The sequence below is a fragment of the Brassica oleracea genome, chromosome C1, assembly GCF_000695525.1.
Source record: "Brassica oleracea var. oleracea cultivar TO1000 chromosome C1, BOL, whole genome shotgun sequence".
In the NCBI taxonomy this organism is placed as follows: Eukaryota; Viridiplantae; Streptophyta; class Magnoliopsida; order Brassicales; family Brassicaceae; genus Brassica; species Brassica oleracea.
Genome location: NC_027748.1, coordinates 41207621 through 41276573, shown reverse-complemented (window position 1 = coordinate 41276573; position 68953 = coordinate 41207621). Strand labels below are relative to the sequence as shown.

General features: G+C 36.4%; 10 protein-coding genes, 1 long non-coding RNA gene and 1 pseudogene across 11 annotated transcripts; 5 read left to right on the top strand and 7 right to left on the bottom strand.

Moving 5' to 3' along the window:
• Nucleotides 1-4905: 4905 nt before the first annotated feature.
• Nucleotides 4906-10199, bottom strand: LOC106295377 (mitogen-activated protein kinase-binding protein 1). The gene is made up of 19 exons (XM_013731267.1): nt 10054-10199; nt 9773-9991; nt 9569-9677; nt 9138-9497; nt 9011-9066; nt 8560-8800; nt 8421-8476; nt 8073-8322; nt 7792-7955; nt 7570-7712; nt 7394-7492; nt 7173-7308; nt 7007-7093; nt 6767-6928; nt 6290-6574; nt 6024-6196; nt 5749-5932; nt 5460-5663; nt 4906-5324 (listed from the first exon to the last, which is right to left on the bottom strand). Exons 1-19 carry the CDS (start codon nt 10096-10098, stop codon nt 5034-5036), a joined length of 3264 nt encoding a protein of 1087 aa, XP_013586721.1. The 5' UTR covers nt 10099-10199; the 3' UTR covers nt 4906-5033.
• A 148-nt stretch (nt 10200-10347) lies between these two features.
• On the top strand, nt 10348-10911 carry LOC106323131. Its single transcript, XM_013761321.1, has one exon. The coding sequence runs from the start codon at nt 10445-10447 to the stop codon at nt 10781-10783; it is 339 nt and encodes a 112-aa protein (XP_013616775.1). The 5' UTR covers nt 10348-10444; the 3' UTR covers nt 10784-10911.
• Nucleotides 10898-15443, bottom strand: LOC106323047 (protein DEFECTIVE IN EXINE FORMATION 1). The gene is made up of 13 exons (XM_013761245.1): nt 15157-15443; nt 14924-15034; nt 14641-14723; nt 14418-14535; nt 14171-14334; nt 13210-13853; nt 13054-13124; nt 12645-12901; nt 12342-12523; nt 11858-12141; nt 11659-11776; nt 11393-11575; nt 10898-11302 (listed from the first exon to the last, which is right to left on the bottom strand). Exons 1-13 carry the CDS (start codon nt 15288-15290, stop codon nt 10985-10987), a joined length of 2667 nt encoding a protein of 888 aa, XP_013616699.1. The 5' UTR covers nt 15291-15443; the 3' UTR covers nt 10898-10984.
• Nucleotides 15444-20486: 5043 nt separating this feature from the next.
• LOC106321493 (60S acidic ribosomal protein P0-2-like) lies at nt 20487-22766 on the bottom strand. Its single transcript, XM_013759767.1, has 5 exons — nt 22436-22766; nt 22261-22329; nt 21345-21443; nt 20866-21258; nt 20487-20775 (listed from the first exon to the last, which is right to left on the bottom strand). The coding sequence occupies exons 1-5, from the start codon at nt 22688-22690 to the stop codon at nt 20620-20622; spliced, it is 972 nt and encodes a 323-aa protein (XP_013615221.1). The 5' UTR covers nt 22691-22766; the 3' UTR covers nt 20487-20619.
• Nucleotides 22767-22942: 176 nt separating this feature from the next.
• On the bottom strand, nt 22943-24432 carry LOC106317829. Its single transcript, XM_013755643.1, has 4 exons — nt 23980-24432; nt 23709-23887; nt 23276-23630; nt 22943-23195 (listed from the first exon to the last, which is right to left on the bottom strand). The coding sequence occupies exons 1-4, from the start codon at nt 24364-24366 to the stop codon at nt 23112-23114; spliced, it is 1005 nt and encodes a 334-aa protein (XP_013611097.1). The 5' UTR covers nt 24367-24432; the 3' UTR covers nt 22943-23111.
• A 722-nt stretch (nt 24433-25154) lies between these two features.
• Nucleotides 25155-27286, top strand: LOC106326854 (myb-related protein 330-like). The gene is made up of 2 exons (XM_013764805.1): nt 25155-25612; nt 26395-27286. The coding sequence occupies exons 1-2, from the start codon at nt 25315-25317 to the stop codon at nt 27240-27242; spliced, it is 1146 nt and encodes a 381-aa protein (XP_013620259.1). The 5' UTR covers nt 25155-25314; the 3' UTR covers nt 27243-27286.
• A 311-nt stretch (nt 27287-27597) lies between these two features.
• LOC106296442 (probable serine/threonine-protein kinase At5g41260) lies at nt 27598-30454 on the bottom strand. Its single transcript, XM_013732578.1, has 10 exons — nt 30343-30454; nt 30033-30253; nt 29519-29654; nt 29291-29424; nt 29107-29212; nt 28956-29041; nt 28531-28752; nt 28304-28450; nt 28006-28119; nt 27598-27908 (listed from the first exon to the last, which is right to left on the bottom strand). The coding sequence occupies exons 1-10, from the start codon at nt 30416-30418 to the stop codon at nt 27678-27680; spliced, it is 1473 nt and encodes a 490-aa protein (XP_013588032.1). The 5' UTR covers nt 30419-30454; the 3' UTR covers nt 27598-27677.
• An 8165-nt stretch (nt 30455-38619) lies between these two features.
• On the top strand, nt 38620-40175 carry LOC106322963. Its single transcript, XM_013761143.1, has 3 exons — nt 38620-38702; nt 39001-39142; nt 39406-40175. The coding sequence occupies exons 1-3, from the start codon at nt 38685-38687 to the stop codon at nt 39957-39959; spliced, it is 714 nt and encodes a 237-aa protein (XP_013616597.1). The 5' UTR covers nt 38620-38684; the 3' UTR covers nt 39960-40175.
• Nucleotides 40176-41952: 1777 nt separating this feature from the next.
• LOC106322875 (beta-glucosidase 23-like) lies at nt 41953-45453 on the bottom strand. The gene is made up of 13 exons (XM_013761059.1): nt 45230-45453; nt 44783-44852; nt 44647-44702; nt 44446-44521; nt 44235-44312; nt 44006-44093; nt 43666-43921; nt 43448-43563; nt 43148-43365; nt 43011-43045; nt 42602-42704; nt 42358-42466; nt 41953-42277 (listed from the first exon to the last, which is right to left on the bottom strand). Exons 1-13 carry the CDS (start codon nt 45389-45391, stop codon nt 42070-42072), a joined length of 1575 nt encoding a protein of 524 aa, XP_013616513.1. The 5' UTR covers nt 45392-45453; the 3' UTR covers nt 41953-42069.
• Nucleotides 45454-54316: 8863 nt separating this feature from the next.
• Nucleotides 54317-55616, bottom strand: LOC106297462 (glutathione S-transferase U8). Its single transcript, XM_013733698.1, has 2 exons — nt 55260-55616; nt 54317-54839 (listed from the first exon to the last, which is right to left on the bottom strand). Exons 1-2 carry the CDS (start codon nt 55581-55583, stop codon nt 54489-54491), a joined length of 675 nt encoding a protein of 224 aa, XP_013589152.1. The 5' UTR covers nt 55584-55616; the 3' UTR covers nt 54317-54488.
• An 897-nt stretch (nt 55617-56513) lies between these two features.
• LOC106297067 lies at nt 56514-57786 on the top strand. The gene is made up of 3 exons (XR_001261384.1): nt 56514-56782; nt 56876-57265; nt 57355-57786. It is a non-coding gene; the product is annotated as an uncharacterized LOC106297067 (long non-coding RNA).
• A 2715-nt stretch (nt 57787-60501) lies between these two features.
• On the top strand, nt 60502-63997 carry LOC106340595 (annotated as a pseudogene).
• The last annotated feature ends 4956 nt before the right edge of the window (nt 63998-68953 follow it).

Here is a 68953-nt window from a genome sequence, read left to right as displayed (position 1 = left end):
AGTTTCTGAAGCTTCTGTGAGGCTGCTCTGTTTCTTCTACTACTTGCTATGTTTCTTCGGCTACTTTACTCGGGCAAATTCCTGTTCTAACTCAACCTGCAACTATGGCTCGCCGCTACAGTAGAAGTGAAAAGGAAAAATAGACAGCTCCTTCTGCCCCACCACCTAAACGTCCCTCGGTGCGCATACCGGAAAGAAAAAATGACGATCTTATAGCTGCAAACAAACTCTCCATCATTGGAAGGGTAACAAACTCCTACTTTCAAAAATCCCATGCAATCATGGACTTTTTGCCACAAGTGTGGAACTTAGAGGGGAGAGTAACTGGACGAGAGCTCGGTTTAGACAAATTCCATTTCAAATTTGAATCTGAGTCTGACCTTCTTATGGTCCTGAAGAAAGGTCCATACCACTACAAGAGATGGATGCTAATCCTCCAACGATGGGAACCTACTGTAGCTGAAGATTTTCCATCAAAAATCTCCTTTTGGGTGAAAATTTATGGTATACCCTTACACTACTGGTCTGACCAGACCATCTACACAATCGGCAAGGAGCTTGGAAATGTCTCTGATAGAATTGAAACGGAAGCAAAAGTCCGTGTGAAGGTCAATGGCCTCCTCCCCTTGGAGATGAAAATGGAGATCGAGCTTCCTACTGATAATGGTGATGTTATTGATGTTGAATTTGAGTACACGAAGATTGAAAAGCATTTTTTTACGTGTTTCTCTCTACTCCACGAGGAAGTTAACTGCCCCCACATGTCACCTAATGATCCTCCACCAAAGGATAGAGTGTTGGGCATTACCCAGCGAATTGCGCTCCAGAGAATTGAAGCAGAAAAGAAACGTCATGATGACAGACGTGGTTATGTAAGACCAGAGGCTCATTCATCGGCTCGACCCTATGAAGGACAGTTGGATCGTACCAGAAGCGAGAGATCAGGAAGTAGGCCTCATCACTATGGCCATGACATAAATCGTGAGCTCCCTACATCAAGACCACGGCGACCACACTCTCACCATTACAGAAGTGAAGCCTCCTCTGCTCAATATCGTGTGGAGGAAAAGAGTAGAATCAGCACCGGCTCCCACTTACACCGCTCTCCCATTGCTACCTCAGGAACATACGAAGGACATGAATCTCGTGCCCCCAAAGGTGGAGCTGACATGGGTATCAACTCCCCAATCACTCCTCCCTCAAGATCTCTTCAAGATAGTTTTGGACCTCAGGCAGGAAGGGACCGCGAAGGAAAAAACTCGGGGTCAAATGGCAGAAGATCAACACTTGAGCGAGTGTCTGAACCGACCCAGAAGAGACTACCTCCAAGCTTTGAATCAGGCAGACTTCAGGAGCCTGTGATTAACTTGAATGAAGACGAGCCGATGGACCAAGATGCTGCTACAGAGTATCTTGCTGTTGTCCCACACTCTAGGATACTGCTACCTTGCGCCTTGGAAACTCAAGAGTAAAAGACCAAAGTAGGAAAGGTAAGACAGTTCCTATTGCTTCCTCCAACAAAACTGTTAACAAAAGGAAAGTGGCTAGGAGTCCACTCCAGCGCTTAAACTTGAGAAGGAGTGTGACTACAAGACCGTCTACAACTACTCGAAGGAAGCTATGCACAGAAAAAGATCCAAAACTATCTTGTCATAAGGCGGGACCTAGCACCAAGCGAGCTTCTTCAGGGACTTCTAATCCGGTGTTTATACCGGGGGTCACTATAGGAGGGGTGGATTTTTGGCCCTCCCAAAGTCTCTTCCTTAGCGATATTGAGTTGGAATTGTCAAGGATTGGGGAACGTCTTTACAATTCGACGACTTAAGGAGATTTATCGTACCATGTCTCCTGATGTAATGTTCCTCATGGAAACGAAAAATGATGATGAGTTTATTAAAGAAAAGTTACAAAGCTTACAATACCTTCATTACTTTTCTATTCCACCAAATGGCCTCAGCGGAGGTCTCTCTTTGATATGGAAAGATTATGTTGATATAACAGTGATAGAAGCATGTCCTAATTTGATTGATACCAAAATCATTCACAAGGGTATCACCTCCTTTGTCTCTTTCGTCTATGAAGCCCCAGATATGGAAAACAGGGTGCCCTTTTGGGATAAACTATCAACAGTAGGCGCTGGCCGTGATGCTCTTTGGCTACTTACTGGAGACTTTAATGACATCCTCTGCAATGACGAGAATATAGGGGGACCTCCCCGGCTTGAAGGATCATTCACAGCTTTTCGATCTTTTGTTGCTCAAAATGGCCTATGGGATCTCAAGCACTCAGGCGACCATCTCTCATGGAGAGGAACCCGTTACACTCATTTCATTTGCTCGAGGCTAGACCGTTCCATGGGAAACTGTTCATGGGCTGAGAACTTTCCATTGGGTAGATGCTGTTATCTTAGATATGAGGGCTCATATCACAGACCAGTCATGACCTACTTCAACTCTAATAGACACAAGCATTGCGGTATATTTCGCTTCAACAGATCTCTTACAGAGAATGAAGAAGTTACGGAGTTGGTTGAGTCGGCATGGAACCAATCGCCTCTTGAAACAGTGATCCATAAGCTTAATGCGTGCCGAAGAAGTATCATCCAATGGTCGAAGGATCAACAAAAGCAGAGTAACTTGCTTATCAAAAAATCGCAGCTGGCGCTAGAGACAGCTCTGTCTGCTGCCACTCAGGATTGCGCCCTCATTGAATCCATTAAGACGGAACTACGGCGAGCCTATATTGACGAAGAACAATTTTGGAGGCAACGTAGCATGATCCAGTGGCTTAAACAAGGCGACAGAAACACGGGATTTTTCCATGCTGCAACTAGAAACCATCGGACCATCAACTCCATCCCGGTAATTGAAGATGACCATGGAGCGGTGGTATATGAGGAGCATGAAATCTCCAGAGTGATCTCAGATTACTTCCAAAAGATCTTCACCTTCAACGGCAATCACGCCTTTACCCAGCTGCAGGGTTTACTCACGTGCAAAGTGACACCAGAGATGAATCAAATGCTCAATACTATACCGAGTGATTCGGAAATAAAAGAAGCAATGGCATCAATCAATGGAGGCAAGGCCCCTGGTCCCGATGGTTTTTCAGCAACGTTTTATCAGTCTTACTGGCACATAGTGGGAGAGGATGTTACTAGAGACATTAGGAGCTTCTTCACAACCAACTCTCTTCAAGCTCAACAAAATGAAACCCACATACGACTGATACCGAAGATTACTGGTCCAAAGTCGGTAGCTGATTACCGCCCTATTGCTTTATGCAACACCCATTACAAGATTATAGCGAAGATCCTCACCCGACGATTGAAACCGTTGCTGCCAGCTCTCATCTCCAACACCCAATCAGCCTTTGTAGCGGGAAGAGCGATCTCGGACAATGTACTCATTACCCACGAAACCCTCCATTACCTCCGCACTTCAGACGCAAAGAAGTGTTGCTCTATGGCTGTGAAAACAGATATGAGTAAGGCTTACGATCGCATCGAATGGAGCTTTGTGAGGGAAGTTTTAAAGCTGCTCGGTTTTGACCATATTTGGATATCATGGATCATGTGCTGTATCGAATCGGTATCATACACCTTTCTCATCAATGGATCACCGCAGGGGTCAGTAAAGCCGTCTGGCGGGCTGAGGCAAGGCGACCCTCTCTCGCCTCACATTTTCATACTGTGTACCGAGGTCCTCTCAGCGCTATGTGAGAAAGGCCAAGCAGATGGCTCCCTGCCAGGAGTCCGAGTAGCCAGGGGATGTCCGACAATCAATCATTTTCTCTTTGATTGCCGGACGACACGATGTTCTTTTGTAAATCAAAGGCTTCTTGTGTCTCTGTCCTTATGAAGATCTTATCGACTTATGAAGCTGTATCGGGACAAAGGATAAACCCTCAGAAATCAGCGATTACCTTCTCGGCTAAAACCCCACCAGAAGTCCGAGCTCGCGTCAAGGAAGCAATGGCTATAGAAGCGGAGGGGGGGGGGTATCGGGAAGTACCTTGGGCTTCCCGAGAACTTTGGCCGAAAGAAGAGAGATATTTTCGCTGCTATTGTAGACATGATTAGACAAAAATCCCACAGCTGGTCCACTAAGTTCTTATCTTCGGCCGGGAAACAGATTATGCTCAAGTCGGTACTTGCAGCCATGCCGTGTTATACGATGTCTTGTTTTAAGATCCCACTCTCCTTATGCAAACAGATACAGTCTCTACTAACCCGGTTTTGGTGGGATGCTAACCCGGAGAAGAAAAAGATGTGTTGGGTTGCTTGGTCTACACTAGCGCTACCAAAGTACGCAAGGAGACTCTGATTTTGCGCCGTCGAAACCTTTAATGATGTGCTGTTGGTTAAAATTGGATGGCGAATTATAAAAGAGCCACAATCACTACTGGCCAGAGTATTGCTCGGAAAATATGCTCGCGACGTCTCCTTTATGAACTGCTCAGTGCCTTATAGCGTCTCCCATGCTTGGAGAATCATTTTGGCAGGAAGAGAGATTTTAAGAGAGGGTTTAAGCGGGATGTTGAGAAAAATACATAAAATTCTTCATTTTGAATTTATGATTAATTTATACAGAACAATAATTTTCAAAAGAATGGGCTTTGTGGTTTGTGGATCCACCATATCAGTGTATATATCTAAAGTACCAAATCTACATATGATATGGTTCTATTCTATAAAATGAGTCTAGTGTTGCCATGAAAATCAGCAGCTACTAGTAGTTCTCAAACGAAGAGAGCTAGAAAAGGAAAAGCTGAACTACTAAGAGGGTTAAAATCTCAACATTAACTTGGTGGATCCGGTTTTGAAGGTGTCACTATTGAAATCTAACCAAACAAAGACATTGAGGTGAATGAAAAGATAAGTGTGTGTACAAATAGCACATGTTTCCAAAGCTTTAGAATCTGAAAGACTATGAAAAGTAAAAGTCAATGTTAAGAAAATAGGAAGAGCAACAAACCCATTATTTTTCAGTTTGTAAGATGCATAACTGTACAGTGCTAAAGTATACAATGTTTTATCCATCACTTTGTTTTCTATTTTTGTGCTCAAGCATCATCTTGGCAACAATTTCATTAACTTTCTGAGACATTTCTGAGATCATCAAAGCTGCTTCATCAAACAACTGGGCTCTTAGTTCACCTGAGATTCGATCTCGAGGAGAAGCCGTAGATAATTCCGACGCTGACTGGACGAAAACCGAAGCAGCAGCTTTCAAGCTGTTCAATGCTTGACGGCAAGAAGTTATTCTTTCTTGAAGTGAATCGTCTGCAACCGTTTCATGGAATACTTCTGAAGACGCCTTGTCCTGTGGCAGAACATAACCATTGATTAAACAAAACGTGAAAATCACTTGGCATCATTGCTGGAAATTTTATGCATGTCTGAGTGATTTTAAGCAAATAAATATGTAAAAATGCGTCAATATATAACTTGGTGAAACCTGTTCAGGATGGTCTTCTGAGCTCTGTGAAGACTGATCATTCACCGTATCAAGAGGGAGATGTTCTTGGATCGACCTCAAAGTATTGTACCCTGATTTCTGGGAGGGTGTACGCAGAAATTGTCTGGTTCCACCAATATAGTCCTTTCTAAGAACAAACTGAGTAGAATATCTTCTTTGCTGCGATGTTTTCTCGACCTCCAACTATGGATAAAGTAAACATTTGTGACCATAAAGATTTCTCTGGGTAACTTAAACATGTGGAAGGAATAGTGAATGGACCTCTCACCTCGTCTATCATTGACAAACCGTTGTCGAACTGCTTGAGCATGTCCCCCTGCTCGGCAGAAGGTTTGGTGCAGAAATTTTCTGGTTTCTGTTGTTTAATGGAAGATGTTTGGATGTTCGGAGAATTTAGAAGATCCAAACACACGTTGTAGATAGTGTTCCAGCGCGTTTCCTTCCTATGGCTGCTGAGAACAGTAATCAAAACAACCAAAGTGGTTCTCCTTAAAGCAGGAAGAATGATGCAATAACGAATAGAAACAAGCAAGAGCTTCTTACCTAGGAGCATCTCCTTGGGGCACTGAAGTTTCACTGTTGCTACAGCTTTTGGACAGGCTTCCAAGGCATGACTTTCCGGTTCTTGAACCTTGTTGGGGAGTTTGGCATTCAAGATTCGAAGAGCATTCTTCACCAATGTCAACAGCATTCACTAGAGCGTTATCTTCATGTTTCTGTTATGGAGGTAATGACGACACCCAATATCAGAAGAACTGGTGACATTTAGCTGAACTTTTGATCTAAGAAGTGGCCTTTTGAGTTTATACCTGGTTTGAAATGGAATCTTTACAAGTGGTAGCAATACCATATGTTTCCACTTTAGCTTGAGCCCACTTAGGAAGTCTAGAGACACTGAACTTAAATGAAGATGTCCATGGAGAGAGTTGCTGCATTTGATTGTCTTCCTCCACATAACCCACAATCTGCATAAACTTTACCGGCTGGGCCACAGTTACAGGAGCTAAGCAGCCATTTTCATTTACTCCCCGTATCATCCGAGTAACCATTTGCAAAGGCAGTTTCCAGACAAAAATACAGCCGTCACCTGCAACCTGTGTCGATAAATACCAAAGGAAATTCAGTAAAAAAATTTGATCTCCGTTGGTCATTTTCATTTGAGGTATACCGAGATAGATCCAGGTTATAGCACATAAAGCTCTCTCACAGTTAATGAATTTAATAGGAATGAGTAATTGATCTTGACGGCTGTACAATAACTGGAAGACTACAACTTAGAAACTTACTGAAATGATATGTTTGCAATCAGGAAGGAAAATAACACCAGTCACAGCTTCACCATGTCCTGTGGCCTGAGCAACCAACTCTCCTGTGGCAAAGTCCAAAAGACAGATTGTCCTGTCAGAGTAGGAGCATGCCAAGTAGCTGCAGCTTGGGTCCAGAATGACCTGTGGAGGAGAGATTATTGTCAGCACTAAGAAATCCAACAATGTTGAAGCCCCTATCAAACTGTTGGATCAATGCACCTTTATGGGATCTCCATGGTCTCTGCCTTGCTTGAATGATCTCACAAGCTTTCCACTTTCTATGTCGAATATATTTATCTTCTTATCCTGCAATCATGAAATACTATTATCCTAGGGGCATGATTAATCGACTGAATGTGCACGAGACATCGAGAGGTAGCAGTACCTGTCCCACTGTGACAACAAGTCCTGATGTTGTATCTACAGTCACATCATGGATGGTTCCATGAGAGAGAGTTTGAGGTTTAGAAGGTGAAAGACGCACATGAGTTTCTTTTCTGACAATGTCAAACAACTGCAACCTGCAACCGTTTCAACAATTACGCCATATACTCTCTATAAGTAAATAGGCAGCTTTCCCGAATTTTGCAACATATAGAACACTACCTGTCTGCACCAGAAGTTAAAATTTTCCGGCCGTTACATGCGAGTTTAACAGATTTTACAGCAGTTGAACCATTAACACTCCCAACGGGATCAAAGTTCCTGACAATAATAACATATAAGTTCGTAGGGCCTTTTAGGGGAACCAAAAGAGCATAGTAAAGCTGTTGTTTTAACACCTTTTGACATCATAAACGTGGATCGCTCCGCCCTTTCCACCAGAAGCAAGCAAGAACTCGCTGCTTGAGGCATTTTCACAGTTAACATCTTTTAGTCCAGGAAAGCTGAAGCTCAGTGACTGAATTTCTGATTCATGAGCATCCTGCAATATGTTTACCAATATGTCTGGATACCAATCACCAAAGAAACATAACCAACAAAAAATTAAAAACTAATATTACCGTAAAACATGTATATTCTGATTCTTGCAAATCATATATATGAAGGTTCCCTCCACAGTCACCAGCTGCTAAGTACTTTCCATCGTCACTTACTGCTAGTGCTCGGAAACCATACGTAGTACCACATGTCTCAACAAGCTCTCGTTCAAAAATTCCAGCACTCGCTGCATTATAAAGACTTATGAGCGAAAAAGACCAATCGAACTGGATAAACAATCTAAGAACGTAAATATCCAGAACATTCAAATACAATAAGATATTCACTTCTATGTTTTCATTACCTAAATGCATAGTCCCTTGTGATTCAGATTCCGAGGCCTTGCTGCCTGCATTGGCTTCTAACGGGTCCATTTGAAGATCAAGATCCCACAACCTTATGGTTCCATCTTCAGAACATGTAGTGAAGGAAACCCCTTCACAGCATCCTCTAGCTACACATGCAGATGTTGGACTGTGCAGATTTCCACAAGAGAGGTTTTTTATATCCCGAATCCCGGCAGAATGTGATATCATCATAGAGCACCTTGTAGGCTAGAATAAGGAAAAAAAATTCACCATATGCGGTTGTGTTCAAAGCTTTAATAGGTAACTAACTTTCTACGGAAAATACTGAAATAGATTTATATTACCTTGTTCACGTCATTCACATCCCAAACATAGAGACTATGATCCCCATAGATGACAACTGTGAAGCCAAAATTCAAACTTAGTCACAAAGAAGGTTGGTAAAAGCATTGTACTGCTATTATGACGTTCTTCTACACTAACCGAGCTTATCTGTGCTCGAAAACTGGCAAGCAACTGCGTCCGGATAGCTAACAGGCTGAGATTCTGTATTTTTCAGTTCTTCTGAATGAGAATGATTTTCAGTGTCGCTCTTTCTAGCATCTGAAAAGTGTATAGTAGCACAATATTCTAAAGTTTCAGGAGTAAATAGCTGGATCGCTCCCTCGCTGCAAGCGCATGCTATCAATCTAGTGGATGCAGATAGAGCAAAACATTTTTCAACCTGACAGTTCATTCCAAGCCATTGAAAGAAATTATTATTATGACAAAAAAAAATTAAGTCCTAGAAACTAACATAAACAATAATGCTGTCTGCATGCCTAGAGTCACTCAACACATACAAGTTAACTAAACTTATTCTCAGTGTTTGTGGGACTATGGTAAATAAATTTTATGCATACCTAAATGCCAATGTGAAATGAAATTACTGTACCTTCAGATCCACTGATTTCTTGATCAACATATCACAACTCATGAGCATCAGAACACCTACGCAACATAATAAATTGAATAATTGTCGCAAAAGTGTACAAAAACACATTCACAACTGTAAATTTTACCTGCATCTGTAAGAGCGTATATTGACACAACTTCTTCACCTCGTTCGTCACTTCCACTAGATTTCACTCCATTAGCTGATATCACTGACACAAACGAGTTCTCTTTCTGAAACCCACCATCAGTCGGCTTCCCATGAAGTGCCAGAGACCCTACTTTGTTTGAACGTTTCCTCTGAAAAGAACCAACTGTCCAGTACTTCAAATGCTTGTTCCCGGAAGTAACAATGAACTTCCCACTGGACGAGAACGCCACAGAGGTAACGTCAGAGGAAGTAGAACTCGCTTTGACCTTCGCCAGCAAGACGCTTTTACGCCAGTCCCAGAGATATACGTATCCTCCAACACTCACCAGATATTCCCCTAAAATCCAAATTAAATAAAATTAAATACAAACTTGAAAACTAATCAACTAAGATCCTTAAAAGACTAACCATTTGGTGAAAAGGAGAGACACTGAGCTCCATAGAGGTGACCTTTCAGCTCAGCCACAAGCCCCAAAGTATCACAGTCCCATATCAAAACCGAAGAGAGATTCGGAGACTGTTAAGAACCAATTAAACACCAAATATAAACCAATCAAGACATCGTATAATCTTTATTTAAAATGCAAAGAAAGTCTATCATAATAATCATACCTCTCCAGCAGCTACGAACCGGCCGTTGTGGGAAACCGCCACACAGCTCAGAGTCTTTGGCATACGGTGAGATACGACAAGGTGCGATTGGGTGCACGCGTCTACGTCGTATACCACCACAACGCATCCCGCCAAGTAGACACACTTCGAGGTGCCGGACACGGAGGCTAAACCATTGGCGTTCTTCGTGGTCAAACCGATTATCTCTTGCAGAATCAGCTGCAAAAGAAAAACAAAATCAATTAGAGATTTGGTTGAGCTAGTGATTGATTAAGACGTACCTTAGCTGATGAACAAGGCTTCTTCAGTTTCTGGCTCAGCTTCATTTTGATTAGTGAATTACAAACCCTAGCGAGAGGGAGAGAGATGATGATCCTAGGGATTTCAGATTTTCCGATTTGATTGGGATTGTCGTTACTATAGGAGGGAAAACAATTTGTAAATTGATTTTTTTTTTTCTTTCGAAATTTAAAAAAAAATCTTCCGTTATCAAAAAGCCCATTAAAAAGCTCACTATAATGAGGGCCTTTAAAGGCCCATGTAGTTTTGGTTTTAATTATTGTCAACTGGTTACGTTTCGTCTTCTCTAAAATCTCTCTCTCGCTTACCAAACAAGCAGGAGGAAAGCTCGAGAGCAATAGAAAAAACCAACGATCTTGTGGAGGAGAAAAGATGAATTTCAGAAGCTTTGAGGAGTTCTGGCCTTTCTACGTGATGCAACACTCGAATCCATCAACGAGACGATGGCACTTCACGGGGATAATCGCGAGCATCGCGGCTTTGCTGTGTTCGGCTCTGATCAGCCGGTGGTTCCTGGCTCTGGTGCCTCTGTTTGGGTATGGTTTCGCGTGGTACAGCCACTTCTTCGTGGAAGGGAACGTTCCGGCGAGCTTCGGACACCCGGTTTGGTCGTTTCTTTGCGATCTCAAGATGTTTAGGCTGATGCTCACGGGAAACATGGAGAGAGAGATGAAACGACTTGGTAAGAGACCATTGTTGCAGCCCTCGTGATAAGGAAGTGTTTTGTGTTTTTGTCTTTAGGGCGTGTTTGGCTACCGTTTTTATTTCTTCTCATTAGGTTCTGCGTTTGGACTTTGAACTTAAGACTTTTATACATTAATGGCATCATTGTTTACTAATACTAAAAGTTGAATTACATAACTTTTTTTTTTTTAAAGATACAAAACCTCAAAACTTGTATAGTACCTTAGATTATAAGTCTGTGTTGCGCGAGAAGGATGGGAGGGGAACGGCTTCTTGAGGCCGTAGTATCACGAGCAGACCGAACATGCCGAGCATCGGGAGGACAAGCAGCCATTTCAGAAGCTTGTAGTAATACATGTGGAAAGTTAGAGAGAACTCGTCTGAGAAATGGAGTCCATTCTTGTCCACCATCTCCACCATTACTGTGCCAGTTGTCCTTACTCCAACTGTTGGTAGTTTTATTCTGTATTTTCCTGGTCGGTCATAGATCTGGCTCTGTTTTATCCTCCTATCTCCTTGGTAGTTGCCTGGTACCAACAACGTCGTCTGCACATTTGAAAACCGCTCTACTTTAGTTTCAACTTTCAAGGGATCTACAGCAAGAAACCATCATCTATTGAGGTCTGAGGAACTTACAGTAACGTTGTAGGGTGCTTGTGAACCAGATGGGTATCTGTAGTTATCAACAATCTCGATCTCAGCCCAGAAGTTTTTGCCTTCCTCGTCGCGGAAGCCTCTGGTTGAATGAGTGACAAAGACACCTTCACGACCGTAACGGATTGCCTTATTGTTCCTCCCTTGATCAGTTGATCTCCACGCCTGATAGATTTGAGAATATTAGTAACTCTCACATTAAAAAAAAGAAACATGAAGAAGATGAAGAAGGTTGGAATTGATCTTGCCTTGAGGGGATGGTGAGGAGAAGGTGTAGAGAAGCAAAAGACGTTTCCATTCATAGTTGAGACGATTAGATCAAGATCATCTCCACCGTCAACATTATCAGCCAAGACCATGCTGTATCTGTAACGTTAAACATATTGGCCATCAAAATCCACTGGAAAAAAAAGCGAAACTACCAAAAATATTAAGCAAGCGACTTACGAAGTTTCACCAATATCAACAGCGTCCGTGCATGAGGTGGGTCCATCTATGAGGTACATGTAACCGTCAAAGGATGTGGTAACAATGGTGAGCCCCTTCTTTTTCTCACCTCGCTTGTTCAGATCAACAAGAAGAAGTTGGTTCATCACTCTTCCATGAGTTCTGTACGGGTAAGGACGGACAATTGAACCATCCTTGCCACTAAGAACGTAAATGTTTCCTGATGTTGTAGGAACCACAACATCAGTATGTCCATCACCATCAACATCGCCTATTGAAGGACCCTGAAAGAGAAGATTGGTATCAGCCTCTGATTGCAAAGATAATATTACTTACAACTTAAAGTAACCACAAGCTATCCTATGAAAGATACATATGCATTATAATCAACTGATAGAATCGTGTTGATGCTGGTACAACTGGTTCATTCACAAGACACAGGACTGTTCTACTTAGATAAGAATAAAAAGAGGTAACTGTTTACCTGGGGAACAAGACTCTTTAGATGCACTTCCCAAATTTCAACTCCTTGCGTAGTCCATGCTGCTACATTTCCGTGGGAATCAGTTGTTACAAGCTCAATCTTTCCATCGTCATTTATATCAGCTGCAACCACTGCCCCTTGAATTTCAGCCATTTCAAGTGGGAATTTTTCTCTGATGTTTCCTGCAAGAAGACAATAATCTTAGTATTCAAAACAGGACCAAAGAGTGTAACAAAATCTGTAATGAGACTAGTGTATTCAGTGTAAATAAGACAGACAGCAGGAAGTTACAAGAAGTCTTACCACGATGGTCCATGGCGTAGAATAAGCCAAAGGAAGTTCCCACAAGAATATCCAAGTAACCATCGCCATCCAGATCAACCACCGTTGGTGAAGAATATATATATGCACGGAAGTTTGCATTATCCGTACTCAAATCTAGCTCTTTGACCCACTTCACTTGTTTCGTCTCAAGATTGAAAACCACAATTGAACTAGCGATATAGTTTTTGATGTCAATACCACCTAGCTCTTTCAGATGTTCTGGATTGTCATAATACCTGAAAATTTTGCTTCTCAGGGTCAGATATATTCAGCAAAGTAAATAAATTGGAAGCGGTAATGTTAATCTCATGCATGTTTCGCAGAACATCATTACTAATGATGCATTTGTATTGACAGAATATGGTAAAGAGATGAAACACAAACTTACTCAGGGTCGAAGAAATAGGAAACAGCAACAACCATCTCCTCTACTCCATCTTTGTCTATGTCAGCAATTACCTGATAAAAAAGAAGCGACACTGTAAGATCTCTCATGGAAGCAAGTAACCCAAGATAATGGTTTTTTGACATAGATGAAACTCACAGGAGTGCAGAGTATATGGGCGTCAATATTCACATAATCTTCTGAATTCTCATGCTGCCCCTCGACCCATTCCTCATCACCCCACATGGTCTCGTTAACATAATCTTCATAGTCATAACTGTATTCGTCACTTAACTCATCATTATCACGCAAAAAGTCAAACGCTGAATCTGCTTCAGCTTCTAATGCTCCATCGTTTTCAACTGTTGCCATGCGAACACCCTCGCTGGTGTCTTTATTGTCAGAATGGCCGTCCGCAGATTCTTTCGAGGCATCATCTTCCAGAAGTCGCCTCCCACTTTTGGTTCCTGTCTCTGTCGTACTGCTGTTTCCAGATGTCCCCGAAGTTCCTGGGGAATTATCCGTACTAGAATTTAATTTAATAACAGTCTCGTTCCTAACTTCACTGATCTTGCTTTGATCCACTTCATTGGAGGTTACATTTCCATTGAAATTTTCTGTTGAGCCAGCTCTAACATCCAAGGAGGAGTTATGCAGCTCTGGAGTAGGCTTGACGACAGCTTCTGTTTGGTTATTCTCAGGTTTCTTTTGATCCTCTTGTGATGACACATTTGAAGCCTCGCCATGAAAATCTTTTGACATCGAGACTGTAACATTTGGTGTTGTGGTAGTTTCATTCGGTTCTACAAAGAGGAGAGGTAATATTTTATCAAGACTGCTAATCCATGTACTTTCTCTACCGTCTAGTAATAATAAGCTAGTGTAAAACCTCATAGAATAATGCGAAATCCATATGATAAATGCAAGACACAAATTACAAAGATTCTTCAGATCAGCTGAGGCCGTTGCCACAAGCTTAAACTTAGCTTTCCACTGTCAAATAACTAAACCATCCAACCAATCTTTTACCAGTTCAGTGTCAACTAATATCAGGACGAGCCTAATTTAAGCAGCAAACTAGAAAACTGATGTAGAAGTTTAATATGAAAAGGAAACTTACGAATGGTCGATGCCTTCATTTCCATAGCTTCCTGCACAAGCAGTTCATCATGGACATCAGGATGTGAACGGTCAACAGGGTCAGGGTTCAATCCCACATGCCAGTTCTTGTGCACTTTCCTACGTGGAACTTGTAGCTTATCTGACATCAAAAGCCCTGATACCCTGGCACCAAGAAAGTATCATATGCAAACCCACAAAAATCCAAGGATCATGATAACAGATAAAAACAAGTATCTATCAATTACCTGAAAAAGAGCACTTCGCCATTGTAGGTCGCCAGAGCAATTTCTCTGACACCATCTTTGTCGATATCAAATAGAAGAGGACTTGAATGGACGTTTGACTGATGAAAAGCAGGCCACCCTAGCAATTTCACGAGTTCATTCATCAGTAACATTAACAAAGCCCAAGAACAAAAAAAAAAAAAATCAAAAAAAAAAAGGATAAGAAGATAAGATACCCCAGTACCTGGCATTTTGTCTCCATCGGACCCTTCAAGAACTTCAAGGTAATGAACAAAAGATGGAACAACAATGTCAAGCTTTCCATCACTGTAACAAAAAAACAAAAATTCATCACTCATGATCCTCAGGCTAGCGGAGATTTTGGAGGCTATAAACAGTTTAGTAAAGGTTTATATATATATATATATTTTTTTTCACCTATTTGTATGTAAATGTTTTGGGGGCTAGAGACCAATGCTTCACCATCCTCAATCAAAAACTCAAAATCCAGAAGAGAAACAGCGAACCTGTTAATATCAGCAATCAAGGGTGTAGCATAAACGCTAGAAGTGACTTCAGTTTGCCACCTCAGCTCCAAGTTTCTCGGGCACTGCGTATTCAACAAAGCATCTTCATCGCTGCACAAGGAATACGAACGACACCACACCAAAGAAAAAAAAAACTCAAATCGTAGCATAAATTACGCACAGATTGTATCGAATCGTCTACTCTCACCGAGTCAATACTGATCGAAACTTACATTTCTGGATAGGCCAGCTCGTCGTCGGTGGCTTTACGCTCTCTGAACTTGTTTTCTCCATAGGACGGATTCGATAAGATCAGGAAGAGGAAGAGGAAGAATCTCAGCAGACACAGTCGTGCGCGGGAGTTCATGGTGATCACACTCCTGATTCAGCTACGGAGAACTGAATGCAATAATCAGAAGGGTGAGATTTCGCAAACCCCAATCAAATTTGGGGTTTTGCGATTTGAGGTGGGAGTAAAAGGAGAGATCGAGAAGAAGAATGGGACTGGGAAGAGGAGACCCGAGTCATTTTAGGACTTATGATATTTTTTTTGGCAATTCCGTAACATGTTTTACCTTTTTTTTATGGAAAAAATAGTAAAGTAAATTTTAAAAATGTAAAAAAAATATAAAAACTATTGGAAACATAAATATGATAATATATATGTTTAATTTTTTTTTTTTAAAAAACTGGAATCATATTTTATTTTATCTTTTACGTATAGTTAGAATATACATTCTAGTAATCTACTTAGTCTATAAATCTGATTTTAAGTTTTAAACAGTAGCTCTAAGGGTGAACCTTGTTAAATGTCATAGTTACATCGTTTTATCTTTCGGTTTCCGCATCTGTTCATTCTCACGTCTGTTATAAGAGTGCATGATGGTGTTGGTGGAGGGGTCGCCGTGGCTCCACCGTTGATGTTTGGAAGTGGTGGTGGTTCAGGTGGGCCGCAGAGGAAGCCATTTTTAAAGATCGAAGCGACGTTGACACGTTGTATAGAGAGGAAGCCATTTTAGCTTGGTCAAATTTTCTTTCGTTTTTTTTGTGTGGGGTTTGTCTATATAATTAACTAACTTGGTGTTCGGTATGAAATTTGAGAAATTGTAGCTTAGTTGATCCTTGAACTTAGTTTACTTTTTACCCTTTTTTCTTTTTTTAACGAATAAGTTATGACAAAGTTTTGAAAATGGTATTGGGTGGTCAAAACTAGTTACTATAATTATTTTTTACATAATAAAAGAAGACTTTTTTTTAGTCACGAAATAAAAGAAGACTAGCTACCATTATGATTATGGCTTTAAAAATAGTATATAAATCAATCAAAATTTTAAAGAAAACTATACATGTGTTGTTAACTTGTTATATATGATGATTGGCGATTACGTTGATGAACACACAAGAAATGACCGTAGTATTATTACTATCACATTTATTCATTTAAAATTAACTTATCTTATATGCAAAGGCAAACCTTTTAATGTAAAAGATCTTAAAAAATTAAATCCTAGAGAAGTAAACTAATTATGTTTCTTGACTTTACTCTCTTTTTGTTAAATTAGCCTAGATTACTTATATATTACTATTATACAGTGTTAAAGAGAAATGGCTTCGTTAATTCAGGTGCATTAAAATAGTTATAGCGACGCAAGATACGTCAACTAAAGAAGTGCGTTTTTAAATAGGTGAATTATACTACTAATCATAGTATTATGGGGAAAATCATGTCAAAAAATTAAAGTATTTAACTATGACTATATGAGTTAACCCGGAAACTTCCTATACAGTTCTAAACTATGATATTTTCCTCCTACTTAGAAATATTAATATAAAATCTATTAAAATGTGTTTATTGAAATAGAGAAGTGAATGGATGAGTACGGTGAGTCGGTGAGGAACTAGTGAGTAGTGAAGGTTGGCGAAAGACTAGCGAGGGTTTTATTGTCACACTTGGGATTAAAAGAAGAACAACTTCAAGAGGCTTTTGGTGGAGAAGACGTAGGTGTAGGTCTCGGCGTTTTTAACTCAATTCGAAGTACCGACTTTAATCCGAACCAGAAAAACCAAAACCGAATCCGAACTGTTTTACAAAAAAATCCGAATGGGACTTATGAGCTTACTACTTCGGATTTTGGTTATAACCCGAATCGAACCGAAATCCGAATTAGGATCCAAAGGTATCCGAAATTAGTTAAATATGTTAATGTTTTTATATATATTAAGGTGATTAAGATATTTTAGAGTATTCAAAATATTTTGTAGTTTATTTTATTTGTTATTTCGAATACTTTTTAGTTAATTTAGATAGTTTAGCTAATTTTTAATTAGATTTGTAAATAATTTATATATTTTGAAATTTTTTGGTCAATTTTCGAAGTTTTTTAAAATATATTTTTGTACGATTTTAAACATTGGTTAAATCCGATCCAAACCGAACCAGGAAAGAACCGAACCGAACCCGATCCGATAATTAGTAAAAACCGAAAGGTACTTATGAGCATAACACCAAAAATCTGAATCACCCAGACCGAAACCGAACGGATCACCGAACGCCCAGGTCTACGTAGGTGCATGTATGAGGGTTAATTATTACCCGAAATGCCCTCGACCAGAGCTTGCCCTTGGCATCTCCCCTCATTCTGATCCCGACGGCATTACCATCCTCTTGTCGGACGATAAAGCGTCGGCCTTCAAGTCCGTTACGGTGACACGTGGATCACCGTCAATTCCACCCTCATGCTTTTATCGTCAATCTCGTTGATCAAATTCAGGTAAACCCTATTTTCGTTTAACGTTTTTGTTTTTCATTTTTTTTATTGCGTAACGTCTAAGTTTCCTTCATACTTTTTTTTTTGTAATTAATCTATTTCCAGTTATTTAACTAACTACAACATATACTTGTAAACGCAATAAATATCTCATGTTTAACCAATTTTTCGTTGATCAAATTCAGGTAAACCCTATTTTCGTTTAACGTTTTTGTTTTTCATTTTTTTTTATTGCGTAACGTCTAAGTTTCCTTCATACTTTTTTTTTGTAATAAATCTATTTCCAATTATTTAACTAACTACAACATCTACTTGTAAACGCAATAAATATCTCATGTTTGACCAATTTTTATTATCCTGTTGATCTGGTTTAAAGGGTAAGTAGGAGATTGAACGCATCACGTTATCAACACAAACTAATATTCATCAGACTACACTGGCTCCAGACTCCAACCATAGTTTTAACTTTTAATTACATTCAATGATTTAAAATTAGTTAATATTTTATGTTATTCAAACTTTGCAGTGTAAAAGTTGGAATGTTGTTATTCATTTAACAATTTAAATACAAATTGCTTTGTTCATATTGTAAACCATATGTTTGATTTTTGGAGATTAGAGTCGAACGTGGAGATAATTAGTGAATGATCCAAACATAATGCAGCTTTAGCAATAACAAAGTAGGTTGTGGTACTATTCTCTCTTACCATTCTTTCGTAGATCCTCCTTGACTATTGTATATGCTTTTGCTGTGAAGTCTCATTAGAGAAATCATACATGGGATCTGGTCACATTACCATCGGAGAGAAGAGATGTTACATGCAAGATTAAGGATGGAGCATCATCGGCAAAAGTAGTTAAGTATAAAGTTTGGGTTGTTGCAAGAGAGTTCAGTCAGAGAGAGGAAGTAGACTACAATGAAATATTCTCACCTGTGGCCAGATATACTTTCATCAGAGTGTTGTTAGCGCTGCTAGCACGTCAGCACATGAAGCTTGAGCAATTTGATGTGAAGACAATTTGCCTTCATGAAGAGCTAGAGAATGAGATATACATGACTCAGTAGGATGGTTTCCAAGTTCCTGGAAAAGAAAACTATGTATGTAAGCTTTGGAAGTCACTTTATGGACTTGAGATGTCTCCCAGACAGTGGTGCAAGAGTTTTGACAGCCATATAATCAAGTTGGGTTACATCAAAAGTCCTCGTGAATGGTGTGGCTACATGAGTAATTTGAAGGATGCGATGGTCATCTATCTGGTACTCTACGTGGATGACTTGCAGAGAAGATATGTGACATCGAGAAGCTGTAGAAGCTTATGGGTTTTGAAGTTGAGATGAAGGATTTTGGTGCAGCAATGAAGATTCTAGGGATAGAGATCTTCAGAGATAAGGAGAAGGAGTTGTTCTTGTCACATAAGGTTTACGTTAATAAGGTGTTGATAAGGTTCGTGATGTCTTCAGGTGAACCTATCAGTATTTTGTTCACTGCGAATGTTCATCTCACCATGTATTTGGTTCGGCCCGTTGGGGCATCATGTCCGTCGGGACAACTAGCTGATAACGAACAACTGGCTCTAGTAGAGCATCTGATCACTGAAGGCGTCTGGTTTGTTATAGCAACACATCTGGTCCGAAAGGACATCTGAGGCAAAGAGAGCGATGGTACATCTGGCATTGAAGAACGCATCTAGTACATTTGGCGCAGCGAAGCGCATCTGGTACATCTGGCACTTAAATGTGCATCTGGTACATCTATTATTGGGAGGAATCAAGTCAAGGTGGAAATTTGTTGATATGCCTTGAATCTGGATGTTGCATCTAAGCGTTGGATGCTACATCATGTACATCATACTGACTCGGTTGCATCAAGAGCGTTGCATCAAGTTATTATGGATGTTTACATCTAATCGTGGGCTTAGGCCCATGAGTCCGTTTAGTCTAGGGTTTTAGATGCGAGATGCTACTATATATATCTTGTATTCGAAGTAACTCTAAACTTGAACTCTATAAGCTCAATATCGCCTCTAAAAATAAGATTCCCTTTTGTCTGTGAACGTAGATATATCAAGGATATATAACGTAAACTAACCTTTCTTATATATTATAACAAAGCTAGAATCAGTTATGTTATAATCATGAAAGATGTCTTCAGTTTACATACAGCTTGATAACGCCATATAACCACAATACAATGATAGAGATTGGCTACATTACGTGCCATAATATGTTCTACCTTTTACCTTTTACCTTATACGACGCCTTAAAAAAGAATATGTTTCTCGCCTACTATAAACCATCTTCACATGACACCATGCAAAATCAAAGAAGCTAGGAAGAATATCAAGTAAAGATGGGCACAATAATCTGAGAAGATAAAAAAGAAGGAATAGAAACCTCATAAAAGTATTTGCGAAAAATGTCGTACCTTCAATTGTGAAGAAGAAAGAATAAAACAGACAAAATTACGTAGCTGATAATGCTTTTGTTTTTTTCTTTCTATTTCTAATGTAAAAACAATTATAAATAAATTTGATTTTTTAAAAAAAAATCAATTATAAATAAATCTAATTAATAAACATTCTATATTTTAATTAAATTAAAATTTTAATAATATAAAGGTATAATTGTATTAACATTATTTAAAATCTTAATAGGACAACAATACAATGATAAATCAAAATTCGAAGTGTCCTATTTCTCCAATTTTTCCTATAATATTTTGCTAAATAATCCGTCTATATTATATGTTTTAGAGAGAGAAAAGACGAGAAATTTATCAAAGACTAAAGAATGAAACACATTCAAACTAAAAAGACAATTGCATAAATTTGAACTGGCCAAGATCTAGAAAACAGAAAACATCATACTGTAAACGAACGCAAAACTTATAGCTTCGACAAAAAGGAAACATTGATAGATATATTAATCTACTCATCACCGAACATGTCAAAACCACCATAGTCTTCTTCATCTGATTCCTCAACCACTTCCTTCTTCTCCTCTACCTTGGCAGCTCCAGCTGAGGCACCACCACCCGCATCAGCAGACACTGCCGCTACAGCAACAGCAAACTTGCTCGGATCCTGTATTCAAGATTAGACCAGAAAATCAACATCAATACACAAACAATACAATAATCAACGCTTCAAAAGTTGCTCAATCTGATGACTAACCTTCAAGAACTCTTTAACCTTCTCTGCTTGGGGGAAAGTGTACTCAGTGGCAACAGAGATAGCTAACGCATTCTTGTAGGCATTGATGAACATATGCGGGGCAGCAGCAAGGGTAGGGTAAGAGATAGCTAGAGCCAATGAAGTGACCATGGAGATACCAGCGGCGAACTTTTGGACAAGATCATCTTCCGTGAGATCAAGAACCTCAGGGCTGAAGACCGAGCCATTGTCATAAACCGACTGGACGACAAGACCGTAAGAGAACGGTCTGATCCCTAGCTTGGCTAGAAGGGCGGCTTCAGAAGACCCGACCTTGTCACCTTGCTTGATGAGCTCAACAGGGGTGATGATTTCGACTGTTCCCTTGTTAATCTTAGTAGGAATGTTAAGAACCTAAAAATCACAAAAAAAAAACAAATTAATAAGCTAATTATAACTTTAACAAGTCAAGAGTATTACTAAGCATGATTAAACCAAACCTGGAAGAAAGATGTTTGGGATGGATCAAGACCGGTGTTACCAGGTTGGACAACCACATCAATAGGGGCAACCAAACCCACACGAGCAGGAGCACCAACCTGTTCATATTACACTTCATTTAGTAGAGAGTTCAATGTCAATCAAATCACATTGAGGAACCAATAAATATTTAAGAAATCCACTACAAATGTAAAGGACAGTAATCATTTTAGCTACACATGAGGTATGGATTAGTCATAAACGAAGAGCTAATATGAGGAGCTAAACTGATATATACAGATAGTTATGTAAGAAGCCATTCATGTCTACAAGATTCAAAGCTATATACACATGCTAACAAGATTACAAGGCAGACATTAATAACAGATTTAGACAGTATTTAAGGTACACATGAGCTATGGATTAGTCATAAACGAACAGCTAATATGCGGAACAAAACTGATATAAACAGATAGTTACGTAAGAAACCATTCATGTCTACAAGATTCAAAGCTATATATACACACACTTGCAAACAAGATTACAAGGCAGACATATTAAGAACAGAGTTAGGGATTGTCACGAACAAGTTGAACCAGAAGACAGTAGCTATTAAGAACAATGTTTAAGGATTCGTCAAGATCCCCGACAGCTAAAATTCAGAACAAAACACAAGATTCAAAGCTATTAACAGACAAGCAAGACACGATAGATGAAACCAACAATGTACTTAGTAACACTTGCTAACAAGATTACCAGGCAGACATATTAAGAACAGTGTTAAGGATTGTCATGAACAAGTCGAAGCAGAAGACAGTATCTATTAAGAACAATGTTACAGATTCGAGTCACGATCCGACAGCAAAAATGTTGAACTAAACTGATAACAAATAAGAAACCACTCATGTATACAAGATTCAAAGCTATATTACAAACCTTGTACTTGGCAACTTCCTCGCTCACTTCCTTAAGGTCACCCTTGGTGAAGATCAAACCAACATTTCCCTAAACACACACAAAAACACATAACCATCTCAATTAAAAAAAAAAAAAAATCAGATTTTACGATTAAAAAAAAACTTTTAGAAAATCTCAAAATGTAAAATCGAACCTGAAGGAGGGGCATGAGATTGAGGATTGCAGCGTTTCCTGTATTCTCAGCGTGGATCTTAACCGAACGCTTCATCATAGTGTTCTTTCCCATGAGCACCACTGAGTCTCCGCGAAGACCTTTCCTGATGTTCTGGAGCTGAGTCGATCCCACGTTGTCGGCGGCGACGACTAAGATCTGTGTGAACTCGTCGATGAGCTGGCATAGCTTCGCGTCGTAAGCGATCTTCTTCTCCGCCTTTGTTGCCTTCACCATTGTTGCTAAGACTCGAGTTCTTCTGTTCAGAGAGTGACGGAAACAGCTAGGGTTTTCGTTTTATAAATGAACCTATGGCTTCTTCTTGACGATATGAATTTGACGGTTAGTAACTGTTTACTTATTTCTTTATAGATCTGACGGCTCTGGTTTACTTTAATGTTATTGGGCCTTTTCTCCTTTTCTAGAACTGGGCCCAATACTATTTCATACCAATTAGAAAACAACAGCACGCGTTCTGATTATGAGATATTAAAACGGCACACAGTTCAGGAGAGTTTGTTAAAAACAACAGCAAGATGTTTGATTTTTCTGAACTTATTTTTCCAAGGAAGATACAAAATCATTGCCCAAGCATCTGGAGCGTTAATGCATTTTCTTTGCAAACTAAATAACAAAAATCACATGTTGTGAACAATGTTTAAGACTGAATCTCAGGAACAAGTTCAGTGATGTCAATCTCCACTAGAGTCTCCTTCCCAAACAAAGTGAAGCCCACCGTTGCCTGCATCACACAATACAAGTCTAAAGACATTTGTGACAATTTAATCAGTTTCTTTATTCTTACAAGAAGCTAGTTAGTACCTTTGCGGTTTTACGGTTCAGTTTCTTTAGGTTGCCAACAAACTCCGCAAATGTCCCTGATAGAACCCGAACTGTAGAACCGGCAGCAAGTTTCTTCTTCTTGGCCTTTGTTTCAGTGGCAAGAGTAGCTTTCCTCGGAGCCCTTTCCGGTTTAGTTTCTGCTAGAGATTCTACTGTCTCAGTACCATCTGAATTAGATGCAAGAGCTTTCTGCAATGCTAAACTAGCTTCTTCCTCAGCTCGTTCTCCCTCATCAAACTCACTGTCTGCTTTCTCTTGCTCTTCTTTCGCTTGTTTGAAAATTGCTTCCAAGTCACTATCATCCACCGGTCTCGGTTTATTAATTTGTCTCTTGCTACAAACAAAACGCAGACACAAATCAATTCGCAAAACCATAACACACACATAGAGTCATAAGAGTGAGAACACTCACGTGTTTCCAACTTTTGAACCAATGAAACCTCCAACTCCCTCAACTTCTCTTATGGCGTCATGAATCTCTTTGTTCAATATACATCTGATGAAAATACAACCCGGGAACACCGGTCTCGGTTTAACAGATATAGAACCGTTCTTTAGCTTCCTCTTCACCTGAACAGCCGGAGCATACACCTGAAAAGCCATTCCTTTCAACATCAAGTAATCAACTTTCTCAAAGATTTGCTCATCAATTTTCTCAAAAACTCAGTAAAATGAAGTTTTACCGTGAATTCCATCTCAGGGAACTGACGAGCGAGAGCTCGAGCCAAGACCTGAGCAGTCTCGTGACCCCTTACTCTCGAGACTCTAACCACCCACCACTGCTGACCCGCCTCAGCCAAAGTGTCCAGATTCAGCTCCTCCGCCCACGACGCGTAACGTTTCTTCGTTTTCTTGATCAGACGCTCCTCCACTTCCTCTCTCCAGCTGTACCCCGATTTGCTCTCCCTCCTCTCGTTCCGGAGCTGCCGCCTCTCCCTCGCCGTCAGCTGGTGGTTCCGCTCCACGACGCAGGCGGAGATAGAGAGACGCGTTGTTCTGATCGCCGTGTTGATGGAGGGAATTAAGCTGCTTGGACTCCATTGGAGAAGTCCTCCTTGCAGCTTCATCATCGTCTTCGTCTCTTTCCGACAGAACTCAGTTAAGATAAAATCCTCACTTATCGGATAATGTTTTGTAACGAACCGGTAAAATCCCAATACCGGTATAAAACTAAACCGGAGAAAAATTACGACGGGTTAATTTACTAATTTAGCAGTGAAATTTCCCGCCATACCGGAAAGCGATCAACATCCGGATATCTTCCGTTTTATTGAGTTTACTTAAATATCCTCGTTAAAGCTAAGACAATGAATTAACGGTAAGGGTAATATGGTAAATGTAAATTCAGAGGGTGAAAGAGTATAATAATAATAAAGATAAGCAGCGAGACCAATGCTTGTTAGGAATTGAGTAATTCAAACGCATTAGTTGCGGTTGCGGTTACGAAAGTTTGCAGGTGCGGCTGGTTGCGATTTCTAGCAGTTTTAGGAGATTTGTATGACTGGTTTTGCGGTTGAAAATTGGTGCGTTTGCGAAATATTTATGACTGGTTAACTACCAAATACAACATCAGTTAAATAATAAATTAACAAGATTTACATTTTATATATTTATAAAAGTATCAAAAATTATAATACTATAATAAATATAAAATTATATTTAGAAATTTATAGTTTTAATTTTTGAAAAATTATAGAAATTTGTTTTTTGTTTTTAATATTAGTTAAAATATAATAGATATATTTTAGTATTTTTATAATTCTAATTTAAAAATTTTATTGAATTTTTTTATCTTTGATTTTATATTGTTTAAAAAAATAAAAAAAAATAATCCTTTCACAACCAACGGCAACAGCATACGCTGGTTCCCGATCTGAGTGATTGTGGCAAAACGTCAACAACCCCTGTTTGCCCTTACCCTACGAGCGTGTCTTCACGCGACACCAACGAGACCAACGCTTTAGACAGTTAAGTCCGGTAGGTGAGAGAGAGAGAGAGAGAGAGAGAGAGGGAAACGTATGGAGGGAGAGATGTGGAGACGATCGGGGATTGGAGAGATGGCGGTGGCGGGTGGAAGAAGAGATGATGGTGTGGCGATGTTCGTTGGAGAAGGGACGAGCGGAAGGAGGAGAAAGAAGAGGATCAAAGGGACGTGGTCTCGGGAGGAAGACGTTATGTTGAGTGAGCTCGTGGAGAAGTTCGGACCGAGGAATTGGAGTTCGATGGCGCGGAGTATTCCTGGTCGGTCGGGCAAGTCTTGTCGTCTTCGGTGGGGTAATCAGCTTGATCCATCTCTTAAACGTAACCCTTTCACTGGTATAGACTAAACCTCAATTTAGAGTCTTTGATTTTCAATTGGGGATTTTGATTTTCGATCGAATTGTTCATGTGATCATTTGCCCTTTTGAGGTTTGAATCATCCGTTGTGAACTGATGAATCTAGGGTGATGATTGTCTGTGAAATGGAATTGAATTGTGAACTTGACGGCAGAGATATGAGAGCCTTGCCTGGTTCTTAGCTGTGAAAATACTCGTTGGTTTCAATTAAACTAAAAAGAAAATTGAAAAAGGATTAACCTTTGGATCTGTGTTTCTGAATTTGGAAAAAAAAATGTAATCTTTTTGATTCTTGTGGTTGCTCGTATGCTTGTGAATTGTGATCCGTTTCAGTGTGAACTGAGAATTAACCTGGAAAAGAGTACCCTTTGGATCTGTATTTCTGAGTTTGAAAAAGAGTGAATTTATGAATCTTGTGGCTGCGGAATCACTACTCCTTTTCAGTGTGGACTGAGAAAGGATTAACCTTTGGATCTATGTTTATGAGCTTGAAATTTTAGATTGCTGTGGAACATGGATTGTGATTTGTGAGCTTCTCCTTTGAATCCCAAACGAACAAAGTTAGTTTTATTTGAGGATAGTAACTTTGCGTGGCTATATTTGGTGTTGCTTGGTTCTAGCTTCCAAGGGTGTGTGCATTGGTTGAGTATTCGCAAGTTTTGCGTTATTTTTGTGTCATAGTAATTCTCTGCTTCGGTAGGATTTGATCAGTAAAACTAAATCAAACACTTCTTTGTCTTTGTACTTTTGGGTTTATAAAGAGGTAGAGGACGAGGCTATCATCACAGCACACGCCATCCACGGAAACAAATGGTCTATTATCGCTAAGCTCCTCCCAGGAAGAACAGACAACGCTATCAAAAACCACTGGAACGCCACTCTAAGACGTCGATGCACAGACTTCGAAACGCCGACAACAAACACACCGACTGGAAACTTACTCCTGCAAGATTCTAGACTCGACAGAACGATGAACACCTTCGCATCATCTGAAGAAACTTTATCATCAGGCGGCGGTGGTGGCGGTGGCGGCCATGTAACTACTCCAATTGTATCTTCAGACGGCAAAGAAGCCACCTCCATGAACATATCCGAAGAACAACCCTCAGACAAAGCAAACGAGGAAGACATTTCTAGGCAAGTATGTAATGATCCTCCAACCCTTTTCCGCCCAGTGGCCAAACTCAGTTCTTTTAACCCTTACAACCACATGGAAGGGTCTTCCACTCCACATACACTAAACCAAAACAAGTTCCAGTCGTGTAAACAAGACACAGCAATGCTGAGATTGGTTGAAGGAGCTTACAGCGAACGGTTTGTGCCTCAGAAATGCGGAAGTGGGTGTTGCAGCGTTTCTCAGAAAGACTCATTGTTGGGTCCAGAGTTTGTGGACTACTTGGACCCACCAACGTTCCCTAGTTATGAACTAGCTGCTATAGCGACTGATATAAGCAGCCTCGCATGGTTGAGAAGCGGTTTGGAGAGCAGCAGCGTGAGAGCGATGGAGGAAGCAGCTGGTCGGTTAAGGCCACAGGGGACAAGAGGACATCGAGATCATTGTCTTGTGTCTGAACAAGGAAAGAGCAGAACCAATGTCCTGTCTACATAAAAATTGCATTTTCTTCTTCAGATTTGTTCACCTTTTTTTTTGTTCTTTCAGAAGATTGAGTTTCACTTGTAATTGAAGTTGTGATGTAATTTAGTAGAAATAGTTTCTATAGCTATGAGATTCGAGTCTTTTCAAAATTCCATGGGACTTGTATAATACTTTGTCACATGACTTCACATCAACCCTACAATGATGCTTAATATCAAGACACTACTAATTAGTGTGAACGTGTAAGAAAAGGAGAAACACAATCCAGTTAATATCAAGGCAAAACAGCAAGAAAATTCTGGTTTTAGCAAACAAAAGCCAAACAATCAAACAAGTATATATGCTATGTATGTATTGACATTTTCTAAATACGTATATATATATATATATACGTATGGAGAGAAAGAAGCTGTACAAATCTTAATTTTGTTGTAGTTGTTGGGAACTCTAAAAAGCTTCAAGAGATGAACCATGTCTAAGTGCTTCTTTAGCTTCAGCTTCCATCTCAAGCTTTAAGAGACACGCAGCTTGTAAGTAGAGAGCGGTTGAACACTCTGGAGATGCAACCTGAGCTTGCATCGCATCGCTTAGAGCCTCGCTGAACATATCGTTCATTAGGTAACATAGACACCGTCTGGTTAGTACTGTTGGTGATACCACTGGTGCTCCGCTCATGAACTGTTCATAAAAGAATAGCATATCTTTATATCTAATGTTTTTTGTGGGTGGGGGGGGAGAGGGGAAGAGAAGGTTTCTTGATGATTTATAATGATACCTCTGTGTAGAATTCAATTGCGGTTTCATAATCCTTAGCACGAAATGCAGCATCTCCATGCTTCTTGTAATCTGTATTCTCTTGCATTCGACCCGTCCACATTTGGAATGAGAACTGCAATGTATTTTTGGCAACCTCAGGATGAGATATTTAGAGGTATCAAAAGATCAGTGTTCTAAAAACCGGTTTATGCGCCTAATCAGCGAATAAGGCCTAAACGAAATGGATTTTCTAGAAAGATCTTTTAAAAAATTAGCGTAGACGTTCATTATGTTTCTCACAAATATATATACAGTACCTCATTTGTGACTGCAACATCATCCTCTCCATATCCGAGTTTCTCTAGAAGTTCATGTATGCTACATAGGTCCACTCTCCAGCATGCTTCTGCAAAAGGGCTCAAGCGCAATGACTTCTTTGTTGAAGGTTTCGTGTACAGTGGAGCCTGTCATTATAAAATCCCATGAATACACATGCACAACCTGAAAACATTGGAAGAATCAATGTGGTCATGTCATGACTTACAGGGATGTTTTCTCCTTTGACATTTGGCCACGACTCAGCTCGTTTCTCAAGTCTTGAAAGAGCCGACAAAAGAAACTTTATGTTTGGCCTCTTGTCTGGTTCAGGACGCAGACAGCGGGAAGCTAGGTGAATTAGTTCTGTTCTATCCTCATCAGAGAACTGACCATCCAGAGCTGAATCCATTAGCACCAAGTAGTTTTTGCCGCGGAACAGATCAAGTGCCTGGAATGACAGATAAACCCAGATACATTACGTAATAATAATAAAATGATTTTTGAGGTGAATAAATTTAAAATTCATTCAAAAAAAAAAAAATCAAATGATGCCTCAGAATGCACTAATCACAGTCTAGAGTCTACTTAACAAAGAACCAATTCACTTGTTGAGTACAAACAGACATTTAGCTCAAGAGAGAAGAAAGTTACATGGTTTGGTGGAATATGTCTGCCACTCATAAGATCCAGTAATAAGGTACCAAAGCTGAATATGACACTCTCTGGTACCACAGTACCTAGCAAAGTTACATTATAAAGTTAGAATATTCTTAAGAAGTTTTCTCTTGAGAAAAGTACATACCTAGACGTAAATATTCAGGAGGAGCAAATGCTAAATTGGTGCTGTAACTCTTCCCCTCTCTGCTACACTTCATGAGACCAAAACAAGAAAGCCTTGGATTCCCAACCTGTTTGAGAAACTTAAAGTAGGTAAGTTATGATAATTATTACACTTATCAAACCTAAGAAAATGAAAATTTATTAACCTTATCAAACAATATTCTGTAGGTGTTAAGGTCATGGTACAAATCTATTCCCCTATCATTACAGTACTCCAAAGCTGTGGCAGTATGTAACGCAACTCTCAACCTCATTTCCCATTTCATTGGTCGTTTCTCCCCTGAAAAAAATCATTTGTTAGATTCAAATTATGCCAACGAGATCACAGGCATGCATGAGATTATCAAGCAGTGTAATAAAGTTGACTCTCTCACAGTGGAAGAGATGCTTTGCTAGTGTTCCATTAGGCATGTACTCAGCAACGAGAAGCCTCTCATGACCCTCTGAGCAACAACCGATCAAATTAGCCATACCCTCACTCCTACACCTCCCCACTGCTTGTGCTTCTTCCTGAAAAAAAAAAAAAGAACACAAAGCCATATTCAAGAAAGTTTCAATGTGCAATAGATCATGCTAGCACGTAATATGTATTGTTTACGAAGTCAACAAGAAATTAACATCTGCAACAGATCATAATCTTGAACATAACCACATGCATTCAAGAGAAAGTTCTCAACCAACCAAGTCAAAAGACAATGAACACCAGTTAGATTGTTCACATGAATAAATCAAACATATATTTAGGTCATGTTCGTTTTTGTAATACATATCATCCAGACGAAACATTTTTGTAGTTAGTATTTGCATCCAAATACAATATTTAGATGATAAATTGTTCGTTTTTTATTTATTTTATCAGTAAGTATCAATAGAGTAAAGACCACTAACGATGAATTCGGAAGGATTAGGCCATGAAAGCCTCTGAAATCGCTTAACAGCAATCATTCGACCGTCGTTGAGGCTCCCTTTGTAGACGATGTTAGGAACCTTCTCGTTGTGTTCCGACACGATGTTGTCGGCTGAGAATCCGTTGGTGGCTACCTTCAGCTGTTCCAAACTGAATTCTCGGAAACTCGGACATGAGCTTCCGTCCTCATCTTCGTTGCTATCTGTAGAAGAAAAAAACGACAAGGAGGTTAGTTTCTCGATGGTCGTCTTCTTAAAACGCATAAGGGGAGTAACTGGCTTGGATTTTTACTTATTTGTTTGATGATTGAGGATTTAATCGACGGAGAAGGCGAGCGGCGAAAAGGCTTGAAGCAAATGCAGCCCATCGCCGGCAACGAGATTGGTTTTTTTCTTTGGTTGACTTAAACTTTGAAGTTCTTGGTGGAACTCCCGCGTCGAGGAACAATTATATATTTTTAAAAATAAATAACTTCAATATTTTGTAATTAAATAGTCGATTAACAATATAATACTTCTGAAACAATCAACGTGGATTTATATTATTTAAATACGTAAAATGTCAACAGAAAGTTGATATATTATAATGAATTTAGTTTGCTTGTTACATTTGATTTCTTCATTTGAGCATGAAACCTTGCATGTTTTTTTTTTCAGAAACAAAACATAATATATTTTTTGAGTTTTTGTCTTCATTTTAGCCTAACAGTAGAGTCTATTTACAATGGATCATGCATCTTAGATGCATTTAGTTTTAGCCTAAAACTGTTTTCATGAGAATTTATTTTATTAGTATTGGAAGTGTAATACCCATCTTAATAATCTCAGCTCATAAAATCATGTCATCCTCCAACCTCCATGCTGTGACTCTTATAAACATATATATCGTCATCAAATCGTTTGATATATATTTTTCATTGCTGGCCATAGACCCTCTAGAAACTCTAGTATGTATAATGGGGCGCTCGTTTTGGTATATATACATAAATCATTGCATGTATACATAGAAAATCATAGGCACATATTAAAACAAAAAACCTACATGGATCTAGCCTCTAGTCTCTTAATTAAACAAAAACTCTCACAAACTCTACGAGCTGACATATATACTTGAAATTCCATAAGACAATTTGTTTTGTAAATTTCATACAAATACTATCCAATAGCACAAACATGAAATTCTTATAAATAAATAAACCCTTCATTCTAATATTCCAAAGAGGATGTAATTTTTTTTTTTTTTTTTGGTAAAAATGTAAAGATATTATTACCAATTTTTCAAATTTTTGACAGAATTACAATGGAAAAAAGAAGCAGATGAAAGAAAAATAAAGCTAAACAACGATTCAGTCTAGCCTACGCCGGAACAGACACAACAAGAAAAAGCTCCAAACCAGAGGTCTTTGCCAATCACTTAGGCTTGCCGCAAAAAGAAGGACCAGTTAAACCGAGAGTCAGAACCCGGTAAGAGGATGTAAAGTTGTAAACAATGATTTTGGTTAGGCTCAAAATCTCTCAGTAAGAACTTTCACCCCCTATAATTTCGAGTGCATGTATTAAGTCTAAATGTCATATTATTATATGATGCCAATGCATGCACGTATACTTAGTAGTCACGGACATATAGATGATCCAAACCTCAAACATGTTATATGCACCACACTATTGCTTACACACGAAACATAAATTCTGAATCTGATCATATCTAAGCTAATAATTAAACAAAAAATGGAGAAAACAGACTAACCAAACAATAATGATTCACAATCTAGCATCATTCAACCACATATAAAAGCAATATTATCGGTTCGGTTCTGGTCTTTTTTGCCCAGGGCTAGGATACATGGGGGGATCTAGAAAATTATTTAAAGGATGGCACTACAAATAAATAATATATTAATATATTAAATAATTTAGCGAATTGGACTTTATTAAAAATTTTAAAATTATATCAATCACTAAAATTTTACATCTTGTTTTCTTAATGAACAATATAAAGAAATAATAATTTTCATAACTTTTTGATAGTTATTTTTCATAATGATAAACCTTCATTTTAAGTAATATTATAAATTACTGCATATAATAATTAAAAACCTTTATTACTTTTAGTTTTATTAATCTAAATATTTAAAATTTTAAAATAATAGAAATATTTGTTAAGAGTGAAACTTGAAAAATTATAGTTTTTATCATGGAAAATTTATTATTAAAAAAAATATTATGAAGAAAGAAGAATAGTTTTATGTAGCAAAAATAAGAGAAAAGTGAAAAATATTTTTTGAAATGCTAAGTAAGTGTGTAGAAATTTGAGAAAACAAAAAAAATAGTTTTAGGTAGGAAAAATAAAGGAAAAAGGAAAAAAAATTATAAAAAAGTGATTAAAAGAGTGTAGAAACAGAGACTAGAAACAAGGTTCCTACAGTCTTTTTTTTTTTTTTGGCTTTAGATTTAAAAACTAGTTAGGGGGGGTTATTGGTGCAAGGATTCTAGGAGAATTATGAAATTTTAAGATTCCTTTGTTATTGGTTTATGGATTTTTTAAGTTTTAATAAAATCTTTGGTTATTGGTTTAGGAATTTCTAAAATCCATTTACAATCTTTGATTATTCAAAAAGTTTGATTTTCATTGATTTAGTAATTCTATCAAACTCTATTGTTATTGGGATATAAATTCTTTATATTTTTACTCATGAGACTCAGCTTTGAAAATATCATGTTTACTTGTAAGATTTGTAAAATCTGTATGATAAAAACACACACTTCAATTCTTTACGAATGTTACTCAAAAAAGTGATAATTTCAACATTTGTCCATTTCAATTTTGTATAAAGAAGAAATTGACACCATATGAGACCAATCTTTCAGAGTATGAACCAAATCCATGAAAAGACAAGTGGAGAAGAAGACGATGATTGACCCAAGAATCAAGCCATGGAGAAATGTAATCTCTTTGTCTTACTTCGTCATTCACGAAAAACTACATAACACTACAAGAAAAACACCCAAATCCCGACGGCAACAATTGTCGTAGTCTCATCGGAATCGACGATGTCCGGTGAATTTCCGAGAAACTACAAATAGTCGGAGTTTGGGTCTCGGAAAATCAAGGTTGTCACTAAATTCTCGGAAAGTTACTGACATATAAATGTTCTCGGTATGTTGTCGGTAAGGTTTGTCGAAATCTTATTGCTAATTTCCGAGATCGAAGTTTCGATGAAACTAAGGATCGCAAAGTCATCGGCTATTTCTTTCAAATTTCTGAGCATTTCTCGGTAAATAGACGGAATGGATATCTGAAAATAATTGGAGATCGGCTATTTCCTTCAAATTTCTGAGCATTTCTCGGTAAATAGACGGAATGGATATCTGAAAATAATTGGAGATCGGCTATTTCCTTCAAATTTCTGAGCATTTCTCGGTAAATAGACGGAATGGATATCTGAAAATAATTGGGGATCTCTGAATAATTTCCGACAAAGCTATCAAGACTTTAAAAAAAATTCTTCATATCATTTGCCATTTTAGATTCGGGTTCTGCTGAGTTCTTATGTCTTTACCCTGATTTGGGTTCTGTTGTTTTCTCTGTGACAATTCTTAAATCTTTCATGCTCTGTTTTTAAGACAGATCTTAATCGTTCATGCTCTGTTTTTGAGACAGTTCTTGAATCGTTCATGCTCTGTTTTGAGACAGTTCTTGAATAGTTTGTGCTATGCTTTTGTAGCAATCATCAATGTACAAAGAAATTAAAAGAAACAAAGTCAAGAGTATTGTGGTATCGTAAGAGACAGAGTAAGGAGAGCTTGATAATACCTGAAAGCTGATAGAGTAATAGCGACAGAGGAACCCATGTCACCAAAGCGTAAGCAAACAAAAAAAAAGACAGAGGAAGGAACCCAGGAGATGCAATTTTTGATGGGAGAAATATCACGAGACATATATATAGAAGGAGGTTCGGACGGTGCTATCACGGTTTGTGCTCAGAAACTAAAATATTGAATTTTAAGCGGGAAATTCAATGGATTTCAAATTACAAGGCGGCAAAGTAAATTAGAATCAGAGAAATTTGCGATGACACAGTCCTCGGAAACTTTCGACAGCGGTTCTTCTCGGTAGTTTTCAACGGTGGTTCTCCTCGGAATTTCCTCAACACAATAACTAATGGCGACACGTGCTATCTATTTATTACCGATTATATTCCGTGAAAATTTTCGATCAAATACTGAGACGTCTCATCTGTTGGTATGTACCAAGAACCTCCCGACAACATTTTCTAGAGGTTTTCGAGAAAGTCTGTTTCTCGGAATATTCCGACGCTACTTTCTTAGAAGTTTACGAGAACATTTGTTTGTCGGTAACTTCCTACAAGATTCCGACAAAGAAGAGTGTTATCGCTATGGCCTGGCTTACTCGTCGAAAATTTTGCGAGAACCATGATTGTCAAAAAAATTAGTCGGGATACATGATGTTTTCTTGTAGTGGAACTAGGCCATTCTTATCTTTGCATCTAGGAAGCAAGACTTTATATAATAATGGTGAAAATGAAGAGATTACCTCTATGTAGCTCATGAACGAAATATTATATATATATATATATATATATTTGACGTACAAAAGATTGGTAGTTTTCTAAAAAGACTTTTATATATTACCTTAAGAGGAGATTTCTTGTTGTTCAAAAAAAAAAAGAGGAGATTTCTTATGAAAAAATATGTATGCAAATCTATAAAATTCTATAACAATCAACAGAAATTCATACAAAATAGTTGATAAAATATTTGTTAAATCAACTCAACTTAAAATCTTTCAACTTTAAAAATTCTCAAATTCCACACAAATTTTTGTCCCAATAACACCCTCCCCCCTTTAAAGTATGATTGTTAATTTATATGGTTGTAGATAAAAATTTAAACCTAAAACATTTGATAAAGCTCAACCACTCCCAATATAATATAACATATTAAGTCCTTGCTTTCTTGAACTTCATGCTCCAATCTATAACATAACATTAAATTAATTAAAAAGCTTACACCTATTCAATAATTTATGAGGCAAAGGCTACAACCTGTTGGTGGTATACAATCTCATGCAAACAAAACCGGATCACATCCAATTTCTAGAGGATAATAACATAAAAACTGTAGAAATAATGAGTTTTTCTCGGTACGTATTTAAATTTGTGTTTATTGAATAGGTGTAAGTTTTTTAATTAATTTATTTTAATGTTATGTTATAGATTGGAGCATGAAGTTCAAAAAAGCAAGGATGTGATTGTTAATGAGGCTTATTGTTTGGGTTTTATCAAGTGGTTTTATCTTTAATTTCTATCTACAATCATATAAATTAGCAATCATGTTTTAACTAGTTTTTAAAGCTACAGTAAAAAAAAGGGTTCTAGGAGCCTTGTTTTCTAAAGAAAAAAGATTATCAACAGAGAAGAATAGTTTTATGTAGCTAAAATAAGAGAAAAACGAAAAATATTTATGAAATGGTAATTAAGTGTGTAGAAATTGAGAAAACAAAAAAATATTTTTAGGTAGCAAAAATTAAGGAACTTTTTTTTAAAATTAAAAGTAATTAAAAGAGTGTAAAACACAAAAGAATAGAAAGATAGCTAAACCGAGTTAAACTTGGTTTTGGGTGGGACACAATGTAGCCATTTAAATCCAAAAAATACTCATCTTTATTTGTACAAGCATTTCACAAGAAATTTATATTAATTAGTATGTGGCACGTGCCACATCTCTTCTCAAAGTGAGACCGCTTCTGATTGGATTGATTCTCAAAAGAAGGTTATAAACACCAAAATGTTATTATTTTTTTAAATGATATTTTTAATAGTATATATTCTTAGATTTCCTCTTTCAAAGATTAAAGATGAAAGATTGAAACTAAGTTATAATATTATTTGTTTTCTAGATATGTACTCGAATGTATTGAAACTAAGTTCTAATATTATGATATTATTTTAACAATTTTGTTACTCGAACCAAACCGAGAATCGAAACAATCGGCAGAGTCTGGACAGTATCCGCGGAGGCTGATTCGAAGAGCTTCGTCGGAGTTACATACAGAACACGTATTCGAAGGGTTTCCTCTGAAATCGAAATCTAAGGGTTTGAAGCTTCCTTTTGGGTTTGTTCTGTGACGATTCGAAGCACTCTTTCTGGGTTTGTTGAAGTCGAAGGCTCTCTCGATCTTCTAGGTATGTTGCACTCTCGATCTTCTTCACATCATCGCTCTCTGTCCTGGATTTTTAAATTTGTTTGTGGGTTTGTTCTTATTAGCTTGTCTTAGCTCTTGTGTTTGAGCTTAATTTGTAGAGAAATGATTCATATCTTATTCTCTTGTTGTCTTGTTGCAGAGCAATGAGTGTTGGAGAAGCAACAAGTGTTAGAGAAGCAAAGAGTTATCTCACATCAGATCTTCTGAAAACGAAATCGAAGGTTATCTCTCAATCTTCTGGTGTCTTCTGAGATTGATGTTATGATCTTTGTAACTTGTAAGTCATCGTTTGTGTCACTGTCTGATCTTACAACTTAACTCTTTGTGGTGTTTGTAGTCTTAGCATGTTCTCGTAGCTTGCTTGTGCTTCGTTACTTCTGTAGACTGTTTCATGTTTTTTCTCTTCCACTCCAGTATATACGTGTACTTGTTTCGGCAGTGAGTTTATCAGTTTGTGATTTGGATGATGTAAGTAGTTTACATAAATTTCTTGTTTATTTTAACCTCTTAATAATTGGCTAATTGCTTCTTTATCTCCGATTTTGTTTGAATATATGACCTGCTTGAGCTTGAAAGGAATGTCCAGTTTGGTTCGAACAACGAAAGGAAAAATCTGGACATGTATTTGGCTGATTCTAAGGTTGATATCTTGGCTTTCTCAGATCTTGAAGTGTTAGACTACTAGAAAGATAAGGAGCACAGATATGGTGACTTAGCTCTGCTCGCTCATGATATTTTCAGCATCCCTATTACTACTGTGGCATCTGAATCTTCGTTTAGTGTAGGAGGTCGTGTTTTGACCTTTTTATAAACCGTCTACTCCCCAAAACTGTTCAAGCACTAATCTGGAAGAGTGCAACTTTGAGTTTTTACTTTTATGCTAAACATTATACAATTATGAATAAAAATTTGTAAACTTTGGGTTTTTATTTTCATGATAAACATTTACAGTTATAAAATAAAAACAATGTAAGCTTTGGGTTTTTAATTTCATGCTTAATTAAAAACAAAAATTGATATAAAAGAGTTATTGATTTGCAAGAAAAAAATTAATGGGTTAACCCTATACAAGCCCTAACCCTTAATTAAAAATATGGTTTAAATAGGGTTGGGTTAAAACAGTGTTGGGCTTATATTACACAAATGAGGGTTATGCCCTAACCCAGAAATTAACATCCCTAACTATAACCGAATCAAACTTTCTAAACATTCGAACGAATCCTAAACCTCTAGAACTGAAAAACCAAAAACCAAAAAACCCGAATCAGAACTGAACCGAGAACCGAATAATATTTTAGTCGGTTTAATAAGTGGCATCTCTAATAATTCCTTCAAAGTGATGTAATTCCAAATGAGTTTATGTTTTGCTACAATGGTTCTTATCATTTTTCTTCTCAAAAATAATATTTCAAATATATTTTTATTAATAATTCTTGTTAAATTTTTATAATGCTTTTTTATTTTTAAAACTTATAATTTTTACCTATAATTTTATTTTTACTAAATCTTTATTATATACATAAATATAGTTTTTAATAGAATATACAATAATTTATATAAATTTATAATTGCATTACTGGAAATATTAAATTTTTTTGTTAAAGTCTAAATAAATATTTAATCTTTTTGATATAAAAAAAGCTAGTTAAAAACTTAATGATTAATTTGTAATTAAATAAAGTATTTCAAAATGAGGTTTTGTATTGTATTCTTTTAAATTTGATAAATTATTTAGATTTTAATTTTTCCTAAAATGATATACCACTGAAAAAGTTTTCTTCATTTTGATGTTTTTCTTTGAAATGATGTACCATTAGAAATGGCCCAAGAGTTCAGAATCCAATATAACCTATTAAATGACCCAATGCTTAACATGAAACATAAACTCTGAATCAGATCACATCTGAGCTAAGAGCATGATTGTTGAGGGGTTCTTATGGTGAGGTTCTTAGCAGAATATAAGAACCCGTCTCTTAACTTTTAACTAAAAAAACTAAGAACCAGTTCTTAAATAAGAGTTTTAAGAACCGGTTTTTAGCTTTTTTAGTTAAAAGTTAAGAGACGGATTCTTATATTCCGCTAAGAACCCCACCCTAAGAACTTTCTAATAATGATGCTCTTAAGTAGTTACTCTTAAGAAAAAGATAAACAAAAAATGGAGGAAATTGATTAAGCAAGAAGCAAACAATAATGATTCACAATCTAGCATCAACCATATACAAACCCCATAAATGGGGTGATCTTTTACTCTCTTATTGGGTAAACTATTTGGGCCTAAGCTTAAAAGTGGGCTATATAGCAAAGCCCATTATTTTATCCAGATATCTAAAGACTCTTGAGCTTCTTCCTGATTGATTGAGGAGGATTGATCGATCATCGATTGTTCGCATCTTCGATTCATTCCTTCCATGGCGCTTCATTGCAAAGTAAGCTAGAATCTTTCTCGTTGAAAGACATTTCGCAACTCCAATCTCTGCTTTATATCTGTTTATACGTTTCGTATGCAATCCTGGGATTGGGTTTAGCTTTCAAGAAGAACCCAATAACGATTTGATGATTTATGTTCATGGGCAGAGTTATAATCTTGTTTTCGATCTTAAAGTTCCGTACTTTTTCGTTACTCATCAGCTTCCCACTTTAGCTGTCTTTGATGAATGTATTCGTTTGATTGGCTCTATCTTTGCTGTGCTAGTCTCACTTTTAAAATCTTTTTCTCTCTGATAGGTTTCGAACACAGTAGCGAGCACTTCTCTGCTTGGTGGTTCGAAGAGGCTGCTTCACTTGCCTAAGTCTTATCCCATTCACTGCAACATGGTTTCACCAAGTAGTACATTGGGGTTAGGTCCTCTCAAGCTGCACAACAAAGGTTCGTCTGAGTTTTACTCTTACAAGCTATTATCAGGCCGGCCCTGAAATTTTGGTGTTGTAGGTGATTTAGTAAAGATTTTAATTTTAAAAAATTCTACAAATCTAGGGGTCTAATGGTCTATGTCTATATAGGCTAATGTTTCGTTAGACTTTACCCGGGACCGGCCATAGCTATTATCATTTTGATTTTAGTTCGAGCATCTTGATCTAGTTTAGGCAAAACCTGTTTCTTAGTCCTGCTTCTGTTTTTTTTTGAAGTAGGTTCTCGTCTAAGGCCATGCCGAGTTAAACGGGAAGAGAATAGCCAAACCACAAATGTTGAAAGCATATCAGTGGATGAGGACACGTTGAAGCAAGATCTCGAGACTGCGATCCAGGAAGAAAACTATGTGGAGGCAGCTAGAATCCGGGATAGACTAAAAGAGCTTCAAGAAGACAACAAAGCCTCTGTTTTGTCTGCCAACACTCGGTTCTACCAAGCTTTCAGAAACGGGGATTTGGCTGCGATGGAATCTTTATGGTCCAAAACCGGAAAGCCCTGCTGTGTCCATCCAGGAGCTAAAGGCATAACCGGGTACGATGATGTGATGGAAAGCTGGGAAGTTGTGTGGATGAACTATGAGTTTCCGTTACTGATTGAGTTGAAAGATGTTGAGGTTCATGTCCGAGGAGAAGTAGGTTATGTAACGTGTATGGAGTTTGTGAAGACTAAAGGGAGTAGTAGCTGGGGAGCTCAGTTTGTGTCTAATGTGTTTGAAAAGATCGATGGGGAATGGTTTATATGCATTCACCATGCTTCTCCTGTTGATATTTGATCCAAGAAGCAGAGAAATGGCTGTGAGATATATATTGGCTAGTGGCGGTCGCTTAAGGGAGATGAAGGGCTGTTCTGTTTTTTATCTTTGTGCTTGTTGATTGGAACCAGAGCATTAGAGGGAAACAAGAAGAGGCATAAGTTCTGACGTTTGATGTTGTTGTTGTCTTTCTAATCTGTATGAATTCTATTCACGTTTAGGCGCAACAGTTTTTTATTTAACAATCTCAATCTCTAACTTGACTATGTAAGGAGTGACATCAAACTCAAATTAATTATATATAATAAAGGTTAGAGAATCTGAATATAACTTCACATGATTAGGATGAATCTATAGAGAATTGATAAAAAGCCCTGTTTAATGACACATGCAATAGGAAAATTCCGCATCATCTTCAACAATCAGTAACAGATCATCAAACGGCATTTAGGTCACAAAGAATAGACAGTGAGCAGTTAAGAAGATCACAAAGCTAATGGTGAACTTAACATGAAGCTTATTATAAAATCTAAATATGCATGTTTCATGCCAGTTAATCAATTTTAAATTTTAAATTTTAAATAATTTATTTTCATCTTTATATTATTCAAATTCTAGTCTAATTTTAAATAAGTCAGTGTGTGCAAACTCCTTAATCTAGTGGTTAAAAGTTCAAAGACTTCTACACCAAAAAGTTCGATTCCTAAAGAGTACAATTTATGCTTTTACACCAAAAAGTTCGATTCCTAAATAGTACAATTTATGCATAAAGTTTTTATGTACAAAGTTAATCGGATATTATATGTCGATGCATGTAAAGCCATTCGTTATAGTATCCGAGTGTTGCGGAGAGTCCTGTTACCATAAGTGTGTAAATATGTAGAACCATTCGTCAAATATATATTAGTTTCAAGAAGATGGGACATTAGATGTAAGCTTCTGTAAACGTTGTAAAGTTCATTTGATAAACTATGTCTACGTAAAAAGATAAAATGTTATTGAATGATTGCTTTTCATCACATTTAAACGAGAGGGAGAATTAGTGAAATAACAAAAAAAAAAACTAAAATTAAGAATCAAACCATGTCATGAGTTAGAGAGATATACGAAGAAAAAGAAAGAGAGAGAAGAAGATAGATAGTTAGTTTTTTAATTTTAGTTTTTTATGGCTATATAGCCCTGGGCATTCGGGTATTCGGTTCGGTTTCGGGTAGGAACCATTTGGTTCCGGGTATATCGGATAAATCATTTTTATACCCAATAGGTACTTATGAGATTTCGGTTCGGTTTTGGTTCGGTTTCAGTTGGGTTTCGGATACCCATTAATAAATGAATCAAATATACATATACAAAATATATGAGTTAATATGTTAATCTAAGTTGTCTAATGGTTATATACTTGCATATTTGTCAATCCAACTAGAGTTCAAATCAATAAAGTGGTAGTTTTATAAATATTTATTTAGTTTTAATATAAAAATATCATATATATATATATGTATAATATAAGAGAGTACATAAAAGATAACATGGTCTGATGATAACAATGTTTCCACTCTTCCTGTTCGAATGGGATTGATGACATTTTACCTTATATTAGAAAGTAGATACTTGTTTTTTCAGATATTCGGATACCTTTTCGGTTTCCGGTTCGATTCCGTGTATTCAGATATAGAAATTTAGGAACCATTCGGATATTTGAGAGTTTTGGTTCGGTTTCAGTTTCGGGTAATTTGATTCGGTTCCGGTTCGGTTTTTCGATTCCGTTTTTTTTCCCAGGGCTAGAGCCTATAGAGCCAAATTTCTCTTTAAACGAAACCTGTAGAAACTAGAAACGTTCAAAAGTTTTCGAAATTAATTTATGTTCACTTGGACAACTACTTAATCATATTTTAGTCTTTCATATGTAATTCTTTTTATTGTTATATAGGCAAACTATTCTTTATTAATTATTATAAGTTATAACCAAGGTTCAAAGCCGCCTAGATCTTGTCAAATCACGCGAACACTGAAGAAGTAAAAAGACAATTCTTTATTATTATAACCAAGACCTCATCGATCTTGGTCAATCACAAAGGGATACAAGGAGAGAGAGACATTAAAACATGAAAACAAATTCTCAAAAGACAGCTCAAAGCTCATCCCTGTTGATCATGGATGGACGAACGCCTTGACTTAGGAAGTCTTTGTAGTACTTGCCCGATTCTTTCTCGTATCGTGTGAGGTTATTCTTGAAATCAACGTAGTAGAGTCCAAATCTGTTCTTATAACCATCTTGCCACTCAAAGTTATCCAACAAGGACCATACGAAGTATCCGGTAACATTCACCTTGTCGATGCTGCATAATTATACAAATGTTTTTATTAGATTCTCCAAGACAACTGTTAGTATATCATATAAAAGAGAAATATGACTTACCAAATAGCTTCATTCATACTCAAAAGATGCCTCTGAAGATAATATTTCCTGTTGTGATCAGCTGTACCAACTTCAACTGAATCTGTAGCCCCAAGTTCTTCTCCATATCCTAGAAAATGAATATGTTTTAGATTCATCCTAAAATAAATAAAACTAGCTAAAAATAATGATAGAATATGTTTTTTAAGTTGATTAATTATGATGTTATAAACTATGAAAAATAAATGATAGAATTTTTAGTTACCGTTTTCCATGATCATAATTTCCGGGTTGCCATACTTATCCTTGATGTACTTCAAAAGACTTCTAAAGCCTCTCGCAAAAACGGGAAGTGCACCGGTGATAGGCTGAAACGCGACATAGGTGAATGTGTTATCAATTTGCTAATCTATTATATTAAATTAGGAACATGACCTATTAATATAAGTTTAGTCCTACTATTTTGATACAATTATTAAAACCTCTTACTAATCATTTAAGAAAAATATTTTACAGAAATATGATTAAAAAAACACAAATATGATTAAAAACACAAATATAAAAATTAGTTTCTAAAAAAATGTAAAACAGAAAATATACCCGCTCTAAGAGCGGGTGAGAATCTAGTAACAAATTAATGTCTGAGATTGCTAATATCAAATTCAAATGTGTACCTTGCTACCAATGCTGTAATTGTACGCATTCTTAGCTGAAAATAATTAAAATACATTTTAATTAGCGCCAAATAAATTAAGATTTTGCATTTGATTTGCTGGCATCGGTTCAAGTAAGGGCAATAAAAAAAACTTACTTTCCCAGTTAATAAGAGAATCTTGCATCCATCTTGGTTTAGAAGGATCTGGCTTCTCCAGATGGTTTGAAAACACGGAAGTATAATAGTTGAGCCCAACAAAATCGGCTGAGTTTTTCAGTTTTGCTTTCTGTGCATCGCTAAATTTAGGCAACCTATGTCCAACAATATCTTTCATGATCTGTGGATAATCTCCATACATAGTTGTGTCCAGATGCCTATAAAATTAGTCAAATATATATCATAAAAAATAACAATATAATTAATTATTTAATATCGCAAATGATATTAACTACTTACCATCCCAAAATAAAGTCAAGTGCACGGTTTATGGATGCACCGTCTTGTGAATCAGCAAGGTCATGTGGTTCAAACCAAGCCGGACTATGTGCGATACCGATCTTACCACCTTTACACTGTGGTCATAAAAATAACACAAAAGAAATGTCTATTTTCAGATCTGAAAGAAAATAATTAACTATGATTTTTTAATTTTATTTTATGATCTAGCTAGCTACCTTTTCGCATTGTCGAAAAGCTTCAACGGCTTCTGCGTGAGAGTTAAGGAGATTGTGAGTGACGAGGTAAGCCTCGAATCCTGATCGTCCTTCATGACATTCTTCCTTGACATACTTGGAGCAACGTCCTGGTGCTTTCTTTCCTACATCGTAACCGGCGTGGGAGAAAACCCATGGCTCGTTGAAAGTGATCCAATGTTTCACTTTTCCACCATACTCTTGGAAAACAAAATCTGCATACTCCCGGAAATCTTTCCTGCAATTTAAGTAATTTGTCACGCTATTAGTTTCTAATATATGATATATATACAAATTAGCATTCGTTTTATAAAAAACTTACACAATCCTTTCACTTAAAAAGCCGCCATATTCGTCCTCTAGATTTTGTGGAGTGTCCCAGTGAAAGACTGTCACGAATGGAGTAATACCTAATCACAATAATAATGTTTTTTTATTAGAGAATACAGTTACGAGTAGCAACCGTGATATGTATGTAGTTTTGTTACTTTTTTTTTTGAGAAAGGGCTTTTTTGTTACTTAATTTATATGTTTATATATATCCATTATACCATTTCTTTTGAGCTCATCGATGAGGTCGTGGTAAAATTGCACACCAGCTTGACTCACTCCTTTCTCCTTTCTCCCATCTGATAAACAGTTTTTTTTTTTTGTTTCTTAATATGTTTCTTACAATCATGTATATATATATATATATATATTATGCACACACAATATTTCTAACACTAGATTAAATTAGTAATCAGAAGCACATATACTCACGAGGAAATATTCTTGGCCATGCGATAGACATTCTGAAGGCATCTGTGTTTAGATTCTTCATTAGTTGGATATCTTCCTATAAAACATTATTTCAGACGAGACAATTATCAACACGTAATAGGGGTCAACGTGAAATATTTACTAGATATACTGTACGTGATAATTAATTAATTTATTCAATCCATAGTACTATTTTTATACCTTATAACGATGGAAGAAATCAACGGCCACATCGCCGTTATCGTAGTTGCATCTGGCTGTAATTAAAAATGATTTTTGATATTAGTTAGCGAAAAAAAATCTAGGCACAGTAGTTAAAAAACAAGTAGGCACTAACATGGAAATCTCTTGCAGTAGATATCCCATAAGGCCGGTCCACGACAAGTTTCATTCACTGCACCTTCAACCTAATGATAACGAAAAAAGTTTGTGTTTAGAAATGATATACAAAGTAAAGTATAGATGAATTCTCGATATATAACATACTTAAATGGTTATTAACTAGCGTTTATTATGAATATTTTTACTAGATACTAGCGAAGAAAGATAAAAAGACCATAGTGACAAAGTTATGTTTATTCTTTTGTTTTCTATTATACGTGTTTGACGTTTAGAGCATTGTCTAAAAATTATAGTGCATGAAGCACTAGCATATAATATTCAACGAATTCAAAATGATAAATATGAATTCAACAATTCCGTCTACACGATTGTTTTGTGTAAAATAGTTTATGGATATTCATAATATATATTTCAGAAAAAAAAATCACAAGAACTTATGTACCTGATATGCTGCAGTAGCCGTGCCAAATAGGAAACCTTCAGGGAAACTTGCCCGACTTAGTTTTGTCGTCGGTGGGCAAACAGGTCCATCGGCTGTTGCCGGAGAGACGACGATGGTTAGGAGCAAAAGCAGCCCCATGAGAGGAAACTTATGCAAAGCCATTTTTGGTTTTTAGTTTTTTTCACTTATCTTCGAGAATATGTTTTGGGATGGTCGTTAACTATACAGCCTAGTCCTTTATATAGCGACTTCCATTCACTGATTGATCTCTAATTTTATTTTGTTTTGTTTACTTTGCCAACTACCACCAGGGCTCGTGGATCACTTTTCTATCAGCTACTTATCGACCGAGATCATGTTTTCGACCAAATCTTAATATTTAAATGCCATTGACGTTAACCAGTTGCTATCCTCTTCTTTTTTTCCCACTAAACTATTAGTGCATAATTGGATATAAGATGATTCATTGCATGGTCTACTTAAAATTGGTGTTCAGTGATAATTTTTTTTAACAAAAGGCTTTTCTTCAGGTAATTATTAATTAAATTGATAATATAAACTAACTGTAAGTGGCATATGGTCTAAAAGTTTAGAAACTAAAGATATTTTCCATTTTGTACTTGTCAAATAGTATACAGCAGAAGTTTGGTCAAATTATTTATAAAAGCTTAATTTCTGGAATGATATTTATCGTTGCATTATTATTATTTCTAGAAAAATTGGAACATATTATAAGCTTTTGTTCGGTTAATAATCAAACTGATAAATATAAACTTATAGTAAGTGCACATGATCTAACTGTTTACAAATTAAAGATGTTTTCACTTTGTACTTGTCAAATAATATGTAGGAGAGTTTAGTAAGATCGATTATTAATGAAGCTTAATTAATTCATGGAAACATATTTATTGTTGCATTATATTGCTAGCTATTACAAAGTTTTGGACCATATTATATTCCGCGTGGCAAACGAGCAACATATTAAAATATGACTTTGACTAGAATAAGTCGTGCTGTGAGTCTCCAAAAAGAATGATGCTTCCTTCACACCATTGAGCTCACATGGAATGTGCACCTGCTTTCAATAAAACACTAATATTTTATACGATAGATCAATGATTTAGACGATGGGTTCATATAACTTTATTTATTTTAACATATCTGTTTTCAAATTTCAAAACATATAATATTTCTCGTGTTTAACGAGCAAAATATTAAAACTTAATAATGGATGAATCGTTTTTTCATTTTACAACTCCAAAAATTAAGCTTCCATCTATTTCCTTAACATAAGGGCTTTCATTTTTACGTTTATGTTCCTTTTTTGGGGCAGCCTATACCCAATGCTAAGCTCAGTTACAACACATAATATAGGTACCATATCTAAAACCAGCCCATTCATATCAAGAGTGGTGAAGAAACCTAATCAATGGAAAAGAGAAAATACGCTGGTCCGTGCCAACTGATTTCTCTAATTGTGAACTCTTCTTACTCAAGGAACCATGTATGCAAGGATCTGATTCGATGGTCACATGCTTCAGGATTTGATGAATCTACAAAATTTTGTTCAGACTGCATGAGGGCAATTTTATCAGTTAAATTATTTATAGTTTATCTATAAAAATTAAAAACTAACGGTTATGTTATGAATAAAGAGAAAATAGACTGAATAATTGATGTGTTTTATTTCAGAAAGTAGTTATTATGTTATATGCTTTTCAAAACTAAAGCAGAAAATTCATGTCAAAAACTTAATCTTCCTTGTATATGCCCACTGATTTATTGTGTAGTGGCAAAAATACAAAAATGAATGATAGTAACTAGTGAATTGTTCAACGAGCCAAATGCTTACGAAATCAATTGTCATTTGGATTTACCAGCATTTCAGCCTCGTCTTAAGTAGAAATCCAAATTGTTAAGAGCTACAATGTAATTAAGAGCTACAAAGTCAAATAAAACCTCCTCGGATTTTAAAAATAATATTTAAAATGTATGTCTTGACTAGCTTTCTCACGCTTATGCAGCTTAGTTTACGCATGAATTTATCACATGACATGAAGAGACACATGATTTTTTCTAGTTAAAGGAGTTTCATATATAGAACAAAAAATCAATGGCTTTAAGTTTTAAATACAACAAAAACGGAAAACAATGCTGTAAAGAGAAGCAAGACGCATAAGAAAAAATAGTTCACGAGTAAATTAGTTTGTTTATCTTCTATTATACCTGATACAGTCTTCGACAAAAAAAAAAAAACCTGATACAGTCTAATTAGTCTTTTAAAAAATGTATTGTGAGATCACGAGTAAAACAAAGCTAGATAGATTCGTTAAAGCGTAAAACATAAGAGAGAAATCTATTGAAGCAAAATAGTTTATGCCTTTTATTTTATTAAATGTTTTAGCCCAATAATGGAATCCTAGTTTTGAGGGTGGTGGAAGCAAGATAGATATACTAATGTTTTATGCATACTTATTTGTACATGCATTATAGTTTTGTAAGAAAAAATAGTTTTTTTTGTTAAAAAATAGTTATTTTAATGTTTTAATCATCTTCTGTTATTTTTTTTTTAATCTTCATCTTATTAGACACCACTGAAATCTATGAAAATATATGAAAAATCCACATAATAAACATGTGATAAATAAAATAAGAAAACATTCATCTTTTAACTCTCACTATCTCTGTAAACTACCTCTTTAAACCAGCAACATTCATGAAACTATCAAAAAGAACCTTTGAAAACACAAAACTATAATAGAAACAAAGCAAAGCACGTCAAAAGTAAATAAATAAAATTAAAAGTTTTTTACTAAATTAGTCTTTAATAAATGTATTGTGAGATCACGAGTAAAACAAAGTTAAGGGGGTGATTGGTTGGGGCCGTAGATGCTCTAAATAACCAAAATTTAGTATAGAGCCATATATGTCAACCAATCGAATTTTTTTTTTCTTAAAAAATTCACAGCAAAAAAATCTCTACAAAATCAAAATATGGCTGTAGTGAGCTTTATTTTCAGAGGAAATAAATAGTGATTTACAAAGGTACAACAAAATAATCTACAGCTTAAATTCTACAGCAAAAAATATAAAGCTACAATTCATTCCAATCACCCCTTAGATAGATTCGTTAAAGCTTAAAACATAAGAGAGAAATCTATTAAAGCAAAATAGTTTATGCCTTTGTCTACGTTTATAATTATAAATTTTATTTTATTAAATGTTTTAGCCCAATAATGGAATGCTAGTTTTGAGGGTGGTGGAAGCTAGATAGACATACTAATGTTTTATGCATACTTATTTGTACATGCATTATAGTTTTGTAAAAAAAATAGTTTTTTTTGTAAAAAGAAATAGTTATTTTAATGTTTTAATCATTTTCTCTGACTTTTTTTTTTGTTTCATCTTCATCTTATTAGACACCACTAAAATCTAGGAAACTACATGGAAAAATCCACATAATAAACATGTGATAAAAAAATAAGAAAACATTTGTTTAGCAAAAAAATAAGAAAACATTCATCTTTTAACTCTCACTATCTTTGTAAACTACCTCTTTAAACCAGCAACATTCATGAAACTATCAAAAAGAACCTTTGAAAACACAAAACTATAACAGAAACAAAGCAAAGCACGTCAAATGTAAATAAATAAAATTAAAAGTTTTTTACTAAAAAAATAGAATTGAGATAATGATAATATTTTTCTTTTCTAAGAATGTTAATATCATATTAATGATGTTCAGATTTTACAAAGTACAATCTAAGAATACTCTACCTTGGCAAAAACAAATAAAAACAAGATAGAGCAAAAAAGGCAACACAACAGAGAAATTTAAATGATCCAAAGCGACAAGAGGGATCAAAATTTCTTTCTATTCCTTCTTGCCAAAATTAAATTCTTCACATCTCTATGAATCATCCTCGAGATCACCCAGGAAGAAACACACAATTGTTGTGATAGGCGTTGTTTCTCTGTTTCCAGAGATGGTAGATAGTCGCCTGCGAAGCAAGTTTCCTTAGGATTGATGGGTTGTGGCTGGCTGACAATCTGATCCATGACAGTAGCTCATTCCAGTCCTTGAATAGTTGTTGTGATGGGTTCAAATTTATCAGTTTGCTTCCATACCTCCATGCTGAAATGACAAGTTAACAGTAGGTGATCTCTTGTCTCAGGTACTCTTGAACATAAACAGCATGAAATGGATAGTTGAAGTCCCCAAGATGCCAATCTGACTTGGGTGGGCAGTCTTTCGAGATTTTCCACCCACATGTTGAACGAGTGCTTTTGAATAGCTCCTTTGAACCACACACAGTCAGCCCAGTGCTTCTCATCCTCCCTTGGGCGCAAAGCTTGCCAAGTAACCGAGGAGGAGAATTTTGTTTCCGTTGAGTCCTCCACTTTCCATTCGAAGTAGTCATCATCAAGAGTAAGCGATGGCAGTGGGATTTTTGTTAGATGAATCTGAAGGCTTAGGGACTCCTCCGATCGGGGAGAAGCTAGCTTCCAGCCGGTAGTGGAGCATGCATCAGCCACTGATGCAGATAGAGGGATCCTCAAGGCTCGCGGTCCAGTTGGTCCAATAAACTAAAGTAGTTGGCCAATTGGAGACCATAAATCATGCCAAAAGCTTATCTTGTGACCTGAATTTAGAACACCTTTGCAAAATCGAAGAGCTAGGTGCCTCAGCTTTAATAGTTGTTTCCATGCCCAAGACTGATTGTGTGTTTCTGATAATGCCCAGAAGTTCTTGTCTTGGAGGTGATAGTGAGAATGCCACGCTACCCACAAGGATTTACTTCCAGAGAAGAGCAACCAAAACCAAATAAAACGCAGCAAAAGGACTTTATTCCAATCTGCAAAGCTTCGCAAGCCTAAACCTCCTTCACTCTTTGGGAGACATCATGTACTCCAAGCTATCTTAGCACTTCTGAACTTGTTAATGTTGCCTGTCCAAAGGAATCGAGAGAAAAGTGAATCAATCTTCTTGAGGTAGGTCTTTGGTAGTAGGAAGGTTGTTATCCAGAAAATTATGGTACCAGAGATGACAGTATTCAGAAGGAGCAGTCTTCCTGCGAAAGATAGTGTCTTGACAGCCCAGCTTTTGAAACAATTAATCAGTTTATAGAGCAGAGGGTCGTAGTATGAGATTCTTAGCTTTCTGCTCATTAGCGGGAGCCCCAGATATCTTATAGGAAGTGAACCAGAATTAAAGCCGAACCTTGTAACAACTAAGGTTTCAGCTTCGTTCAGACCAGAAGTATAGAGCTCAGTTTTGTTTCAGTTCATTGCGAGGCCAGACCACGAGGCAAAGTCATCAATACAATCAGATATACATGAAGGGAGTTCTTGCTTTCGTCAAAGAATACCATTACGTCGTCCGCAAACATCAGGTGTGTAAGTTTTAAATCAGCCGTTCTTGGATGGTAACCAATAAGGCCAGATTCGTACCTTGATAAGAGTAGCCTCGAAAATGATTCCATCGCCAGAACAAAGAGGTATGGAGACATGAGATCACCTTGTCTGATACCATTGGAGCTACTGAAATAACTGCTACTACTGCCATTTACAGAGATGGTGAAGGAGGCAGTAGATAAGCATTGAAGGACCCAATGTATGAATTTTGCAGGAATGGATAAAGCTCGAAGAGTCCCTATGATGAAGTCCCATCTGAGTGTGTCAAAAGCCTTACGCAAGTCGACTTTAAGCATAGCACTCGGCGGGGAAGCAGCTGTGTTATACCCTTGGACTAAGTCGGTTGCCAACAACACATTTTCAGCAAGTAACCTGCCCGGCATGAAAGCCGACTGAGACTGAGATATTACTCTTGGCAGGACACTTTGGAGTCATCTTGCCAACAGCTTGGATCTTTAAAAATTGTATTGAGACAGGAGATAGGTCTGAATTCCGATGGAGAGGCTGCATTTGTGATCTTGGGAATTAATACGAGAGTTGTAGCATTCCATTGCTTCAAACGACTTCCAGAGGAGAAGAATTCTAGGGTCGCTTGTGTTACCTCAGGTCCAATAATACTCCAGCATGCTTTGAAGAATTCCGAAGAAAAACCGTTAGGGCCACTGCACTTATTGTTAGGCACTGCAAAGAACTTCTCCTTAATCTCAAGAGCTGTAAAGTCTTTACAAAAGTCATGTTGTTCCTCATCAGAGCAAGAGAAGCCATAAAGTAAGTCCAAATCCGATTGTTCAAATTGCTGAGGAGTATTATTAACACCAAGGAGACTTGAGAAATATTCCACATAATGGTTTTCAATTCCAGCTTGGCTGTCGACTTTTACACCCAAATCATCAACCAAGTAATGAATGTGATTTGCTCAGCGTCGTGATGCTACCAACCTGTGGTAATAGGGCGTGTTTGCAACCCTGAGCCCCATTCAGGTTACTGATGATCTTTGTAGGTAGAAAGCCTCTTCAGCCTTAGACAGGATAGCCCATTTGCGAGAGCATTCTAGTTCCCATTCCGCATTTGCGACTGAGGGGTTGGTCAGCGTGGCATCATGGGCCGCTAACATTGCCTCATGAGCCTCCTTAGTTCTGAGCTCAATACCAGAATAGTTCATTCTGCTAAAGTCACGAATAGGTTTCTTCAAGAGTTTCAGCTTTTTGGAAACCCGACACATTGCTGATCCAGTGACATTGGAAGAGAACCACTCCTTAGCAATCATATGTAAAACTCAGGGGTTTGGAGGAGAAAATTGAAGAACTTGAAAGGCCGCTTTATCTTTGGTGAGAGAGTGTTGAGGATTACCGAAGAAGGGCAATGATCAGAGAAGTCTGGGGAGCCAAAAGATGCAACCGATGAGGGAAAGAAAATGGGCCACTGGTCATTGACGAGTACACGATCCATCTTTTTAGAAACAGGTGAGATCTTGCTCTTGTTCCACCAGGTGAAGGAGTTGCCCCTGAAATTTAGATCAACCAAATTTGCTTCCAGGAGGCATTGTCTGAAAAGTCGAGTTCTCTTGTCAATTTTTGATGTTGGGCTTGAAGAGCGTTCCTTAGGATCCAAGGTCTGATTGAAGTCACCTGGAACAATCCACGGCTTACCAGTAGCTTGCTGGGAGGTTCCAAAGTTAACAAGCGATTCCCAAAGCTCCTTTCTCAAATCTGGACAATTGGATACATAAATAATAGAAGCCAAGAAAACTGAATGGTCCGGAAGCTCAACTTCACAAGTAATCATCTGAAGTGCGTAATCATCTGAAGTGCCTTACTTAGGACCTTAACCGAGAGAGATGGGTGCCACAATACCCATATCTTACCAATATCCGAAAAGATGTAGTTATCCTCATACTGCCATTGCGGAAATAACTCATTTACAAACTTCTTCCACTTAGGCTGCTTTGCATGGGTTTCAATTAACCGTCCGAAAATTGGCTTATTTACCTTGAGCCATTTTTTAAAACCGCTGTGGTGACTGTACTAATTAATTCCGCGAACGTTCCAGCATAAAAAGTTGCGTCGACGTAACTTAAGTTGATTTGGGGCCCTTGCCCCTAGTATCCTTCAGTTCAGAGAAGTGTTTCTTACGCACCAGTCTAAAATCCTTTTCAATTTCCAAGATTTCACCTTCCTCTTGCTCTTCCTCTGATGACTCAATATCAGACGAGTCAGAAGCTACAGCTGAAGATACTTCACTCAGCGCTTTCCCCTCATTTGTGTTTGCCCGTGGAACCTGCGGTGTGATTAAGCTATTGCTAGTTCCTCCAACCTCAAAGTTCGAAGCTGTCCCAAGTTTGGTGTTAACAGTCGTCTGAGGATTCACTGTGATAACAGTCGTCTGAGGATTCACCGTGTTAACAGTCTCGTCTGAGGAGGTACTAGAGACGCTGGATGTGCATTTGTCGCAGGATTGACAATTGACCATTGCATCTCCTTAGGCTTTTCCTTTGACTTTGCTCTTCTAGTTTTCCTGCTATTTTATAAATCTTGCCTTTTTCTATGAAAAATAAATAATGATCATCATTGGTTAATATCATAACATCACACGTGGTGATAACAAACAAAACATTATGATCACTACATATTTTCCTTTTTTCTTGCGAGAAATTCTCATTATAATTAATTTATCTATAATCAGTTATTAACTTAATTATTCACTAATGGTATGAACAACTTTAGTGCTCTAACTTTAGTCGCTCTAACTTTCGACTGAAAAATCACGAAGCTGGGATTGATTAGCAAAAGTTCCATTTTCTGTAAAATTTGGTGGTAGACGTCTATGCAAATTCTGATATGACAATTGGCCAATTGTGCATGTATTGGTTCCCTTCTCTCTATTGTTGCATTGCAAGTATACATAAGAATTATATGACTAAAATAATATGGTTCATTTTTCCATGCTTGTTTTTACAAATTATGCACTACGTAAAAAGGCCAATTTAAAGAAAAAACTACTAAAACGACGTAAAAATAGTATTAACAATGACCTCTAAATATTAAAATTGTGGGTTGGGCTGGGCTGGATCATTTGTAAAACTTTTTCTCCTCTTAATAGGAAAAACCCTTTTAACAAATAAACCCATGAAGTGGTGAGTATATTTCTGATGTTTTGTATTTTCATGAGAATGTATGTTTGGGTAATGTTTCTACACACTCGGACAGGGCTCCTCGACAGAACAGTACATTGCGTCCCCTCTTATGGCAGAAGCGATCGCGATTAGGGAAGCTCCCCTCCACGCAAAGACACCCCAGTTCACCAAAATCTGCATAAAGGCAGATAACACATTCACCTCGAAGATACATCTGATGGAAATCTAGACTCAATTTGGATATCGAGACTCTATCATCTTTTTTTTCTTTCTTTTCTGCACTTCTTTTTCATTCTTCGTAGTCTGAACTCTGTTGTTGATTCTTTAGCAAAAGCAGCTGTTTGTATGCTTAACTCTACAGGGCCGTTTAAGGCTTTATCTAATGAAGTATTTGGTTGTTCAAAAAAAAAAAAAGAGTAGTGCCTTCCAACCGGATGAATACACTCTTCTTACTCTACTAAAATTACTTCTGCTAAACATGTTTTCTCTAAATTTTCTATTAATTCTTCAACTTCACTATTTGAAAGTTCCTTCTAGAGGCGAACCATTATAGAACGTTAGAAACGTTTAACAAAGAAGACACGTAAAATAAAAACAAAGACATCATACAAACACCGAGACTTTGTTTTTTTTTACTAAAACAAACTGCTGACTTTCGAGATATAACGTACATACTTTTCAAAATGTACGAGGGTCTTTGTCTTATTACGCTTAATTAGATGCGTTATTTCCAAATTGGGCTTTGAAAAGAGCCATGAGCTTCTCCTTAGGCGGCAAGACTTCCTTAATAATATTATTCCCAACGAAATTCTGCGACCAACGTTGAAGTTTTGGAAACTTCTCTGCGGTCATGATCATCACACCTGAAGCTTCTTGCGCAATTCCAAACCAATACGCTATAAAATCAGCTGCTATATCAACAAATCCAATTGTCTCTCCTCCGAAAAATTGTTTATCTCCAAGCTCTTCTTCAAGGTATTTCAAATCCTCATAAGCTTCTTCTACCATCTTCTCTCTTTCGCTTTCAGGTCCCCAACAAGCCTTCCACAATGTTAACATTACCTAAAACATACAGAACAATGCAAGTTATACATATTGGTGATGGCTTGTAAGTTGTAAGTTGTAACTAGACGATAAATCCAAGCAGTTTTTTGCATAACTATTCTCGAATATGTAAATAAATTTAACAACACTCTCCTAAGAAAAAAAGCTATGTGATGTAATCACATTCTATAAAATTAACGCTTTTCAAACATGCATATTTGGTGATAAATGCGTTTTTGATAACATGCGAACAATCTGATATTACAAAAATGCAATGTTCAAAAAAGCTGTAGACGGTAATTAATAAGACGCTGTATAAACAGCTTTTTAAAAAATGTTTTTGAAAAATAATTTCGCTTTTGATCGATTTGTTGTTTAGGTGGACAAAAATGAATGTTTTCACTATAAAATTCCACATATATATCAACATGCGTGTACCTTATCATCCACATACTTAGCCCAAAAACGGGCCATAGAGCGCTCATAAGGATCGCGAGGCAAGATTGGGTAGCTTGTCTTCCAAGTATCTTCAATGTATTCGACAATCACCAGAGACTCAGCTATCGATTTGCCTTGGTGGACGAGGACAGGGACTTTCTTGTGTATAGGGTTTAATTTGAGAAGCATAGGGCTCTTCTGAACATAAACATCTTCTTCAATGTATTCATAAGGTGTGCCCTTAAGTTTCAGGACCATTTCTACTCTTTTGCTAAAAGGACTTCCCCATAACCCCATAACCTGTACTTGTGCTTCTTGGTTCATCTTTCCCGCCTAGAAACAATAATTTGGTTTAGTTTTCTTCTTTGTATGTGTGTTCTTGAGAAATGGTGGTGAGCAGCTATTTATAGTAATTTAGGATTTGGTCAAATGTATCCACCTATCACCAATTAAATGAAGGATAAATGAATTATTGGTCATTATTGTAATTGCTAACGATGATGCCAACAATATGCTTGTTGGCTAAGATTTTGACTTTCATGGAGGGTAGTGGTTGAGCATGTAGGGATTTGTATCTATTGTGATTTAATTACCACATAGTTTTTTTTTTTTGCATGGTCAGACATTTTTTTCTTTTAGTCTACATTCTTTGTCTACATTCTTTTAGTTGTTTAAAATGTCACACAATTTAAAGTGCTAGTACATAACGTTTTATTGTACATTTTGTCATCCTGACCTTCGATGTGAAACTATGAAGTATGAACATATATTAGTACCTTCAGAATTTTCAAAGTTATAAGTTTTCCTCCCTGATCGATACGTGATTGAAAATAAAAGATTGGTACCCTCAGTTTTTGACGGATCCAATAACTTTCTTATTAAGTTATTTTTCACTCTGACTCGTTCCTATTGATTACGTAAGCGATTACGTTCGTAGATTTTGAAGAAATGGGTTCTTAGAGCAAGATTAACCCCAGTCTTTTATTTGGGTTTCTTAATTCATGATTTGACATTTTTTTATATATTTTTCGGCTACAAAACGTCTTTTATATCTCTTATTTAAAAGATGGTTCTTAGTTTTTCTAGATAAGAATCGTCTCTTAGCCAAATCTAAGAGCACCGTTAACGCGGGTTCTTAACCCATGTATTTAGTGTTTTTAGGTTTAAAAAAAAGAAAATTATGTAATTAAATTAGAGACGTGGCTTAATTAAGGTTCAGAAGAAACGGGTCTTATGTCACACGTGTCACACGTTCAGCATTCTCTCTCTCTCACGACCAAATCATCTTCTCTCCTTCTCTCGTGACTCTTCGACGACTCCGACTCCATCCAGTGATTGGTCTCGTTTAAGAGGCCGAGGAGGGTGAGAGGATGATGATGATGATGGAAAGAATCTTCGAGAGAGCTTCTGGTTTCTCTAAGAACTTGATTCTCAGATTCTCGGCGTCGCGGTTTCACGGCGAGTCCCTCGATTCCTCCGTCTCACTCGTTCTCATTCCCTGCGTCCATGTCTTCCATTGCCAGGTTCCCATATCAAAAAAGTCTCGTCCTTTTCGCTCTCTTTGATTTCCAAATTCGAAATCTCAAAACAGAATCCCATTGTTTTACATGACGCAGTTGGAATCGTGGCAAAGATAACAGATTGTATATATTCCTCCTTCTGATGAAGACAAGTCTTGAGAGTGGAACTTGATATGAAAGTCGAAAGCTTTTGATAGTGAATCACAGATTGCAATAGATTTGGTGATGAAAAGATGGTTTCTTTGACAGTGAGTTTATATTTGATCCGGTGAAATGGTCGAGACACCAAGTGGGTGAAGAAGATTTTCAAGCTATTGCGCAAACATACGGTGCCATGAACTCGGTTGTGCGTGTGCCTTCTATAGATCCCAAGTATAAGATACATTTTCTTATGGCAGATTTTATCGGCTAAGTTATGGAAAAGATGTAATCAACATTCACCATGGTCTCTTGCCATCATTCAAGGGCAGATATCCAACAAAATAGGTCCTTCGGTTTTCTCATTGCTCTCTACCTTGTCTTATGGTTTGGTCTCTTTGTTCTGTGTCTCTTAGTATTCTAGATTCTTTGTGCAGGCCTTTGATGCAGGTGTGAAGCTGATTGGAGCAACAAGCCACTTTGTTACTGAGGAACTTGATGCAGGGCCTATCATTGAACAAATGGTAACTTTGTCTGCCAACTATTTGATTAGTACCTTCTACAAGATGATTGTAAACCATTAGCGAACGTGTAGACTGTGGAGTTACACTAGGGTTAGTGGTAAAATGAAGATTATGGGGATTGTGAAGAAGCACGTTACAGTTAAAATGAACTGCACGATGGATGTGACTGTGAACATCCCGCGACGACACGCCATCAAGATGTCGAGTGCAACTGCAAGAACAATATCGATCTTTAAGTTTTTGGTTTCCACATTAGGATTTGCCTCAACGTTCTTAATAGTTTCATTACCAAATTATTTGGTCATTTGATTATAACAGCACCATGTACAAGTGTGTTTTGACTTTCTCGTACTTTAAGAAAATTGTTTTTCTTAACACTTGCTATGATTTTTTTTTTTTTTTGGTAAACCACTTGTTATCATTTTGAATGGAGTAAATATGAGGTTTGTACTATAGACATCACAAGATCAATGTTACAAGGCTCGAAAACGTTCAACGTTACAACTTACAACCCTTTGTTCTTCCTTCTCGTGTTCTTCCTTTCTTTCTCCTTCTCATGTTCTTCTTTCTCATGTTCAAAATATTCATCTAAATCTAAAACAATTTCTATCTTGTAAATAATTTCTATAAACAATTTTTATCTTATGGCATCTTCTTCTCAAAACAATTTCGAAGGATTAATTGATGATAATTTTGATCAACATTTTGATCAAACGTTCGAGAATCTTTTCGTCGATTATGGTGGTCAAGAAGATGAGAGGAAGGAAAGGAAAAAACAAGTTTATATCGAAAGAAATTTTTCAAATTATTATCGTTTACTTTACTAATCTTTGTTTTTATGTTTTTTTTTTAAATCTATGTTTAAAATGTTTACTTTTACAATGTTTTATTTAATTAATAAATTTTATCTTTAATTAAAAAAGTTCAATTTTTTTTAAAAAAACCCACAAATAAGAGATTTCCATTGGAGCACAAAAAAATTGGTGTCTCTTAATGGTCTCTTAAGTAACATTTAATATTTAAAAATTATTAAGAGATCCAAAGTGAGTTTTTGGGTTAATGATGCTCTAGGAACCCCAGTTAAGAGACCGGAGTTAATCATGGTCTCATTTTCTAACTGGGTTTTTTTTTTAAAAGGCCATCATCATTTCTAGGCCCAACCTTTTAACTAGTGAGTATGAAGGTAACATCTTTAACTTAAAAATCTTTGAGAGGCGAAAACAAACCTACTAACGAAGTTGGCCACTGTTTTTGTTTGAGAATGATTAATTATTTTGTACACAGTTTCATTGTTTGATTAGTAAATCTAATTCACATAATTCAAGAAGTTTTCATTATTTTATAAAATCAATTAGTTAACATGTTGGTTAACCACGTTCTAAAACGCGGGGAAAAATCATTGGCTTATCAAATTATCCATCGAACATTTCGAATTGGCTTTGGATGTGCTCAAATGTGAAGTTCATATCATTGTTTTATAAGCTTTTGTTTCAATTGATATTTGAATTTTCGTTTTCTCCGCTTTTTCTGCTATCATTTATATAGAAAAATAAAAATATACAAATACATGCAGATTAACATAGCTATGCCAATATTTTTCTTTTTGAAAATACTATTTTGGAAATAAGAGAAAAGAGAAATTCTCTAGGATAGCTATTTTTAAGTTTTTGTCACAAAATAGCTCTCAATGAAGAAAATGACCAAAATAAGTTTTATTAAAAAATAAAAACGTATTTTTACTCTAGAGTTAACTAATCTAGACTTAGGGTTTAGAGTGAAGGGGTGTAGTTTTTGGAATAGGGGAGTATTAGGGATATATATCCCACATCGGGAATTCTAAAGGACATTAAGTAATATATAAAGGGTTAGGACCAATCCACTAATCACCAATTGGTTTTAAGTTGGAATCCCATAATTAAACCCGAATCTAACATGGTATCAGAGCCCAGATCCTAAATACCCTAAAACTCCTAATCAAAATTAAAATTAACCCTTTTGACCGGGTATAAAGGTCATGATTAACCCTTCCAACCGGGTATAAAAGTTGTGTTAAACTCGCTTAACCGAGTATAAATGTCCTAAAGTTCCGAGATTTATGACCGATAAGAGCCATTATCTCGAGGAGGGGTATTAGGGATATATATCCCACATCGGGAATTCTAAGGGACATTAAGTAATATATAAAGGGTTAGAGCCAATCCACTAATCACCAATTGGTTTTAAGTTGAAATCCCATAATTAAACCCGAATTTAACATTTTGAAATTGATAATTTCATGACTATAGAGATTCATTTTGTATTAAACATTAACTTGTTAATAAAGTGTTTGTTTTTTTTGGGGGGGGAAATGGGAACCTACCTAAATTGATAGTAGGCAAATGGTGACCACCTTGAATGCTTTGTTCTACATGTTTTTTTTTTTTTTTTTTTTTTTTTTTTTGTTAACTTGAATGGGTTCGGGCCTTCGGCCTTAATCCCCCTAGACCCGGGGCCGGCCTGCGCTGATACCGATAACATGGCGTAAAGCACCCCTCTCCATGGGAATCGAAGTAGAGATGCAATGAAACCTACTCCAAGCACTAAACCACTAGCCCAACGCACCTTGGTTCTTTGTTCTACATGTTCCCGACCTTTCTTCTTCGTTTTGTGAATCAATTTCTCGTAAACCAAAACATAAAACGCCTAAAATTATTTATGCATGCAAAGTGCTATTCTCGCTTCGTAATCACTAAAAAATAAAAAGGAAAATCGAAATATATAGGCATATTTTTTTGGAAGTTGAAAAACAAAAAACAGGATATTTCTTGGAATTGTTGAAACTACATATCACTTCCCAATTATGTTTGACCCTTCGGCTTCATCCTCCTTATAAGTAGATCAAATAAAACTGGTTTGGCTTTCATTTTCTGTATCCGTGCTTTTGGTGGAGTTGCTTTCTTGGTATCATTCGTTTTAGTTTGCCTTGTAAGACAAGCTATGTAGCTATGTTCTAGTAATTAATTAAGTACGAACAGTACTAACGTTTTTTCCTGTTATTAGGTTGCAGAAATTTCTTGTAACATGAATTGGGAAGAGAAGACTAGACTGGTTAACAAAGTCTTCTCTTGGTCAATTGAAGATATTCTCAACAAAGACATCTTCAAAACAAATATAAGGACGATACCAGACACGTTTAGGTCCGTTGATGAGTACCTTAAGTGCTTTGTTCCTCATCTACTAGAGGAAACACGGACAGAGTTGTCCTCAAGCTTGGGATCTTTGTCAAAATCTCCTGTCTGTCGCATAAGCTCTGCCGAGGCAACGAAAATAGAATTACCGAGTAAAACATCAAACATTTTCCTTGTATCACTGATGAAATTTAATGCAGAAGGAAACAGAACAAAGTACGAGCCGAAATGTGGTGATGTCATTGCTCTCACGACAACATCAGGGTCAAGACGCGTCTATGACTTGAACCCTCTGGTTCTTGCATATGTATTCTCTGTTGAAGATGAGCTAGGTTTCTCTGTTGAAGATGAGCTAGGTTTCTCTGTTTATTTGTCTACCTCCATATCCATCGATGAGGGCTTTTCATTTAGTTCTTTTGTTTATCTAATGAATTTAACCACAAACACTCGTATCTGGAACGCTTTGCACGCATGTGGCAATTTGAGTCTCATCAACAGTGTCCTTCAGGCTAATACTGCGGTAAGTAAATAAAAAGAACATATTTGATTATAATTTTTTTTCTTATTATAATTTTTTGCGTTTATTGTTATATTCGTATAATATGTATTTTTATGCTATTTTTTTTTGAGCCTAGAACTATATTTTATAAAAACAAGCTTATTGCATAGGTTTAATACTTTGAGTTGAATATCTCAACTTTTGAGATCCCCATTCTGTTTCAAAAAAAAAAAAAAAAAAAAGAGATCCCCATTCATTTAAATAATTTTTTTTTGTTTATTGTGAAAACCCCAAAATTAAGAAACTATGCAATAGAAAATGCTTTTAATCTCTAGACAAAACATGAGGCTATGTAAGTAAATAAAAAAACATATATGATTATAAATTCTTTTTTTTTTAATTATAAATTTTTGTTTTTGTTATATTCATATAATATGTATTTTATGCTATTTTTGTTGAGCCAACTATATTTTATAAGAACAAGCTTATTGCATAGGGGTTTAATGTTGAAAACCCCAAAATTAAGAAACTATGCAATACATGCTAAAGACAAAACATGCGGCTAATGGGGAATGATTGTGGTTATTCTTCTATTTTCAGGAAACAGAGAACTCTGTTCCTTCAAGGGATTGGGGAAAAGATGTTTTGGATATGATACGTTCAGCCAACTTGAACTATAGTCAGGAATCTGCAATTTCAAGTTGCCTTGAGACAAGGAATCTACGTGACAAGACTTGTGTGAAACTAATATGGGGACCACCTGGTACTGACAAAACAAAGACGGTTGCTACTCTTCTCTTTGCCCTTCTCAACCTAGGTTGCAAAACAGTTGTGTGCGCTCCTACAAACACTGCTGTGGTTGAAGTTGCATCTAGGCTCTTGGTGTTGACGTGTTGTTTAAGGGATCCTCTTCGTCTGAACATTCTGCTTACGGTCTGGGGAATATTGTCTTAGCCGGGAACCGAGGCAGGATGGGGATAGACAGCAAGAATGAAGATCTCCTTGATGTGTTTCTTGATCATCGCATCAGTAAACTAAAGGAACTTTTATCGCCACTGACTGGGTGGAAACAGAGTTTGGAGCTGGTCATAAAGTTTATTGAAGACCCGGAGTCTCATTACAAGGAATATCTCTTGATATGTGAAGAAAAGGAGAAGGAAAGAGGCAAAAAGAAGAAAAGCATTGTTTCAAATTTTGGAGAGTATATAAAGAAGATTTTTGATAGGTTAAGTGATGAATTGGAGGCTAATATGGTGGATTTGTACACACATCTGCCTAAGTCTGATCATGTGAAGAAAATGGTCGAAGGCTGCGATGCTCTTCTTGGTGTCAAACAATTCTTGGAGGAGAATTCGTCTAAAGATGATTTTAAGATTGGCAGCTCCTTATTTGATAGCTTCAACAAAATCATAGGTCTTGATTTCCTTCAGCCTCTACGTTTGCTTCCCAGCCGTTTTGGGGTTCATGCCTCGTTGGAAGATGAGGATATAAGGAAATTTTGCCTCACTAATGCACACATTATCTTCTGTACTGCCTCTGGTGCTGCAGAAATGACCGCGGAGAGGACAGGATCCGTAGAGCTGCTAGTAGTTGATGAGGCAGCTCAACTTAAGGAATGTGAATCAGCTGCTGCATTGCAACTTCAAGGCCTGCACCATGCTGTTCTAATAGGAGACGAGCTGCAACTACCAGCAATGGTGCAAAGCGAGGTATCACAAATTGTACTGTATATATTGTTATTTTAAATATAGTTTCTGTGAAACTTTTAAATCTTTTTTAAGTTTTATTTTTTAAGAATGCAAATGTGGAAATAGCGTTTGAAGCATAGTCTTGTGTTACACATGCAGGTATGTGAGAAGGCCAAATTTGGGAGAAGCCTGTTTGAGAGATTGGTTTTGCTTGGCCATAACAAACATTTGCTTGACGTTCAATACCGTATGCATCCCTCTATAAGTCTTTTCCCCAACATAGAGTTTTATGACGGGAAGATCTCTGATGCTGCGAATGTCAAAGAAAGCAACTATCAAAAGAGGTTTCTTGAAGGAAGCATGTTTGGTTCTTTCTCGTTTATCAACGTGGGACTTGGGAAAGAGGAGTTTGGTGATGGACATAGTCCCAAGAACATAGTTGAAGTTGCTGTTATTTCTGATATCATATCCAAACTTTTCAAAGGTATACTATTTTACTCATCTATAATATTATAGAAAATTACTATATCATACTAAATATATTCAGAATAACATAGTATGTGTGTTTTTTTCAAAAAATATGCATTGCATGTAGATCATATATATATATATATTATATTATGAAAACGCATTGTATAGAGATACTATGTTTTATATTCTTTTGTAATTTGTAAATTATTTGAAGCAGTGTCATGTGAGACAAAGACGAAGATGAGCGTTGGGGTTATTTCACCTTATAAAGGTCAAATAAGAGCAATCCAAGAGAGAGCTGGAGATAAGTACACTTCTCTATTAGGTGATGAGCTTTTCACTTTGAATGTTCGGTCGGTTGATGGGTTTCAAGGAGGAGAAGAAGATGTCATTATCATATCCACCGTCAGAAGTAACGGCAACGGAAAAGTAGGGTTTCTCAGTAACCGTCAAAGAGCCAACGTAGCACTCACTCGTGCAAGGCACTGTTTATGGGTGATTGGGAATGGGACAACTCTGGCGTTGAGTGATTCGATTTGGACAAAGCTGATAAGGGACTCGAAGAGGCGTGGATGTTTCTATGATGCTGTTAATGACAAGAACCTAAGAGAAAGAGAAGTCATGAATGATGCTCTGCTTGAGGTCGGCATGTCTGATGTGTTTTCGAGTTTTCGATCTCTTTCTATCCGGAAAGGTAGAAGAAATGCATGGTAGTTGTGTAAACTCATTTTACATATCTATGTTTATTTATTATTTCCTCAATAAAACTTTATGTGCTTTGTCCAAAAAAATAATTATGTGATTGTGAACTTGGTTATTTATGTGTGGTTATTTTACTACATCTAGGTGTTTTTAAAATGGTGTTATTTTTTGACAAATGATCTCATTAATAACAAATTAAAAATACATCATCAATAAACACATTTAAGTTACAAAAAAATAAAATAAACAAACACATTTTCTTAAACATATTATTACATAGGTATTAGATATGCCATAGAATGATGTTGTAGGAACTTTATTTTACTACTATAGGACAACTGATATTTGTAAAGAATAATAAGAACATAAATTAAAATTTCAATACCGAAATATAAAAATAAAGAAGAATTGCAGAGTCGAGATAGTTAATCTCTTTCCTTAAATCTTTAAACGCCCCGTAGTGTGACGGTTTCATGGCGCTCAGATTCCCAGGATACAACTGTAGCATTGTTTCCGTTTACCATCACCGAAAAACAGAATCTATCGACCCTATTTCTATGACGTACTCTCAGACTCAAAAAAAAAAAAATAGCATAACTATTCTGAGTGGGAGAAATGTTTCTTGATTGTATGAATGTGTGTATTTTCTATAATGCTAGCAAGCCCTTTTATAGAAAAATTATGAGAAGCACAAGTTTCATTTTTCAACACAAAAAATGAAACCTCCATGGTGCACTAATGGAGTCTTTAATTCTTGTCAATTATTATGTGAATCTATTCCACATTTTGACCAAGAAATTAAAGAGTAAAATTATTTTTTGTTTGACCAATTCAAACTAAATAATATACTTTAAAATGAATTTTTTTTTATATTTTATCAATATAAAAGATCAACATATATTTGATTTAAGTTAATGAACATGATGTCCAACTAACAAATCAAATCCCAAATTCAAGATCAAATATCTAATGTATGTATTTGCTACTTTATACAAGATTCTCAAATCACACACATTACACCTCCATTTCTCATTCAAATAAAACTTTATTTTTGACATATGAATACTTTATTCATAATGTTCAAAAAATAGTTCCAACAGATATAACATAAGAAATGAATTTGACTTAAATATAGTTTTATTCTCTAACAGAAAGTAAATCAGATATTGTCCTTTTGGTTTCAGTTCATATGGGCAAATATTAAATTGAAATTTAGAATAATTTCTTGCTAACAAGATTAATATTCTCATAATATATAAATTTCAACTTCAAGGTTTTGAAGTTCATAAAAGACAAAAAAGAGTTTAAAGGTCATTATTAAAGTAGTTATATTTTACACGACAAACATAGACACGCAAATATAATGGTGTTGTGACATTATTGGTAACTTTATTCTTTTCTTTTTCTTAAAATATTATATGTTATAAATACATTTTCTTTTGTTTTAGATATAAAACAAAATTTTAGCGTTTTCAGTATTTTTAGCTATTTTATACATTTATTTTTGACTAGTTATATTTTATACGACAAACATAGACACATAGATATAAATATCTTTTCTTCTGTTTTAGATATAAAATAAAATTATAAAAAAAATTCAAAGACTCATTTATAAATAAAAAGTCTTATTACTAAAATGAGTTTGTGAATAGTTTATTCATAATTTTTTTTTCTTCCAAAAAATGATGCTTTATTGAATAATATTTTCTCTAAGTTTTCCTTCAAAATGAAAAATTATTAGAGATGGTCCGAAGAACTGAACTGAATCTGATTCGAAAAATAGTACTGAATCTGAACTGAAATTGGTTAAATATCCGAACGTATATCTTCTATCTAAATATACTCTCTTTTTCTCCTTGCCAAATCTATTGATTTTTCCTAAAGATATATCTCCTTAATCATAAACCAATGATCAGCTTCTTCAAAGATATCTTTGATGAAAGAAGAACCCAAAGCAATTTTTCCTTCAAACAAGAAGGCATTTCTGCTTTTCCAAATTGACCACTGTACTATCAAACTATGTCACAAGTTTTCATACTCAAGATGCAAAAGAGAACACCCAGTTCGAAAATATAAAATTAGTTTTGTTTTTTTAACAAAATAAAAACCCCAGTATATTTATTTATAAGAAAAAGATTGAGAAGACGACGTATTTCCACACTAGAACTATCATATAGTAACAAATGTACACAATCTTTCAACCTCGTCCTAATTGCCCACCTTATAACTATCACAACCAATTTCCACACACGATAATAGTTCGAAACCCGTTTCCATACAAACCAAAATTTGGCTTGGTTTTAATGGTTTATGATACTAATCGATAGTAAATCAGTTCGTATCGGTTGATATTGGTATAATCCGACCCAAACGAAGATCCCGACTAAGGTTCGATTTAAACCCAACCCGAACTCCTTTTACAAACCCCAAATCGATTTCATCTCTTAGAACCCTAAAATCAAAAAATTCAGAGCAGAGATTCAGAGCAAAGATTTAGAGCAAAGATTCAGAGCAGAGACAGAGACAAACCCAGAAAGTATGAGTAATGAATCTGGAAATTCGAGTGGAGTCTCTAGCGCTCGAGCAAGAGGTCGCGTTGTTGGTGAGCCGAAGAGCTGTTGGTGAGGCTGGGAGAATTAGTTATCCCCTTGATGTCGAAGTCAACCGCAAATCCTAACAGGAGATACTTTTGGTGTGCTTTTGCAGTGGAGAAAAAGGTTAATTTCTTTCCCTAGTTTCTTTGTATAAATGTCATTGTTCAAAATGTGAGGTTGAATCCAATTTTGTATGTTTTGTAGCTGAGTAAGGATAACCACGCTTATAAATGGGTTGATGAGGCATTGTTGGATGAGGTTGAAGCATTGTCATTTATACAACGTCTATCCCATCATCATTTTTCAGGCAATCAAGCTCAACAGAATAATTAACATTCGAGCTTCTTATCTCAGAGCAGTATTCCATCAGCCGTCCAAACTGCTCATCATACTTTCTTTCAATCCATCTAAGGGCCTTGTTCCTAGCATGTTGGCATTGCGGCCTACTAACACTGATCTTCCAGTTTTCCATGACTAGCTGCTCAATCTTCATAGGATGAAATACTCAGGTTCTTCTCTGATCTTGTCAACAAACAAGCGAGCTATTTGTGGAACTTTAAGCATCTCGCAAGTACTCGTAAGAACACATGTATGATCCTTCTTCAATATCTTCACTTGCCACTTGTTGGGAGACTTTTCTGAGGATGAGCAGTAAATGCGCCAAGAGCAACCTTTGCCTACACATACAAATGCAATCTTTGTCTTGTCATATCGATTCTGTTTGATGTTCAGACCCATTTTCAGAGCATAGTTGAGCACTGCTTCCTTAAACGCAATTCCACTGATGAACACTTGCCCTACATAGAACTCCCCACTGCTTCTCCTAATATTATTGCGTCTGTAGATACTCCTTTGAATTTATTTTCCCTCTTCATCTTCATCATCTTCTATGTCTGGATACAAGTTATGTTTCACTGGATGTTCATCAACAAAGTCTATGGCTTCTTTCTCAATGTTGTAGTCGTTACGCTCTCTTCGATCTTCACCATCAGAGTCAAAATCAGGAGAATCAGGAGTCCTTGGGTCGAACTCTGGTACATCATTCTACTCATCATTCACATCAGTCAATGACTCCATTGTCAATTTCTATAAAACAGAGAGACACAAAATCAATACCAGAGAGAGATAGAGAGACATTACATTAACGACACAAAGAGAGAGAGAGAGAGAGAGAGAGAGAGAGAGAGAGAGATTTTCGTTTATGGTTTCAAATTGGTTTTAATCGGATCTTCGATCAGGTATATTAGACCCAATTGAATTAGGTTCATTTAATCCGGTTTATTTTCTTTAATCGGGTCGTAATCGGATCATTTATGGTTTAGTTAAGTCAGTCATTGGTTAAGTTTAGGTTTAGATAACACTAACCAACTTTTTACAGCTATTTGCTGGCATCAGTTTGTCCTTCAAAGTTTAGGTGGAAACGGGTTTCAAACTATTATCGTGTGTAGAAATTTGATTGTGATAGTTATAATGTGTGCAATTAGGACGAGGTTGAAAGATTGTATACATTTGTTACTATATGATAGTTTTGGTGTGAAAATACGTCGTTTTCCCAAAAAGATTCTATGATAGTTCTAAACGTTCAAAGGCCTCAAAATGGGTCTCAAGTGACTGTCCATTTCACATGTATCCTAAGCTCGACCCACAAACCTGATGGTCCACTTTACATTTCTCATTAACTTTTTCCTTACTAACAGAATAAAGACGTTAAGGAAAAAATAATTACCAATGATTTTTTTTTCGAATTTTTTTTAAAAGGATTCTACAGAATGGTTTTCGGCGGCGGTTTAAAAAAACAGAAGATTTCGTTTTTGAACTTTATTTAATTAAATTGCAATTTAATAATCAACTAGGTGACCGGTTCGCACCCTGTGCGGGCATAAGAAAATTCAAAATATGAAATAAATATTATATAGTTTTTAGAATTAACGGCTTTTGCAATATAATACCACCGTCTTTGGGAGAATTCATCAGTCATGGAAAAAAACTGGTAGTCAATATTTAAGATGGCTGAAAGGGAACAAAGTAATATCAGTATGAAGAAGCAGATATTGTGTGTATGTATAATTGCAACGTCACAAAATATTTTGTGTGTTTAAGAAGATACTTTCATTCAAAAAAATAGAATAAATAGAGTATAGTTTTAGAAGTAACAGATTTTATATTATCATTAATTAGAATTTTATTGTATATGTGTCGTAATTCTATATTTTAGGTGAATAATATTATTTTTTCATAAATAATAAACAAACATTTATGTAGACATATTAAAAGAAAATATAATAAAATTGAAAATATTATCTATAAATAAATATAAATTATGAAGTACAATTCTCGATAAAGAAAGCAACTTCAATTAGAAACCTGCAAAAAATTAAATAAATTTTGTAA

Bases quoted from the DNA above. Each gene is read 5' to 3' on its own strand.
- LOC106295377 (XM_013731267.1), bottom strand. From the start codon at position 10,098: ATGAAGCTGAGCCAGAAACTGAAGAAGCCTTGTTCATCAGCTAAG. The intron at 8,477-8,559 runs GTTAGTGTAGAA...TTGGCTTCACAG, and splicing joins TTCGAGCACAGATAAGCTCG to TTGTCATCTATGGGGATCAT. The intron at 6,929-7,006 runs GTGCATTGATCC...TCTCCTCCACAG, and splicing joins ACCATGGAGATCCCATAAAG to GTCATTCTGGACCCAAGCTG.
- LOC106322875 (XM_013761059.1), bottom strand. From the start codon at position 45,391: ATGGCTTTGCATAAGTTTCCTCTCATGGGGCTGCTTTTGCTCCTAACC. The intron at 44,313-44,445 runs GTGAGTATATGT...ACTGTTTATCAG, and splicing joins ATGGCCAAGAATATTTCCTC to ATGGGAGAAAGGAGAAAGGA. The intron at 43,922-44,005 runs GTAAGTTTTTTA...CTTAAATTGCAG, and splicing joins TTTTTAAGTGAAAGGATTGT to GAAAGATTTCCGGGAGTATG.
- LOC106322963 (XM_013761143.1), top strand. The intron at 39,143-39,405 runs GTTCGTCTGAGT...TTTTTGAAGTAG, and splicing joins TCTCAAGCTGCACAACAAAG to GTTCTCGTCTAAGGCCATGC.
- LOC106326854 (XM_013764805.1), top strand. From the start codon at position 25,315: ATGGAGGGAGAGATGTGGAGACGATCGGGGATTGGAGAGATGGCGGTG. The intron at 25,613-26,394 runs GTATAGACTAAA...GGGTTTATAAAG, and splicing joins TAAACGTAACCCTTTCACTG to AGGTAGAGGACGAGGCTATC.
- LOC106297462 (XM_013733698.1), bottom strand. From the start codon at position 55,583: ATGAACCAAGAAGCACAAGTACAGGTTATGGGGTTATGGGGAAGTCCT. The intron at 54,840-55,259 runs GTACACGCATGT...TGTATGTTTTAG, and splicing joins CTAAGTATGTGGATGATAAG to GTAATGTTAACATTGTGGAA.
- LOC106323047 (XM_013761245.1), bottom strand. From the start codon at position 15,290: ATGAACTCCCGCGCACGACTGTGTCTGCTGAGATTCTTCCTCTTCCTC. The intron at 14,536-14,640 runs GTACTGGGGTAT...TGAAATTGCTAG, and splicing joins CGATGGAGACAAAATGCCAG to GGTGGCCTGCTTTTCATCAG. The intron at 13,125-13,209 runs GTGAGTTTCATC...CTTTTTTATCAG, and splicing joins CCCATATACTCTGCACTCCT to GTAATTGCTGACATAGACAA.
- LOC106321493 (XM_013759767.1), bottom strand. From the start codon at position 22,690: ATGGTGAAGGCAACAAAGGCGGAGAAGAAGATCGCTTACGACGCGAAG. The intron at 22,330-22,435 runs GTTCGATTTTAC...GTGTGTGTTTAG, and splicing joins ATCTCATGCCCCTCCTTCAG to GGAAATGTTGGTTTGATCTT. The intron at 20,776-20,865 runs GTTAGTCATCAG...TCTTGAATACAG, and splicing joins AGGTTAAAGAGTTCTTGAAG to GATCCGAGCAAGTTTGCTGT.
- LOC106317829 (XM_013755643.1), bottom strand. From the start codon at position 24,366: ATGATGAAGCTGCAAGGAGGACTTCTCCAATGGAGTCCAAGCAGCTTA. The intron at 23,631-23,708 runs GTGAGTGTTCTC...TTTTGTTTGTAG, and splicing joins GGTTCAAAAGTTGGAAACAC to CAAGAGACAAATTAATAAAC. The intron at 23,196-23,275 runs GTACTAACTAGC...TGTGTGATGCAG, and splicing joins TGAACCGTAAAACCGCAAAG to GCAACGGTGGGCTTCACTTT.
- LOC106296442 (XM_013732578.1), bottom strand. From the start codon at position 30,418: ATGGGCTGCATTTGCTTCAAGCCTTTTCGCCGCTCGCCTTCTCCGTCG. The intron at 29,425-29,518 runs GTGAGAGAGTCA...GATTTTTTTCAG, and splicing joins AGCAAAGCATCTCTTCCACT to GGGAGAAACGACCAATGAAA. The intron at 27,909-28,005 runs GTATCATTATAA...TTTTATGAACAG, and splicing joins CAATTGAATTCTACACAGAG to TTCATGAGCGGAGCACCAGT.
- LOC106323131 (XM_013761321.1), top strand. From the start codon at position 10,445: ATGAATTTCAGAAGCTTTGAGGAGTTCTGGCCTTTCTACGTGATGCAA.